Raw genomic sequence first — 71,329 nt, 5'->3', positions numbered from 1 at the left:
TAAAAATTAAAATCGCTTTTTTTTTCCTCTCTAGGTCGCCTCATTTTTTGCACTTTTAATATGGCTCCCTTAACACAGTCTGAAGCCGAGAGATCATGACGACGAAAAAAAATTATCAGTAAGAAAAGATGGCTCTTAAAAACCCAAACCCACTCCTGGGTTCAGAAGACCTCGGACCGCTTCCTCAACTCCCCCGCCGCCAGCGCTCCCTCCCGGGCGGCGGGCGGCCCCAGAGCGCGCTGGGCGGACACTGCCCTTTCCCGACTTCACGGCTTTCTTCTCCCGCTGCTTCCTCTCGCGCCCGTCCTCCTTTCCCGCCCGGTCCCGCCCCCACCGCCCCGCGGCCTCCGCACCCCTACGCACCGCCCTGTCCCGGGCGTTCGCCGCTCCCGCGGCCCCGACTCACCCTCCCATCCACCCACCCGCACGTCAAACGCCCTCTTTTCCCCTGAAAAGTTTCTGGCTGTTAGGGACTATTTTTCCCTAATGTAACCTTCCACCAAACAGGAGGGAAAAGTTACCGGAGGCCGGGGAAGGGACAAGGCTATGGGGGGGGGGGGAGGCGGGGGCGGCTGGGGGGATGTCGGGGGATACGGCTTTTTAGAAAATGGTCTGTTTTCCATAAATATGAATAATTGGGCCCCCCTAGGCAGAGTTTTGATTGTTGGGTTAATTGCCCAAGATGCTAAAAATTTAAGATGGAGATTTTGTAAAAACTGATAAATTCCACTAACAAATGTTTACTGTCTTCAGACCTTGCAGTTCTACCTATTGATTGCCGTGTCATCTAACTACCCATCCCTTCCAGGCCCCTAAGTCCTTATTTCACTTACAGGGAAAGCAAGGTTCCCTGAAAATTATTTCTTAAACCCTAGAGACAAAAGTCAAACCTAGATTTGTAATACACAAGATTATTTATAACCAATACATGTATTGGATAAAAATTATTCTGTTAAAAAACCTAAAAATAATTTAACATGAATAACTTAAAAAAAAAAAAAGGTCAAACGTAGAAACCGCTCTTTTAGCACTTTGCTGAATTCTGTCCGTATTCTGAATAGGTAAGCTAACCCATGGAAACATGTAATGTTTAGAAAAACCAGATGGACCTGAATTTTTCGAACTCTTGTGACAAAATCAGTTTGACGGAAGAAAACCAAAGCAAACCCGTTGCCGACGAGTCAATTCCTACTCATAGTGACCCTATAGGACAGCGTGGAACTGCCCCATAAGATTCCTTTAAAAAAAAGAATAGAAAAATATATAGTAAAGATCGGTATCCTTTCATGAAACACGTTTCATGAAACACTACTGAGTGCCTGTGTGTGTTTGTGTGTGTGTGGGTGCCGAGTGGAGACGCAGAATGTATTTCTTACTGTGGGTTGCTGTCAAAAACGTCTGAAAAACAGTGGCATTATCTTAGGATGCTTAAATCGGCAAGGTTTGAAAAGTCATTTAATTTATATCTCTATGCTTAGACAGTATTTCATTTAAGAATAGTACAGGTTCTTGATTATCTTTCTTTTTTTTTCTGGTATCTCAACATTTGCTATTAATAATTTGTGAATAATCTGTCTCTTTAAAGCTATTATTTCAATAAAGACAGCTATGCTTTATGAAGGCAATTCTGCCAAGGTCCCCTTTTCTCAACAGCTCACCCTCTACTCTGTCACCACAGGCTGTGGGCACATCCCCAGTGTATCCAAAAGGGCTGTCTCCAGTGTGGTCCAGAGAAGCCTGGGTTACTGGAATGTCATGTAACCAAGTACCCTTGTGGATCTATTTTATTTTGATTTTTTTGTTTTAATTTTTATTGTGCTTTTTTTTAAGTGCAAGTTTACAAATAAGTCAGACTCTCATACAAAAACTTATATACACCTTGCTATTTACTCCTGGAAACCCTGGTGGCATAGTGGTTAAGAGCTACAGCTGCTACCCAGAAGGTTGGCAGTTTGAATCCGCCAGGCGCTCCTTGGAAACCCCACGGGGCAGTTCTATTCTGTCCTATAGGGTCACTATTAGTTAGAATTGACTCGACGGCAATGGGTTTGGTTTTTTGGTAGATACTCCTAATTGCTCTCCCCCTAATGAAACAGCACACTCCTTCCCTCCACCCTCTCTTTTTGTGTCCAGTCCACCAGCTGCTGACCCCTTCTGCCCTCTCATCTCCCCTCCAGATAGGAGATGCCAACGTAGTCTCATGTGTCTACTTGATCCAAGAAGCTCATTCTTCACCAGCATCATTTTCTATCCCATTTTCCAGTCCAATCCCTGTCTGAAGAGTTGGTTTTGGGAATGGTTCCCATCTTGAGCTAACACAAGGTCTGGGAACCATGACCACCAGGGTCCTTCTAGTCTCAGTCAGACCATTAAGTCTGGTCTTTTTACGAGAATTTGGGGTCTGCATCCACTGCTCTCCTGCTCCCTCAGGGTTCCTCTGTTGTGTTCCCTGTCTGGGCACCATCTAGTTCTTCTGGTCTCAGGCTGGTATAGTCTCTGGTTTATGTGGCCCTTTCTGCATTTTGATTTATTCTTAAATTTAATTTTTATTTACTTCTTTTCCCTCATTATTTATTTTTTAAAATTTGTCCTGTATAGATGATAGGAAAGGCTGAAGTGCTTAAATTTGACTTTGTCTCTTAGTAAGAGAAGCTGCAGCCCGTGACTGAATTTCCTACCTTACTACTCTTCTTTCTTCCCTGTTACACACTTGCTTCATTCCTGCCTCTTTTATTAGTTCAACATTTAGATCACAAAGCCTGTGTGTATGTGTGCCATTATTATTATTCACACTTATATTAATAGCTAACATTTACTCAACATTTTCTGTGCTAAGCATCTTATATGCATGAGGTCACTGAATCCTCCTAATAACCCTGCCTCATAGTTGAAGAAACTGAGGCTTAGATGAGGTTAAGTAATGTGCTAGCTAGTGGTTTAGGCAAGAGTCAAACCTAGATCTGACTCCAGAGTCCCATACCACTTCCCTGCCTGTCAGTATACAGATTTGACAGGACCTTCTATTTGGACTCTTCTTTGACTTTCTTTTTTTTTTTTTTGACTTTCATTTGCTGACTCACTGAACAAGGACCTCCTGACTAAAAGGCAGTTGTGATATCAGTAAGAAATGATATTTTATGTTCCTTGAAGTCATACCTTGTTAATTGGAACCTGAAGTGCACCAGGCACACTGCACAGATCTCTCCTTCTGGGCAGAAGTGGGTAACTGCAAACATGTACTGAGTGAGGGGGGGACAATTCTCAGGATACCCTGGATAAAATGTTCAGAAAGCTGTACAAATACATGTTGTAGGAGAGAGGAAAAGCAAACATCGTGAACTTATTTAACTGGTTTTCTTTTCTGCACACATTCAGCACTCACATCATAGATCAGGATACTATTCAACTGGTCATCCAATATATTGAGTCCCAACCCTGGCAATAAATCTCGCAGTTTGACATACAGAGGTCAAGGAGAAGTTGTTGGAGATCTATGAAGGAGAGGAACAGAGTATCCCTGAATGAATATATTGCAATTAGAAAAGTAATATTTTGAGAAAATAATGTGCTTTCCTTTTTCCTTTCTAAGTAAGTGACTTTATCCATAGTTGATCCTTGGCATCTATTTGCCTGGATGAGGTAAGGATTTGTTACAGAAGAAATGGGGGAAAAATAATTGAGATATTCAGCTTCTGACATTCAAAATAGGATTCTACAGCAAGACAATAACCTTCAAGTCAGTTCGGTGGTTTAAAAGATTTCCTAAGTTCCTTTTATGATTTTAAAAAAAAAAAATTCTCTCGAGCCCAGCTTGGAGGACTCAACTCGGGGAGTTCTCCCAAAGGGTAGAGAAGTTACTCTTTCTACTCTTGGTTGCCAGGCCAAGATGCCTGCTGCTCAATAGTAGAAGGACATGGAGTGGAGGAAGAAGAAAATGCCTGCGTTTTCTGGTCCTGGGTGGCGATGGGAAGAAGGCGGAGGGAAAAAAAGGCCAAACTGTCAGATGTGTGTCTGATTTCTCCTCTCCAGGCTTCCATCTAGAGATGAGGAGGCGCATCAGATAACTGCAGGACATACCAAGGCCCTGCTCCTGTCTGGACCTCTGTGAGGAGGCGCAGGACGCTCTGTATCCTCCTATGGGATAAAAACTGTTGCCGTTGAGTCAATTCTGATTCATACCCACTCTGTAGGACAAAGTAGAACTGCCCCATAGGGTTACCAAGGAGCAGCTGGTAGATCCGAACTGCCGACCTTCCAGTTAGCTGCCGAGCTCTTAACCACTGCATCCCCTATGGCGTAGCACATCAAATAAAAGTTGTGAGTGAAGTGTGGTCAGGCAGGAGGTCCTCAGGTCTAGCTTTCCTGTGAAAAGTGGCTGAGAGTCTGGCTGTGGAGTTTCCCGGAGGAGGTGACTTTAGTGGAGCAAGGTGATGCTATAGTGAGGGCCGTGGTATACTCCCTACCACCAACCCAAGGTCAAGGCCAAATGGGCCTCACAGACAAACAGTAGAGGGACCTGGAGAGGCAGAAAGCTGAGAGGAAGCTGAGGGAGAGCCACGAGACCAGATCACATGTTACATACACACAGTCTTGAACCACAAATTTCAGCTACACATACCAGCCGGCCAAGCCAGTGTCCAGGTGGAGAAAGGGCATTGCCCCAGAGGCCAGAGGAGTGAAAGAACACTGTACTTGGGGTCTTTGGATTCTTCTACTTTGTAATAAGGTTGCATAAGCCATGCTTCCCTGATACACTTGGATACCATCTTAGAGAAAAACTGGGACAGGGATGAAAATCCGAGAATGCTGAGAAAACAAAGTGCTATTTCCTAAAGAGAATAAGTGTTACCTAAAAGGATTATTTAAACTATTGGATGAGGCTTAACTCTTTTTTTTTTTTTTAGTTAGTTATTTTTAAAAGGTGATTATGAAATATTTAAGAACTGAGAGAAAATTAAAAACTAATATAGGGAACACTATGTGGGGCAAATGGTTTGCAACTGGCTGCTAACAGAAAGGCTGGCAGTGCAAACTTACCCAGTGGCTCTGTGGAAGAAAGACCTGGCAATCTGCTTCCATAAAGATTACAGCCAAGAAAACCCTGTGGAGCAGTTCTACTGTATAACACAGGGGGTCGCCATGAGTTGAATCGACTTGGTAGCAACAGGTTTGGTTTTTTGGTTTTGGTACCTACCACTCAGCATAGAAAATAAAACATTGCCAACACAGTTGAAACTTCCAGCGTATTACTCTACAAATGCCACTTTTACTACATCGAACCATACAAAATTGACATCTGATCATTTCAACCCATAAAATATTATATGATTCAACCTCATATTTTATTTAACCTCTGTGGGTTTGATCAGCATTTTTATCATTCTGTTGACTACTTGGAATGCCTTTCTTCCTCTCCCTCATGTATTCACATATTCTTTAAGACAAGGTCTGAGCCCCACTCCCTCCAAGAAGTTTTCACTGAAGACTTGAGCCTGCATAGAGCTTTCCTTTCTCTTTCCAGAATGAATGTCCTGTCTGTCTCACACATTTAGCATAATTTTATATGTCATATTCTTTCAATCTCTGGACCACACGAACTAACACTTGACAATATTGTTATCTATTATGCTGTTTTGTTAATTAACATGTGGAAGAAATAGTAGGCTTTAACTAGATACTTGCCTGATAATAAATGACTGATTTTTTTTGAAATTGTTACTTTAAGCAATTTTATAAAAGATGCTTAAGCTCAAGACCCAAATTATTTAGAAAAGATAACTTAAGGCAAGAAATCTGGGAAAGACTGATAATAGGGATCCTGTCATCCATGTTATCATGCCCCATAAAATGCTTCTATTATGATATAAGGTATTCCAAGAAATAATAATAAAAGCTATCACTGATGGAGTAATATTACAAGCCAGGTACCGTCCTAGGCTTTTATATATCTACAATACAGCAACCCTGCAATGTAGATAGTATCAAGCTCTATTCAGTTCACCAGACTGTCTCCATTCTATACCAGAAATGTCCTGAGGTAATTTTTTATTCTTTTAATTCAACTTGACTAGCCAATGTATTAGTCAAGAGTTAATTAACAAATTAATGTTGCGTTAGCAAACCAATTCTGGAATCTCAGTGGCTTATCACAATAAAAGTCTGTTGTTTTGTTCTCACAAAGTTCAGTGTGTGTTGGGTGACTTACTAGTGCCACTGTCTTCCACAGGGTGACTTAGAGATAAAGGTTGCTTCTATCTTGTGGTTCTGCACCTCACTGAAGGGGAAGAATGGAGGCACACCAACCTTTAAGTGCTCTGGGTCAGAAGTAACCCATCACTTGCACTCACATTCTTATTTGCCAGGATTCAATCTTGAGGCCCTAATACAACTGCAAGGGAGGCTGGGAGATATAGTGAGCACATGAATATCCAGTGAGCCACAGTATGTCAATGAATCAGATGAAGTGGGGCCAGTCATCCCAGGAGGCCCATGACATTTGCAGGGTTGGAGAATCAGAGATAATCTCCTCAATCCCAATGATATCAATTAAATTGGCTGAGGTAGCTGTACCATCTGGTCATCTTTTAGGTCCTAGAGGTTCCTGGACTTTCCCAGATGTTAAGGAACATCTTGGACAAAGATAAAGGAACAGAAAAAATAACAGAAGTAATAATACCAAGCCACTTGTTCAAGTGAGAAAAACCTGTAGTTCTCTGAGCTCACATGCTCTTGTGATTCTGGAGAGATGAGTCAGTTTCCTGATGGGACTGCTCTTCTACAGAAGACAGGGAATGAAGCATCTTGTCCAAGGAGCCTGGAGTCTGAGGTCCTTTCCCTGAGGTTCTTACACAGGTCCATAAGTGCCCTTCAAGTCTGAAAGTGCTTGTAAAATTTTGTGTTTATGTACAGCGTGCATTTTTCTGGTGGGTAGGGGTTGGGGGGAGAAATAACCTGGAGTTTTAAGGGGCTCATAATGCATAACTCATGATTCACTTTTCTAAGTGAAGAATAAGATCTCTGTGGATAGGAGAAGCAGTGATCAGAGGCTGCTAGGAAGCAGGGTGCGTAGGAAAGAGAAAACTCGTGTTCTCTGTTGCATTTATGGGAAAACCTAGAAATGAGAATTGTTTCCTGGGTGGATGAAGGTTTAATCATTTTCCTCCTACAAAATAATTTTAAATTGACGAATCTTGGAGTTTTCACTTTTTCAGATTTTATTTCCTTTATGTTGCAGGCGGTAGAAAAGGCATTAAAAATGGATCTTTGGCTGTCATAGGAGATGGGCTCCTTGCCACTTCTAACCTCTACTGTATCTACTCAACAATAAGAGGAAATCCAAAAGGATCTGACCACTTACTACACCAGAAACCTTTGAATTCTGAAGGATACCTCCATCTCCTTACTTGTGAAACAATGACATAAATCCTCATGGTCACCAAAAGAATGAATTGGCAAGTTACTTAAGGTCCACTGTTGCATTCTGGAAATTATCCATGAATATAATAAAATGCAAGCACTGCTTAATTAGAAAAGAATGTATTCTAGAGAAAAATGGAAATGTTTATTAAACTTCACTTCACAACCTATTATAATAAACGAGTCACATATAAAGTGTGTCTATAAAGTCATCTAATTCATTTTTCCTTGAAGCTTTTTGGAATCAATTTAATTATCTTATAATCATACCTGCTAACTTCTTAGCAACAATCGAAATGAAACCACAATGGCTTTGCTTCTCAGTGTCTCTGAAATAACGTTCATGTAATTCAAAGTTTAACTAAATCATTATCTCCTGTGAAATCATGCAGCAACTCACAGTGAGGTCTTGATGGCTGATGAAATTGCTGCTCTTGCATTTCTTACAAAATATATTATGAAAATAAACCAAAAAAAAAAAAAAAACCCACTGCCATCGAGTCGATTCCTACTCATAGCGAACCTATAGGACAGAGTAGAACCTCCCCATAGGGTTTCCAAGGCTATAATCTTTACGGAACCAGACTGCCACATCTTTCTTCTGCAGAATGGCTGGTGGGTTCGAACTGTCGACCTTTTGGTTAATAGCTGAGCGCTTTAACTACTGTGCTACCAGGGCTCCTTATATTTTGAAGATAGAGACCTTCAATCCTTTCCAAAAGCTAATGAGGAACTCTTCTTTACCAGTCCACTCTGAAGCTTCCTCAGGCTATTCCTCACCCTCTGAGTGCCTAGGAAATTCTACAAGCTTCGCTAAGCAGGTAAAAAAAAAGCAGGTAGCAAATAATATTCCCAAATAAAATCCAGCAGCAGCTCTCTGAGCTTTCCATTTTTTATCTGGTAGTGGTCAAACATAGATTTTCACTTGTTTATTTCATGACAGTTCCCCTATCAAGTCAGACATTTCAATATCCTCATTTCCACCCATACGTGTTGTCTTCTCTGGTGCCCAGGTTCTGTGTAATCAGCTGTCAATGTTTTTCGAGCTGGGTGCACTCGGATGGTAAAAATTTCTCTACTTTCAAGTTCCCAGCTTTGGCAACTTTGAGTATGTGTTGCAGAGGGTGGGGATATCCATTTTTAAAGAAACCTGGCAGTGTCCCCCACAAAGTGGCTTTCTGCCTAGGTTGACCTCTCAATCCTCCTTACCTTCACCCACCACTCACACCCGTCGATTTTACCCTGAACCTAAGCAATAGGTGATTGGGTCTGTATATAGCAAAATGACACCACAGAGGGCACCCATGACTCACCGCTTTTGAAGACATGTTGAAACCATTTGTTTCTCTGTCTTGATGCTCTCCAAGCTACAGGTGGCTCCAATTTTCAACTCGCGGCAAAAACCATAAGCCAATGAAGCAAATAAGTGTTTCCATAAACTGTAAAGAAAAAAACAAACAAAAAATGAACACTCTCCTGCTACCTAACTGTGAAATGCCCAACTTGGGATTTCAGTTAACCTTTGACCTTTCTTAGAAATCCATATGGGGAGGTTTCAATTTCTCTCAGTTGGCTACCAAAGATTAGGGCAGCTTTTTAGCAGGAGTACCCAAACCCAAAACCCAGTGCCGTTGAGTCGATTCCAACTCATAGCAACCCTATAGGACAGAGTAGAACTGCCCCATAGAGTTCTCCAAGGAGCGCCTGGCAGATTCGAACTGCTGACCCTTTGGTTAGCATCCGTAGCACTTAACCACTACACCACCAGGGTTTCCTATAGCAGCAGTATTAGGGTCCAATTCCTTCAATATACCACACCCCTCCCCAATACATTATAGAGGCACATGTGAATGGATTTCTAAGGATCTGAGCCAGGTTATTTGTTCTACTGCTTGGGTTGCCCATCACTATTGAGACGATTGAAGTATAAGAGAGATCACAGCTATTATCTCACCTTAGAAACTGTGTTAGCTGATGACAGCAAAATGTCCCAGCACTGTCCAAATTGATATAGGCCTTCCCTCTTTAACATAGGGGATACATTTCTGGAAATGGGAACGCTAACTGTATGATTGTTTTTGAGCTGCTGCTCCAGTGTTGTAAGCTTTTGTCAAATCCTCTGAAGTTATAAAAGGCCTCTGTCCACAAGTTCTTGCAGCTAGCAGTCATTCAACTGTTGATCAACCCTCCAGGTTGTGGCACTGTTAGGAAACCTTTTATAATATCAAAGGAGTTACTCCATTTTCTAATTGTCTGATCTTTTTATTATTACTATTGTGGTGAATATATATATAACAAGACATATGCCATCTCAGCAATTTCTACATGTACAGTTCAGTGACACTGATTATATTCTTCAAGTTGTGTGCCCATCCTCACTATATTTTTCCAAATCTTTCCACCACCATTAACATAACTTAATGCCGCCTAAGCATAAGCTCCTCTTTTTCCTCTCCTTTCCACCCCTGGTAGCCACTAATAACCTTTGGTTTCCACATATTTGCTTATTTTACACAAGTGAGATCATATAATATTTGTCCTTTTTCAACTGAGTTATTTCATTCAGTATGATGTTTTCGAGGTTCATCCACGTTGTGGCAAGTATCAGGACTTCACTTCTCTTTATGGCTGAGTAGTATTCCACCATGTGTACGTACAACCTTTTGTTTATCCACTGATCTGTTGATAGAGATTTCTGTTGCTTCCACTTTTTGGCTATTGTGAAAAGTGCTGCAGTGAGCATTGGTTTACAGGTTGCCTGTTTATCTTTATCCTCTGTTTCCTCAACCATTGTCTCCAGCTCCCGCAAATTCCCATTTTTAACATTCAGCACCACGGCCTTCCTTTATTTCTTTGTGGCAGGCATAGCACCATCACTCACACACATTTCGTTAGCCATTATTGGTCAAAACTGTCTCTCAGGACACAAACTAAATGACAGAAAAATAGGTGACAGGGAGTAAACAACACATCACAGAGCACACTCAGCTGAAATAGTAGCTTCACAACTTCCACCCTGCTCCAGGCCACCATTATCTCTTACCTGGATTATTGTTAATAGCCTCCTAAATGGTCTTCCTGCATCTGCCACTTGCCCCTACTAGTTATTCTCCACTAGCAGCCAAAGTGATCACTTAAAAGCCTCAGTCAGGTCACGTCACTCTTTTTGCTTAAAATCACCCAATGGCTTCACTTTCACTCAGTAAAACTAGAACTTTGCTTCATTTTCTTCAGCTTTTTGCTCAAATGTCATTTTAATGACAAGGCCTTCTCCAACTACTCCACATAAAAGAGTAAGTTCCCTACCCCCACTCCTGCACCACTTTCCCAAGACCTCCCCTATCCTGCCCTGTTCCCCCTCCATAGCACCTGTCATGGCATCACACACTATCCACAGATAATGGGCTTCTTCTTAAGAATGCCTAGTTCAAATTACTCCTGTGTTTTGATATGAAATGGAATGGAGAGTGAAAATGGGTGGCTGCGGTGTGTGTGTGTCTGCGCGCGTACACACGTACCTGATTTGAAAATGCCCATTTCCACTGCCTATTTTCATAGTCGGAAACGCTGGCAGCCTAGTGGTTGAGTGCTAGGGCTGCTAACCAAGAGGTCGGCAGTTCGAATCTGCCAGGCGCTCCTTGCAAACTGTATCGGGCAGTTCTACTCTGTCCTATAGGGTCGCTATGAGTCGGAATCGACTCGACCGCAGTGGGTTTATTTTCATAGTCTGGTAGTTTGAATGGTCATGTAATGGTGTGCGTGTAAAGAAAAGGAATAAATATGGTTCTGGATTTCCCCAATCTTGCACCAAGTATGCTGATTTAGCATTTAGTTTGGAGCAAACATTTGTGTATAGCCTACAGTGCACCAACATTCCCAGATACACAAGGAAAAATATTAAAATTTTATCATCCTTTAGGGAGGCAATAAAGGACCAAATTCGTTGGCTACTTGGAAAAGAAGTTAGTTTTTATTTTGGAAAAATTAACAGGTGTATGGTCTTGAATGGACGTAACCAATTTTGGGGGCCACGTTATTTCATCCTTGACTGGAACACAATCATGTATGTGGCATCTATGGCTCTTAGAATTGGGGATCCCTGCTGAGTCTATTCACAATGGTTTCAGAGCAGTTTTCAAAATAATAATCATCTGGATAAGCATTCATGCATGACTCTCCAGAACTCAGAGGGTTTGAGGGTAAAAATGGCTTTTAAAAGTTCTTCAGTATTTGTCATAAAGCTACTTGGCTGAATGTCTCTTGAGGAAGAGCGAGTGCCATTTCTATGTCTGTGTTCCAATAACAGTTGTTGCTGCCACTGGGCCTCACCATCTGGCCTAAAGTTCCTTCTTGATTGGGTACAGGCCTTGAATGGGATGTGGGGGACACACCCCAAATTTCCCTGGTAAGTCTTGGCAAGTTAATTGAGGAATATTTTCTTTGGAAAATCCATTTTTCCCACAAAAATTTAGATATTGGTTTTGAAGCCAATTCTTTTTTCATTAAAAAAAAAATTTTTTTTTCCTCTTTATGTATTTATTTGCCGGCCCAGACAAACTTGACTAGAAAAGAAGCCCGGGCATGGGATAGGATGAGCTCATGACGTGGCAGGAGCTCCAACCAATTGAAAGACCACGAAAGGGGGCGGGCGGAAGTGACGAGACGTATCCCTCCGCGGGGCGAGAGGGTCGGTGGGGGGAGTCTGCGTTTCTCTCCCCCGCGCCAGCTCCCGTACACGGAGCCGCATTCCTTGGCCCCCCCACCCCCTCCCTCGGGGCCCCCCGCCCCCCCTTGGGAAAAAAATCCACCTCAATTCATTTGAATCCGAGGGAGATTTCTTTACACCCGCGGGGAGACGAGTTTTCAACGGTTCCTTCTTCTTCGTCTCCCCCCAAAGCCCCGTCCCCTCCCCTGCTCCCACCCCCTTCTCCCGGCGTCGGGTGCAAGGTCCCTTTAAGGCGACGGCGCCTTCCTCGGGTCAGAGTACCGGCGGCGACGACCACGGGAGGTGAGTGAGCGAGCGAGCCTTCTCTCTCCCCACCCCTTTCTCCCGGGGGTTCCGTTATCTTTTCGCTTGGTTAGGCGTTCCGAGGCGAGACAATGAGCGGGGGATGGGGCGGGTACGCGAGGGGGTGGGGGCGGGGGGGCCGGTGGCGCGCGCCCCCGCACATCGCGAGTGGCGGCGCGGCCCGCGGCAGTGGCGGGCGTGGGGTGCGGCGCGCGCGCGCGTGTATGTCTGTGTGTGCGTGCGCCCCCGGAGCGGTGCAGCGGCCGGGTGGTGGAGGCTTCTGCCTGCCTGCCGGCCGCCCCCGCCCCCCGGCGCGCGCGCGCACTCGCGTCCCACGGCTCCACACACATCCCGACGTCCACACGCACGGCGGGCGCGAGGCGTCTCGGAGGAGTGGGCGGGCGCGGGCGCGTGCAGCGGCCCGCTGGGGAAGGGGCGGGGGTGCGGGCGGCGGCGAGACGGCTGGGTGTTGGCGAGGGGGCGAGGCCGCGCCGGGGAGGAGGGCGGGCGGCGCTGCGGCGGGAGGGGCAGCGGGGTAGCGTTCCCCTTGGGGGTGGGCGTTCGTTCCTGGTCCTTTCCCGCCCCTGCTCTCTCTTGAGGAAGGAGAGGGGTGGACTTGGAGAGAAAGAGGAGGAAAAAGAGCGATTGCTGAGACGAACCCGTGTGTTATGCAATGACTACTCCTGTCTAATAGTACATCCCAACCCTTAGTACGTTCCAGTTAGTTTACAGAGTCCCCTCCCTCGGACTCAAAATGTCTTTAGGGATGGCGCCGTGATTTATAAAATGAGATGGGGCGGAGAATCGTTATATTCTGATAATTATATCCTGCCGCCGTGGGCGCCATGTTTAACTCAGGGACTATTTTCTCTGGATTGTTAGCACCGACTGAAAAGGGCTGGCGTCGTTATCCACCTGCTTTCCATCTTTTTTGCTTGCTGTCCTGATTTTCCTCTCCCGCCAGTCGCGGGATTTCTTCAGACCGCTAATGAAGCTAAAAGTTTCTTTGCTTGCTTGTCTCGGGCGTTCTTAGCTCAAAAAAGGTAGAGCTGAAAAGGGCTTTGTAAATCGTTTAGCCCAATCTCTTTTTTGAGATTGAAATTGAGATACAGTTGTAGTATTTCATAACAGCTTTCTTGTGGCAGACCGAGGCCCGGCCCTCTACACTCTTTGAGACACTCCTCTCCGCATCTGAAAATCCCACAGAAATGGGGTTTTACTTTTAAAGGAGTTTTCCCAAGTAGTTGAAGGAGGAACGGTGGGGGCGAGAAGGGCAGTTTCTTGGTGAATGACAATTTCGTGATTCGATGGGCTTAGGACTGGGAAATTGGATTCTGAATTCGAACTGCTTAAGCAGAGCCGTTCTTCAGGGTGCATAAAAAGTAAATGGGAGGTTGCTAAACATGCAATTTTGGGGGCTTCATTTCCAAAGACTATTTGGGTGGAATGGAGCCGGAGTGTCATTTTTCCTGCCTTTTTAACCTGCAGCCCCTGAGATGACTCTGCTTAAGGTACCTGCCACATAGAGAATTATTGGTCTAGTATAAAGTTGCTCAAAATACAGTTAAAACAGAATGAAATGGCAATCTATGCCCTTGGCTTCCCTCCCCTTTCCTGACCTATGTTGGTGGTGTATCCCAAACTGAGAAACTAACAATGTGATTCTTGAGATCAACAGGACTTGCAAGAGTTTCAACCTTTTCCTTGAACCAGTGTATAACCTAGGAAAAGCAGTTTTCAAAAGGTGGTCTGCTCACCCCTGGGGATCCCAGACCATTTCAGGGAAGCCAGGAAGTCAAAACTTTTCAAAATAGTTTATTTATTTATGTTTTTCGTTCACATTTGCGCTGATGGTCCAAAAACAGTGTTGGGTAAAAGTACTGGTGATGCTGTAGCACAAAGCAAGGCAGTGGCACCAGACTCTACTGGACTTGAGAATGTTCTTTATGAAACAGTAAGCATTATTGATTTTATTAATTCTCAACCCCTGAGTGCAGTCTTTTTAAGGATCTGTCATGAAACGGAAGGTACGTATAAAGCACTTACGCTGCTTACCAACGAACAATTGCAGAGGAAAAGCACTTGTGAGATTGAGTTGTGAGCTGAACCAGCTGCTTGTTTCATGGAACAGCATTTTTATTTGAAAGGACAATTGACAAACTAGTTTTTCAGACTTGATTATTTGCTGGAAAATGAATGAAGTGAGCAGCATGTCACTTTAGAAAAACAGTTGACAGTATTTGCTAACCAATGATAAAATTCCAGTGAAAAGTGGAATTTTAAAAAACTTGACAGCTTGAATTTTGACAGCTTCCCAGTGCTTAAAAGAATTTAATGGTAGTATCAGTGATTAGGGACTGTGATTTTTTTTTTCAACTATTGTGTAATGAAATATGCCAACATTTGAAAGATCAAGATTAACATAACTCAGTCTGTTTCCCAGATGACCAGTGCATAATGCTATAAAATCGCACGTGGGTTAAAAAAAAAAAAAGATCATTTAAAACGGCAAGATGGACTGGTAGATTTTAATGTAACGGTATGAAAGGTTGATTGATAAGGTTTCAGATGGTGCAGTGTATACCTTAAGCTACCATTTGTTGAGTTTTCCTATTAAAGAATGTCCACAGCTATATGAACAGATTATTAAAATAATGCTTTTTCCTACTACAAATTTGTATGAGGCAAGATTTTTTTGTACTTAACCAAGACTACATATGGCGGCAGACTGAATGCGGAAGGAGATGCGAGAATCCAACTGCCTTCTGTTGAGCTATAAACAGAGGTGATCTGCGAAAGTGTAAAACAATGTTATTTTTCTTACTAATTTTTTTTGAAAATAGTAATTTTTAATGAAAATGTTTTTTATGGTAACGTGTAATAGGTTTATTCGTTTTGAATGAATTGGTATTAAAATTTTTTTTTTAGTATGGTAAATATTGGAAAATATAATCCCAAAAAATAAAAGCTCACTGGGGTCCTCAGTAATTTTAAGAGTGTAGAGTGGTCCTGACACCAAAACATTTTAGAATCGCCGATATAAGGGGTAACTTTTGGGCCTGTTTTATGTTTCTGTTTTTTAGATCACCCAAATCTGCCTCCATTTAGGAATTTCTGAAGATTTTACAGATGTTACTTGGAGTTAATACTGGAAGAGGCAGTGACTTGGGGAAAAGTGTAGGCTCTAGGGTGAGAAAACTTGGTTTGAATCCTGGTTGGGATTCTAACCCAGGGTGGTGGGGAGGGCGGGGGCAGTAGTGGTTCGGTGGTAGGAGTCTCTCCTTAGGGCAGGAGACCCGGATTTGATTCTGGCCTGTACACCCATGCTCAGCCACCACCCGTCTGTCAGTGGAGGATTGTGTATTGCTGTGATGCTGAACAGGTTTCAGTGGAGCTTTCAGACTAAGACAAACTAGGAAGAAAGGCCTGGCAGTCTACATCTGAAAATCAGCTAGTGAAAACCCTGTGGATTACAACAAGTCCAGTCCACAACTGATCATGGGAATGGCACAGGATCGGGCAGCATTTTGTTCTGTTGTGCATGCGGTTGCCATAAGTTGAGTTTACTCGACAGTAGCTAACTACAGTCTTGGGCAAGTTACTGAATCTGCTAAACCTCAGTTTTGATCTCATCTGTAAAATAGAGCACTTAAGGCATACTGTTGTTAGGAGAATTTACTGAGATGAGGAATGTGTGAAGTGCTCTACAGTGCCTAGCATATCAAACAGTAAAATAAATTTCAACAGTGTGTTTCCATTTTTATTCTCCGTATTTGCCCTTTTTAATTAATTTTCGTTGAAGGTAGAAATTCCTGATATAAAATTAAAAACCCTAGTTTGGTGCCTCTGTCATATTATCAAGCTGTCTGTCGTAAGATTTGATAGATTCGTTGATATTCTGGTTTGTGATGGTAAGCCATATCCACAAGAATATATATCTTACATGTAACTAAGGGGAGGAGAGAAGGGAGAGAGATTAACCTATTGCTAGGACTTAACAGTTAAATTGAGCGAGTAGACATGGAACTTAGCGTACAACTGTCAGTAGAGAAAAACTTTGTATGATAGGCAATGTTTTTGGGAGAGAGACTATAAAATGGGGAATTTACTGATGCTTTAGTTGCTCTTTTAATAAAGAGCACGTAACTAATATTTGGTTGCTTTTATTTAAAAAAATTTTTAAAGTTTCTGTTGTGAAATACATGTAACAAAACATTGGCCAATTCAACCATTTGTTCTTCAGTTCAGCCATTTTTGCATGTACAATTCAGTGACATGGATTACATTGACCACGTTGTGCAACCATTAATACTTTCTCCACATTTTTCATCACCGTTAACAGAAAACTCAATATTCTTTAAGCAGTACCTCCCATTTTCTCCTCCCACCTGCCCCTGGTAACGACTGATAAACTTTGGTCTTTATGCATTTGCCTGTTCTAGATATTTCATGTAAGTGAAATCATACAATATTTGGCCTTTTGTGTCTGACTTGTTTTGCTCAGCATAATGTTTTCAAGGTTCATCCATGTCTTAGCATGTGTCAGAACTGCATTTTTCTTTATGGCCCAATAATATTCCATTGTATGTGTATACCACATTTTATTTATTCATTCCCTCTGTTGATGAACACTTGGGTTGTTGCCACCTTTCGGCTATTGTGAGTAATGCTTCAGTGAACATTGGTGTACAAGTATCTGTTTTTGATTCCCTGCTTTACAAATCTTTTGGCTGTATATCCCAGAAATCACCCAGTGCCATCGAGTCGATTCCAACTCATTGCGACCCTATAGGACAGAGTAGAACTGCCCCACAGAGTTTCCAGGGAGCGCCTGGCAGATTCGAACTGCCAACCCTTTGGTTAGCAGCCAAAGCACTTAACCGCTATGCCACCAGGGTTTCCGTGGCTGTATATATAGGTGTGGAATTGCTGCATCGTATGGAGATTCTATGTGTAACTTTTTAAGACCGTTCATGCTGTTTTCCACAGTGGCTGGACCGTTCTACAGCCCCACCAATAGTGAATGAGGATTCCAGTTTCTCCACATCCTCACCACACTGGATATTTCTGTTTTTCTGATAATAGCCATCCTAGTGGGTATGAAGTGGTATCTCATTGTAGTTTTGATTTGCATTTCCCTAATGACTAATGGAAGGAGCCCTGGTGGTGCAGCGGTTGGAGCGTTCGGCTGCTAACCAAAAGGTCTACCCTCCAGCCACTCCACAGGAAGAAGATGTGGCAGTCTACTTCCGTGAAGATTATAGCTTCAGAATCCCTATGTGGCAGTTCTGCTCTGTCCTATAGAATTGCTGTGAGTCAAAATCGACTTGACAGCATTGGGTTAATGACTAATGGGAGTCCCTGGGTGGTGCAAACGGAAAGGTTGGCGATGTCCCCATAGAGGTGCCCCACAAGAAAGGTCTAGTGATCTGCTTCTGAAAAATCATGCATGGGAAACCGTATGGAGCACAGTTCTACTTTGACACACATGGTGTCACCATGAGTCAGGATTGACTTGAAGGCAGCTGTTCTTCAATGATTAATAATGTTGAGCATCTTTTTATGGGCTTGTTGGCCATTTGTATGTCTTCTTTGGTGAAATGTCTATTCAAATACCTTGCCATTTCTCAATTCGATTTGCCTTTTCGTTGTTGAGTTCTAGTTATTTGTATATTATCGGATATATGGTTTCCAAATATTTTCTCCCATTCTGTAGGTTGTCTCTTTGTTGATAAATTCCTTTGATGCCCAAAAGTTTTTAATTTTGATGAAGCCCAGTTTATTTTTTCTTTTGTCATTGTGCTTTCTGTGTCGTATTTAAGAATCCACTGTCAAAAACTAGATCCTGAAGCATTACTGTCGTGTTTCCTTCTAAGAGTTTTATAGTTTTAGTTCTTTGATCCATTTTCAGTTAATTTATGTAGGTGGTGCAAAGTATGGGGTCCAGCTTCATTCTTTTGCATGTGGAGATCCCGTTGTCCCAGCACCATTTATTTAAGAGACTGTTCTTTTCCCGGAGCCCTGGTGGCACGGTGGTTAGGAGCTCATCTACTAATCAAAAGGTCGGCAGTTCGAATCACCAGCCACTCCTTGGAAACCCTGTGCAGCAGTTTTACTGTATTCTGTAGGGTTGCTATGAGTCGGAATCGACTTAATGGCAGTAGGTTTTTTTCTTTTCCGGTTGGATGGACTTATTAGCACCCTTACCGAAAATCAGTTGACCATAGATATATGGTGGATATATCTTGATAGATTTTGCTGCCACGCAAGAGGAAAGTATTTTGTGTTTGGAAATATTAGGTTATTAAGACTATTTAAAAGCTCATTATGACTATTATATATTACACTACAGTTAGATGTTCTGAGGGACAAAATGGGACATGGTAAAGACTGGATAAATAAAAGCTTATTACAGGTTTAGTCATAATTTTATAGCCAAATTAAGTATTCATCCTATAGGTTTTCTGGAATTATTCCTTTTTAAAGACAAAAATTTATGTAACTTGAAAACATAAATGCCTGCCAATTGTTTATTTCTCACCCTGAAACGAGAGAGTGGTGGTATTGAGATTTTTTTTTTAACTTTTTTCTGTTCCAAATGTTATTTTTATCTTGATTTATTCCACTGTATTAGCAGGGAATTGCAGCCCTGGATTCTTCAGTCTTGGAATTTACAGCTGTGAAAGAACCAGACAAATTGAGGGAACTCAAAGCTTCAAGACACACATCTGTCTTGGGATTGGGGGGTGGAGTTTGCTAGAAAACAGGTGTTTTCCTAATCTAATTTGACATGAAGATAGATGAACATTTGCACCGCACTTAGCACAACTTCTTCTTACCCTTTAATGTTACGTGAGTTTACCATGACTTTGAAACGATTCAGCTGACCCCTACTCAGTTCTACTCTACTCACAACAAATTCTTCATCACAGTCACTGTCATTTGCTGCACATGCAACTTTTAAATCATTGAAGAGGCTTCAGGCCTCTCCCACTAAACCGAACCAAACCCATTGCTGTCGAGTCCATTCCAACTTACATCGACCCTATAGGACAGGGAGCGCCTGGTGGATTTGAATTGCTGACCTTTTGGTTAGCAGCCATAGCTCTGAATCACTGCACCGCCAGGGCTCCATTCTTCCACTAAAGTAAAGCTAGGTAAGAACTACATGCAGCTGTTCTGATTTACCCGGAAATTTGACTGAAAGGCACACTTAGGAACCCGGGGACTGCCCGTATTAAAAATTTGACTTAAATACAATGGTTCGTAATTAATGAATGCACACACTACTTTGTGACAGCCATGAAAACATTGCACAGCTTCAGCGCTTCGAGGACTCGGAGAAGAACAGTGTACGCCACTTTAAATCAGATCATGTAGTTGCTAACACTGTTGAGTGTGTAACTTTGTATTTGGCTTAAATTTTCCTCTTATTAACTGTGCCTCCAAAGCATAAATCCAATGCAAGTGATAGTGAAGCATCAAAGAAAAGGAAAAACAATCATGACTGGAAATAAAGTGATTGGAAAGAGGTGAAATGCCATCAGTCTTAGGAATAAGTGTTAGGCTGCGTACAGTCTGTCAACAATCAGAACAAGTTTAAAGGGTAAAGTGAGAATAATGGAGCCTGTGAAGGGTTTGCCCCAATGAAAGCTACAGCTATTACTAAGCAACACAGTGGTTTAATTACTGAAATGAAAAGGCTATGGATAATTTGGTTGGATGGTGAAAATCAGCGTAATATGCGTATTAGCCTTACTTTAGTGCAAGAAAAGGCTGGAAGCCTTTTCAGTGATTTAAAAGCTACATGTGCAGCAGGTGAAGGTCATTGTGATGATGAATTTGTTGTGCGTAGGGGTTAGTTCAGTTGTTTCAAAGTGAGGGCAAATTCACATACCTTATGAATGCCCCTTCCAGTTTGCAACAGATCAATGGAATGAGAGTGTTAACCTTAACTCATCATGTTTTTTCTTCGTGAAACTATTTTTTTTTGCAGTATTGTATACCCACATGGAGCTGTGGTGGTACAGTAGTTAAGGGCTATGGCTGGCAGCTAATGAAAGGGTTGGCAGTTGGAATCTACCAGCAGCTCCTTGGAAACCGTATGGGACAGTCCTGTTCTGCCCTCTAGTTGAGTACAGAATCAACTCAATGGCAGTGGGTTTTGGTATATCTACCTATACACACATGTACAGTTCTTTCTTCAGCACAGTACCATATGTAGTTTTATTATTACTGTATTATTATTAACTTTTTTTTATTAAGTACTGTATTGTGTTTAAGATGTTTCTGTGTATTTGGAAGTGTATATTTTATATACGTAAAAAGGTAAGCTATGTATTGTATATTTAGACAAACGTTTGACACTAAATAAGAACTGTATGTACCTGTTCTGACTTACCTACAAATTTGACTGAAAGGTAGATTTAGGAACGGATCTCGTTTGTAACCCGGGGACTCCCTGTGTTGCCTTTTAACAATTGTTTTCTTTTTTATTTTTTTTACTGATTAGCTAGTTATATAGGACCTGACTGCAAAATTGTTAGCTGCCATCAGGTTAGCCCATGGTGACCCCATGTGTTGTGGAATAGAACTTGTCCATACCATTTTCTTGGCTGTGATCTTTATAGCAGCAAATCGCCAGGCCTGTGTTCTATGGAGTCGCTGGGTGAGTTCAAACCACCAACTTTTCACTTACTGGCCTATCACAAACTGCTTGCACCACCCAGGCCCCTTAAGTATAAAGCAGACTACCGTAGGTGCCAGGAGCCCCTGGGTAGTGGAAACAGCTAAGCGCCTGGTTACTTGGTGAAAGGTTGGTGGTTCAAACCAGCCGGAGGTGCCTCCGAAGATAGGCCTGGGGGTCTGCTTCTGAAAGGTCACAGCCTTGAAAGCCTTGTGGAGTAGTTCCACTCTGCACACATGGGTCACCATAAGTCCAACTGACTCAACAGCAACTAGTAACAACTACCGTATTTACTAGCATTTAAAAAAGGTACAGTCTCCTCCCCCCAAAAAAGTATATCTACATCCATATTATGGATGAAGGAATGAGTGCTAAAGACAGGAAACCATGGGTTATGACCAGTAGTCCTATGTTAGCTGTAGCATAGAGTAAAGCCTAGTGTATGCACAAAAAGTATGTTACACATACAATTACTATAAAATACAGAAACCAACTAGGTTACCAAAGTGTCAGCAAATGATTGGATTATTGAAAGAAGGCAGTGTTCAATTCATCTCACAATACCTTCTTGATAGTCTGTATTACCCACCTAAGGTTCACTTACTATATTGTCTAATTATTAAGAAACACGTATGTATACTTCGTGAGAATTACTCCTAGAAACAACGTGTTATCAGAAAGTTCCGTAAGGCTACTGTTCCGATAAATGCCAAAGAGGATGGCAAAACATAGGAATATAAAACATTATAACCAATATATGAGTAGGTAGTTTCCCCTCAACTTCTTGCTGAGAAAATTTCATGCATATAAGAAAGTTGAAAGGCTTATAACAACCACCTACAATGAATCAGCCACCTAGACACAATGATTTTTAACATTTGGGTATAGCCAAATATAAAAAATAGGCTGGCATATTTCATATTCATGTGAAATAAGCCAGAATGTCTATATATTTGCCAGACCACGTGGAAGTGATAATCATGAGATTTCTACCAAATATTTCATGCATTTGTTAGAATAAATACATTCTTATACATAACTAATACTGTTATTCTTCTAAGAAAATAAAAAATAATCCCCAGATGTCATCTAGCATCTAGTGTGTATTTACATGTCCCATTTTCCCCTAAAATACCTTTTATAGCTTTTTTATGAGCCAGGATCCAATAAAGGTATACACGTTAGACTGGTTGTTACGTCTTTTTTTTTTTTTTTTTAATCTAGTATGGCCTGCACACTGTGTGTGTGAGAGACATCGACTTTTTAAAGAGACTGTGCTATAGAGTGTTCCATATTCTGCTTTTGTCTGATCATTTCCTTCTGGAATGTCACACCTTCCGAATTTATCTCACTGTTTTCTTTTGGTAGTGTTTAACTTATTCCACTATCTGCTGTATTTCCTATCAACTAGAAGTTAAGTCTAAAAGCTTAGTTAGATTCGGGTTAAACATTTTTGTCAATAATACTTCCTAAGTAGCCCGTGTGTGTGTGTGTGTGTGTGTTTGTGTGTTTTATACAAAAGAACAAGCCACAGACCAAACAGCTGATGAGAGGTAGAGTTTGGGTTATTGACTAAGCTTTTTCTATTTAAACTTGTTATTATCATGACCTTTGGCTTTGAGGTACAGACCTACTACTGTACCTTGAAGTTCAAGCATAACAATAAGACTTTTTTTGAGGAAGAACACAGAAATGAGTTTGCACCATGTAATTTTGATGCAGTGCCTTCTGAGAAAATGATTCAAGAGTTGAAAAAACAAGAAGAGTTGATATATGTAACAAAAGCAACCAGGGGAGGAATTAATTGTAAAGGCTATAACTAGAAAATTATTAGAAATGGGGATTAGACAAAAGAACTTGGGGAAGTTATTTTCACAAAAAGCTTTCACTAGTCAACACTGATAACAGATACTGTGAAAGATTAACATGATTCTGCAGTTTTATGAGGAGAAATTATGTACGTGGGCAAGAGCAAGAGTGGCACAGAAGTTGTCAGATGAATATGAAGATAAGATCAAGTTTCACAGGAAGTGATTATAGAGTGAAACAAACTAGGTTTGTATGTGTTCTGTTAATTTTTTTTTCTAACTTTATAGGGTGTAGCTATTTGAACAATTCATAGGAACCTTGTTTTCCTCATTTCTATTGCAGAAAGGATAAATATTTTAAAAGGAAATATAGTTCTTATGCACAGAGAATATGGAATGCTTTAAAAAAAATTTTTTTTTTCCTTCTCCAGAACATATTCGGTTTGATCAGAGTTTTTCAATCTTGGCACTGGTGACATTTTGGGCTGGATAATTGTCAGGCTGTCCTGCGCGTTGGAGGATGTTTAGAAGCATCTGTGACCTCTGTCTATTAGATAGATACCAGTAACACACATACCCACACATACCCCAGTTATGACAACAAAAAGTGTCTCCAAGCATTGCCAAAATGTACCTTGGGTGGGAGGAATTCTCCCCGTTTGAGTACTACCACTGAGTTAGAGAAAATCCACTGACTTGTGTGAAGATTCCTTAATGCACTTGTTATGAACTTGTTTTGCAGTAAGCCATAGGTTTCCCTTAAGCTACACATAGCTGTTGAATCCAAGTCCTTTTCTGCAGATGCATAGCTTGGGCTATGCCCGGTAGGTGATGGAGAACACTGGAATATGATGAGATTTTAGCTTTATTGGAAATTTTGTTGAAGGCAGAAATGAACTGTTGATTTTAAAATCAAGGTGTAGGCCTTTTGCTTTATGTAACAGCCCCCCCCCCCCGCCCCCAGCTAGCTTGAAAAAGATTCTTACTTAGCTCTGTGCTGTAGATACATTTTTGTTAGGAATAGTTCAGAAATTTGAGACCTCTGAGGTGATCTGTGTATATCCTGGCATTCAAGAAGACAGTCTTAAAAGAATCAGCTTCTCATTAGACTTGTAAGAGCTTGTACGAGCAACAGTGGCAGTTAATTTTTTATTGTGATTTAGGTGGAAGTTTACAGAGCAAATTAGTTTCTCATTCAAAAATTTATATGCAGATTGTTTCATGGCATTGGCTGCAGTCCGTATTGTGTTAGCACTCTCCCCCTATCCCTTTCTACCCCAGTTCTAGTTTTCCTGTCCCTTCCTGGCTTCTTGTCTTTGTTCCTGGGCAGGTAGTTAATTTTTTATATTGTGTGTCATTCAAGTTGAAATTTCCATCAAAAAAATTAGTTACTTGCAAAAAGCCTTGATTAAACTGTGTCCTCTTTGTGTTAATCTATGATTTTCTCCTTATATTGACCTTGAAATTTTCTAACTTTATGTTTAAGAACTATAAGTACTCTCAAGACTGAAACATCTCAAATAAAAATTTCAGGAAAAAAAAACATTTTTTTAAGTTTCTAAGACATGCTGCTTGTGGTTGTGAAATTTTTCTGTTATGTGACTTAGGAGCAAAATTCATGATAGCTTACTAATAGTTGGGGGTTAGTATGGAGGCAATTTCATATTTAAAATGAGCAGAAGGGTCCTTGCCATCTAGGTTGTGGTCTTGGAATGTCGTTTCCCACCAAAAGAAACAGGATTTCTTAGAGAAATGGCTAATTATAGGCCTGGGGCAGGAAATATATGCGATGAACCTGGAGTATCTTTTATCAGATAGCAAGGATTTTATCAAACGTCACTAGGGTTCTGTCAGAAGGACTCGGCCAACTGAAAAAGTTCCCAGTAGGCAAAATAGGACATTTTGAGTATCAGTGAAGATAACTGCAGTGGATTAAAATGCATTGAATATGTTTATATTTGTGATATCTTAATGATAGTTTAAGAAAAAGTTTATTGGTCACTTCGGGGAATGCTACTGAATCAGCTTATTGTTTTGAAAACTAGTAAATAAAGAGAAAGATCAAGCAGGACAGAATCAAGGGCAGGATAAATTGACTTTTTCTGTGTGAACTGCACCAGCGGGTAACCAGATGGGAGATACAGGGAAGTTGTTTGGTTTTTTGGATTTGTTTTGTTTTTATAGAAGTGTTCCAGCTAATAAATGAAGAAGGAATGCTAGATTTAGAGGATCACCAATTTTTCATTCCTAATGAGTTACTGGATCCGGGCATTTGAGCATGCCTCCTGATGAAAGAATACACCACTCCCTAAGAAGAAGTAGTCTTGAAAGAAAAAAAGTTAAACCCATATCTAATCAGGCTTCTAGATCCAGCTATCAGTTTTCAGGAAATAGAGTACAGGGGAACATGTTAAATACTATGGGCATGTAGTCAGTGACATCTAGACTATAGGAAGCTACAGGAAGGGACCTGGTTCTTCAACAAATAAATTGGGGCGGGAGGGGGCAGGGAAGATGGAGGATCTGTAGATTTTAAGAAATTTATCAAATAATCACAATGTGTGGACCTTATTCAGACCCTAATTCAAACATACTTTTAAAAAGTATGATATTTGAGAGAATTTGAAATTTGAACATTGATTAGATATTTCTTATTAAGGGATTATTGTTTTTTAGGCATGTGATGGTACTGTGATCTTTTTGAGTCCTTTTAGAGCTGTTAGCTGCCGTTGAGTTGGCCCCCAACTCACAGTGACCCCATAGTTACAGAATAGCTAGGGCCTTCTTGGCTGTAATCTTTATGGAAGCAGTTTGCCAGGCTTTTCTTCCACGGAGTTTCTGGGTGGGTTCAAACCACCAACTATAAGTTAACAGCCATTTGCAAGCCACCTGCCTCACCCAGGCACTTCTTTTAGAGCTATATACCAAAATAATTATGAATATGATGTTAGGGATTTGCTTCAAAATAATGAGGGTGGAGGCTTAGAAATGAAGCAAGTTTTGAGTTGGTAATTAAGTTTTTTGTTGTTGTTGAGAATATACATAACACCAATTCAACAGTTCCTACATGTACAATTCAGTGACATTGATTCCATCCTTTGCTCTCCTTTTCTGAGTTGTTCCTCCCCTGTTAACAAAGACTTGCTGCACCCTAAGGTTCCTAACTAATCTTTCAAGCTGCTTTGTCAATTTGATCCCATATGGATAGTTCTTAAAAGAGCATAATGCTCAAGGCAGGTATTTTTTACAAGTTAAGCTAAACTATTGTTTGGTTTTAAGACTTAAGGGAATGTTTTTGTGTTAAGGTTTAAAGATACTTCAGGGCAGTAGTTTCAGAGGCTCATCTATCCTACATGGCTCCAGAAAGTCCGGAGTCCATGAGGATTTGATACTCTGTTCTGCATTTTCTTCCTTTTGATCAGAATTCTTCTTTTGAATCTTTGATCAACATGTTCAGTAATGGTAGCCAGGCGCCATCCACTTCTGGTCTCATGGCAAAGAAGGCAGTCGTTGGTGGAGGCGGTTACCAGCACACTCCATTTCCTCCTCCTGTTTCTGATGTTCCTTTCTCCTCTGTTGCCCTAGGCAAATAGAGACCAGCTGTTGTGCCTCGGAATGTCGCTTGCAAGCTTTTAAGACCCCAGGCACTATGCAACAAAAGAGGTAGAGCAGAAGCATTAAACATGTTATTAGGCCAATTACCTGGGATGTCCTAGGAAACCAGGACCCTAAACCTCGAGAAAGAACCAGATTCCATGAGATATTGGGTTGTACATAAGCAGCCTCAGCAGCTACTCTTTTTTTTTTTTTTCCTGTCGATATAAACATGTCTGTCTCACAGCTTTTGCCAGTCCAACTTTTTACAGGTGTTCAACTTATTGACAGCACTTAAAGTAAGCATTGTGCAACCTCACCCTTTTGGTAATTTTTGAAGCTGGGTGATAGATACATGTTTGACTACTTTTGTACTAAAATTTTCCATAATAAAGTGAAAAAGAAGTTATATCTCATTTAAAAAGAAAAGGAATCGCTGCAACCTTGATTCAGAGACTCATGGTTGTAGTGTGATGAAAGTTTTCCATTTTATGTGGTTCCAGTATGATTCTCTAATTTACTGCCCTAAGTTTTCCTCTTGGTGAAGCAGCTATATTCCTTGTCTGTGTTCCTTATGTGCTGGCCTTTAATTTTTTAAATACATGTTTTTACCTGGCAAGTTTTGAAAGGAAGTTAAAATGTCCCTGAAATTCGAATCAAGTAAAGATCGAATTTCAACTTTTTTTTTTAAATGTGAGAATTATCCAGGCCTGTGAGTACATCTGTTTTTTTTTATAGCAGAATAATAGGGAAGAGAAAAGAGAAGCACTTTATTTTTTCCATATGAGAAATTATGTTAATTTTAATAGGTAGATAGCTGTTGTCAAGTTGACTCAAATTCATGGCAACCTTATGTACAACAGAATGAAACATCGCCCAGACCTGTGTCATCCTCACGATTGCTGGCATGTTCAAGTCCATCACTGAGGTTATTGTGCCAGTCCATCTCGCCAGGGGCCTCCCTCCCTCTCACTGGCCCTCTGCTTCACCAAACATGATGCCCTCCAGCAGTTGATTCCTCTTGATGACATGTCCAGAGCAAGCAAGTCACACAATGTTCTGTTGTGATCTATAGGTTTTCATTGACTAACTTTCAGGAGTACATCTCCAGGCCTTCCTTTCTAGACTCTTAGTCTGGGAAGCGCCGCTAAAACCTATCCACCGTGTGACCCTGCTGGTTTTGGAAATACTGGTAGCACAGCTTCCAGCATCATAGAAACATGCAAGCAGCCAGTGTGACAAACTGATAGGTGAGGAGGGGGAGGTTTAGTGGGAAGAGGTTAAAACCTGACTAGAATAATAGTTTGGGAAGATCTGTACATTTTAATACTGAATATTTAATAACTCCTTTCCTCTTTGATTGAAAATATTTGAAAGGTGACGATGCCACGGACCACTCAAAAGAATTTTTTTTTTTTTTTAATTGAGCATCTTGGTAGAAATACTAAATACAGCATTTCATTGTGTTAACGGAGATACTTCTTGATAACTGGAAAACTACAAGAAGGATGCTGAATTTGCATTTTTTATTTTTAATGTTTGCCAAATATTTAGGTTGTTATCTGGAGCTGTGGTGGTACAGTGGTTAAGAGCTTGGTTGCTAACCAGAAGGTCAGCAGTTCGAATCTACCAGCCACTCCTTGGAAATAGTGTGAGGCAGTTCTACTTTGTCCTGTAGGGTCGATTTGGGTTGGAATTGACTCCAGAGCATTGGGTTTCTTTTTTTTTTCTTTGTTTTGTTTTATCTCTTGTGGAATGGCTCATCTTTTCAATAGAACTAATTTTTTGACCCTGAGCTGTAGAAGCTGAAGTGAAAGGAACGATCACATCTGAAATAAAGAGTCTAGATCAGAATGGAGGACTAAGTGTTTGAAAACTTGGTTTCAGTGTGTTTCAGAGATGTTTTGGGTATAAGTCTATAAAATATGCTCAGTCAGCAGACTTACTATTTTTCTGAGTTGACAAGCCATATTGTCACTGTAAAAACATGAATATTTTCTGTTAAGTTGGGTTTCTCTTTCCAGTCTGAATCTTTTGATTTACATGGTTGTCTTGGCAGAACTTATACCCCAGAAGAGTTATTTTTCGTACTTGGTAAAAGGTAGTCAGGACATAAACATCTTTCTTTGCCATCTTTCCAGATCTACCCTTTCCAGCTTTTCCATTTTTTAGAGTACCTTTTTTGTGGGAAGAGGGACATAATTTGACTTTTATGGTCAGATTGAAGAAACTTTTAGTATTGTTAAAATTTGTTTCACAAAATAAAACATAGCAAAGAATCCAGTCTCTTAAAATATTGTAAATACTTGATGAAAGACTGAGTTCTAGCAGTGACAGAAGCCATTTAAATTCACAGGGAGGAGAGATAATCACCATCAGCACAAAGCTGATTCCTATGAGGTAGTCAGACACATACCTCTACTCTTAATTTTTTCACCCTTTCTCATACCAGCCGTCTTCCCCACTCTCTACTTACCTGCTGTGTTCAATAATTTGTTACAATAGCCACACAAAATTCACAGCATATTCATGATTATGTGGTTTATTAGGGGAGGGAAGTAACAGGCAACAACTCAGGATCGGGATCAGCTTTAAGTAACAGGATACAACTCAGGAGACAGGATATAGCTCTTCAGTCAGGACAGCTTCCAACCAAGAAGCGGCGCAGCTTCTCAGCCATGCCTTCAGGCAGGTGGCCTTTCTTTGGCAGTACCTTCTCAGCCTCTTCCCTGCTACCACTAGTGTTACAGCTCTTTACCTCTACCACAAAGTGCCTGGAGGCACCCCACTGCACCTTTGAGCCTCCTGCCCAAAGGCTCAAGCACAGCTCTCTCTCTTGCTTCATGGGTCAACAAGCCCACTGAGCTTCCTCGTGCAGATCTCCTGGCTCCCACCACTGGTACTGCTGCTGCCACCTTTTCTCTGTTGCAGGGCTCTGTTGTGGTTGCCACTGTTCTCTAGCCGTTTCACGCCATACCCAGTGTTAACAGCTTTCTCTCTTCTGTGTCTAGGATGTTGTCACTGCAGGGACTCCAGGTCCAAATGAAGCACTCTGTTCCAGGCTCCTGTTGATGTTAGTGAGGCCTCCCTCAACCTCTGTGGGATTGGCCTACCTCTTGTGAATTTCAAGTCATGACCCTCCCACCAGTCCCCTTGGTAGGCCAGTCACTTAATTTGTTCGGTAATTGACCGACACTACCACCACCCCACCCCCCCACTTAATCCTTTTGGGTGGTTTTACATATCTTGTTTGCATAGCAGACTGTCCAGTCCCTTCAGGGTGTGTAAAATAGACCAATCTCAGGGGCCTCTTCAGCCCAACCAGTTATTTTCTGCAGAATTATAAACCCAGGACCAGAAGGGCCATATATAAGAAACTCATTGCACTGCAAACACCAACCTTTTGGATGTACTATTAAAATAATGCGGAAAACCGACTCGACTCGGTGGCGCTGGGTTTATTAAAATAATATCCACAGGCATGACATTGAAAACCACAATTTGCATTCAGATAGGCTGTCCACAGATTGCTTAGCATATGTATGGAGTTTGCTTGCAGCTGAGCAGGGCTGAAAGAAGGTCCTTGAAAACCATCTGCAGATCTTATCCACAATTTATATTCCACATTCTGGTGGGTGTTTGATATTTATCCATTAATTATCTGTTGGCCATAAGCTCTAAGAAGGTTGCACTGCAAGGAACAATGGGATCAAATTAAGTAGTTAGAAAAAAATGTTTAGAATGTCATCTTTTTAACGGAGCTAGTTCTACTATAGGGTCACTTTGAGTCGGAATCAACTCGACCGCACTGGGTTGTTTTTAGACTGGAAAATACAAGGATGTTGTGTTGAGTGGTCTTTGGCTCAAAGAATGCCTGTGGTGTGGATTTTTTCTTAATTCAGTTTATGGCTAGCATTGTTTTGCATATACAGAAATTAAATATGAAACTAAGAGAATTTAAATTGCTCCCTTTGATCTTTTTCTTTCTTTACTACTCCTTCCTCTTTGTGGTTTTGGTTTGGAAAGATAAAAATAATCAAAATAGAGAGCAGTTAGAATCAAGTTAAACACTTCACTCATTAAAACTGGGGTTCTGAAACTGCACCTGGCTATAGTCAACTCACTGGGGCATTGCAGGATAGTTTAAATTTTCAGGGGAAACGGCACCATCTGTTGGACATCATACAAACTACTATCGTCAAGTGGTGTAGACTTAGCTACTTAATAGGAGCCCTGGTGGTGCAGAGGAAATGCTGGCGGCGCAGTGGTTAAGTGCTATGCTGCTAACCCAAGGCTCGGCAGTTCAGATCCGCCAGGCGCTCCTTGGAAACTCTATGGGGCAGTTCTACTCTGTCCTGTAGGGTGACTGTGAGTCGGAATTGACTCGACGGCACTGGTCTGGGTTGGTGGTGCAGTGGTTAAGTGCTTGGCTGCTACAGAAAGGTCAGCAGTTTGAACCCACCAGCCGCTCCGCAGGAGAACGATGTGGCAGTCTGCTTCTGTAAATATTACAGCCTTGGGAGCCCTGTGGGGCAGTTTTACTCTGTCCTGTAGTGTTGCTGTGAGTCGGAATCAGCTCGACAGCTTGGGTTTGGTTTTTTGATTAATAAACAGAACAGCTAGTTTTTTGTTTTTCGTGAGAGCATCGTAAAAAAATTATTGAGAGCCTTTGCATTAAAATCTGTTTGATCATTGAGCAGTAATGCTTTTACCATTCCAAGACAAACTGACCCATAGTCAGCTAATTTGGAAGGCAGAATAGCAATGGTTCTTTGTTTGCATTTGCAAAAACTTTATTTTTAAAAGAAGTATGTAACTTAGGCAGTGTTTTCAAATTAAAAAGAAGACCCCAGAATCATGGAGTATCCTCTAGAATTTCCTAGAAGTACGGAGCAGTAATAGGGCTGGTGTTAGGGCACGTCAAGTGAGGCACTCACCGCAAGAGTGTGAAAAGGCTCAAGTAATCAAGATAAATACAATTTTTGTACAACATTTAAAAAAGATAAATGCTAATACAAAAAAATTCATGATGAACGAAATACCCGTTTTGAATCAACAGGATCTGACCCTGAGATTGCATGATTTCACCCCACACTCACTTCATTCTAGTCGCAGCCCTAGGTGTTATAAATTAAACTTTCATAAAATTTTTAATTCTAATTATTGAATAATTTTTTGTGGAAGGGATTCTAATATTTAACAATAAAAGCTGTGGTTTTGGACCCCTGGAAATTGGGGGAAGAAAGGGGAAATGGTGGAGTGTGGGAAAAGGGAGCAAAAAAGGGATAGGTTACCAGTGGATTCAAGTATCTGAACCTATATTTTGCATGAAACTATTTCCCCCGTTCCTAGGTCACTATCTTATTTTTCTTTTCTTACAGCATGGCAGACACCGACCTGTTTATGGAATGTGAGGAGGAGGAGTTGGAGCCATGGCAGAAGATCAGTGATGTTATTGAGGACTCTGTAGTTGAAGATTATAATTCGGTGGACAAAACTACAGGTAACAAAAGGTTTTTTGATCTTTTTTTTTTTTAACATTTTATTGTGCTTTAGGTGAAAGTTTACAGAGCAAATTAGTTTCTCGTTAAAAAATTTAAACACGGATTGTTTTGTGACATTAATTGTAATGCCGGCAATGTGTCAGCACTCTCCGACTTTCCACCCTGGGATCCCCATTTCCATTCGTCTGGTTTTCCTGCCCCTTCCTGCCTTCTCTTCTTTGCTTTTTGGGCAAGTGTTGCCCATTTGGTCTCGTATACTTGATTGATCTAAGGAGCATGTTCATCATGGGTGTTATCATTTGTTTTATAGGCCTGTCTGATATTTGACTGAAAGGTGGACTATGGGAGTGGCTTCACTTCTGAGTTAGAAGGGTGTCTGGGGGCCATAGTCTAGGGGGTTCCTCCAGTCTGTGTCAGACCAGCGTGGTCTTTTTTGTAAATTTGAATTTTGTTCTACATTTTTCTCCTGCTCTTTCCGGGACCTTCTATTGTGGTCTCATTCGGAATGATTGGTGGTGCTAGTTGGGCATCATCTAGTTCTTCTGGGCTCAGGTTGGTGGAGGCTGTGGTTCACGTGGTCCGTTAGTCCTTTGGACTAATTGTTTCTTGTGTCTTGGTTTTCTTCATTATCTTTTGCTCCAGACGGGAGAGGACTAATAGGTGTATCTTAGATGGCCACTCACAAGCTTTTAAGACCCAGATGCTACTCACCACAAGTAGGATGTAGAACATTTTCTTTATAAACTATGTTATGGCAATTGAGCAAGATGTCCCCTGAGACCATGGTCCCCAGCCCTCAGCCCAGTAATTCAGTCCGTCACGGAGTTTGGATGTGTCCATGAAGCTTCTGTTACTGTCCCCTTTGGGCTCTATATATGAATATACATGCTGTACAAACAAATATGTATGTAAAAATATCCACAGCCTAACCTGTATATGTATGTGGGTTTACTCATACGCCTTCCTTCTGCTATTCAGCGTACATATCTACCCATGTATCTGCTTGTAACCTGTTGTTAGTTTTTACTGTTGTTGTAGGGTTGTACATGTTAATATTATTTCCTGTGGTTGCCTCTTTTTTTTTTCATTGAGTTTTTCTCCTTTGCCTTGGTCAAGTTGTGTTATTTTCCCTATATTGTGTATTGCCTTTCCCTTCACCAAAGTTAAGACTTGTCTAGTGTCTAGTTAGTGACTTCCCCTCCCTACCCCTCCCCTCCCTGGTAACTATCAAAGAACTCTTTTGATCTTGTTGTGAACCTATGCCATGTTTACATTGACCTGAATGGCCTTTTGGTTAAGAAAGTATGAGGTGGGGAGGAACTTTAAGAATCCAGGGATATCTCATCGTGGCGCTGGTGCTACTTTCCTTTCAGTGCTCTAGCCTGTAAATGCCTCAATTTCCTCATCTGCAAAGCTAGAAACATTGGTTTTAACTCATTAAAAAGACTGAAAGATGGGCTTAACCAGTGTTGATCAAACATCCGGCAGTACTCTTCCCAAAGGATGTATGAGCAAGAATGTGAAATGGTGGTGTGTCTCAGCACTCATTTATGTACCCCGTCAAAAAACAGTTTCCCAGAGCTCTTTTTTTCCATCATGAACTTGAGCTGAACAGAATATTGCTTTGTGTTTGCCCGATGGACAGCCAATAAATTTAGGCTTGTTAGCTTCTCTTTTTTAAAGGCGATGTTGCCAGGTCAAATTCTAGATTGCCCTAACTTCAGAAAGTGGGGGTGGAAGCCCCTCCACCTAATTGTACCACCTGCTCTCTTTTTTCTTGTCTTCTCTGCCTTGAGACCTGAAGACGGCATTGGTTTAGGCTGAAACAGTACACAGTTCAGGGTCTCGTGGATGGCTTAGTTTATATGGTTATGAATATCAGTTGTGGCGATGTTAATAAATCTTTGAGTCCTAGAGGTTTGTTAGTGCTATATAAGCAAAACATTAAAATCCTGGTTCATTGGTCTTGTGATTTAACTTAACCAGGAAATGTGAGACGAAGAACGGATTGTGTCTAAATGGTAGAATGAGGGACATGTAGGAGGAGAAGCCAGAAGAACAGTTAGATTTATGAATAAAACAGGAAACTTTGCCTAAAGAGACAACAGGATGGAAAGGGAAGATTAGAGCAGTGTCCTTTGGTATCATCTGTCCCTGTCTCCCAAGTGACTGTGCCTCCCCTTCCCCACAGTTTCTGTGAGCCAGCAGCCAGCCTCGGCTCCAGTGCCCATCGCTGCCCATGCTTCTGTTGCTGGGCACCTCTCTACATCTACCACCGTTAGTAGCAGTGGGGCACAGAACAGCGACAGTGCCAAGAAGACTCTTGTCACACTAATTGCCAACAACAATGGTAAGTGGGATTATTGGGAAATTCTTCCTGGGCTAGAGGGGTGAGAGAATAAAAAAGGTTTTAGGGTCAGGTGTACCCGTTATTGATTAGGTGCTATTATGACTTCTGCTAGTCAGAGAGTGACCTTCTTAATGACTCCCTGACAGGGTAGCTATTCAGTAGGTGCTGCTGTTCCCTCTGAGTCAGGGCTGAATTGTTGCTGGTGGTTCAGGTCAGATGGCGGCAAGATTCTTACTGCTGGTGATTTCTGGGAGAAAAAATGGATACCTAAAGTTCCTGACTATTAAAAAAGATCTGGCTTTTTTGTTTTTGTTTTGATTGGAAGAGCCTTACTAGTTTGGTAAGAACTTTCCCAGGGTAGCTTTGTTCTTTATTTTCTCTGGCAGATTCATTTAGTTATTGGTCCCTTGGTGTGGAAGACAGGATAGGGTTGTCCACCTGAAGAAAATGGCAAAATAGTCCTCATGCCTTTAGTGTATTTATTGACCAGAGAGGCTGTGTCCTATTGGTTTTCATTTCATTTCTGGTTCTACATTCTGAAGATGAATTATTGGCAGTTATGTCTCAAGACTCCTGACTAGAGTAGGCACCTTCATAGAATCATTGCATTGCTGTAAGGGACTTTACTTCCTTTGAGAGTAAAATAGCTTAATTAATACAAGAACAATAAGTGCATTGTAGATAAATTAGAAACTAGGAAAAGTCAAAAGGAAGGAAAAAAGATTAAACTGTTATCCCACCACTTGGATATAATTACAGTAAAATCTGCTAAAGCCGGAACTTTTGTAAGGTGGAAACCTGTCAGAGAAGGAAAACTCAAATATTTTCCACTGAAACAATTACTTTAGCCTGATAAATATTCTCTGAAGGCCGGAACCTGCAAGATGCGGACAGAATCAGAAAATTGTTGGTATCGCAATCCGAATGTGAGGAAGTGCAGATGGGAAAGCCAGCAATAGTTCCAAGAAGTACAAGAATCAGAGATGAAGGCTCAGTCTTCCACTTCCTTTTGCATTGTTACTTTGTGTGAGCGCGTACCGTGCATCGCTGCTGTTCTCTAAGTCTGTCTATTCTTTACATTTTTTCTTTGTGTTAGTTTTTGTTTTTCTTCCTTTTTTTTTTTTTTTTGCCTGTAAATCTTTTCCAGCAGAGAACAATATCCATAAGTTTGGACGAAGGTAAGAGATACTAATAAATTCCTATTTTTGCATTAAAATCTAGCAAAGCACTCTTTTTCTTTGCCTTGGAGCCTTGGTGGTACAGTGGTTAAGAGCTAACTAAGGCTGGTAACCAAAAGGTGGGCAGTTCGAATCCATCACCTGCTGCTTGGAAACCCTATGGGGGCGGTTCTACTCTGTCCTGTAGGGTGGCTGTGAGTCAGAATCGACTTGATGGCAACAGGTTTTGAGGGGTTTTACTCCCCTCCTTATCTTTAACTTTTAATTTTCACTTTAGCTATTTGTGATTTTGACACATCATTACAGTTTTCAAAATCCACTCCTTCATATCCTTGAAATTCTTCCCTTCCAAATTTCTTATTTTGCCCAAAAAATAGAGAAGCATTTCCTCACTTAACACATTCAGTGTGTACAAAAGCAAAAACATTCTTCTCACATGGTTTTTTTTCCCTTAAATATTTTACTGAAGGGTACTAACTTTATCATATGATGTTGATAGTTTTCTTTTTTCCTTTTTTTTAGAGATATTCACGTTTTCTAGAAGATAAGATCATAAATTCCTTAATTTTTATTAGAACTTATTTCCTTTTTTGTTTCCTTTTTTAAAAAAGCTTATTCCTTCACAGCCACGGACAAGAGAGTGAGAAATTTATCTCTGAAAGAAAAGTTTGACGTTGTCAGAATGATTACTGAAGAGAAAAAGACCGTCAAGGAAGCTGTAATTAAGTTCAAGTGTGGCAAGACGCAAATTTACTCAATTATGAAAGAAAAGGATAAAATAATTGAAAAATACATGAGCAGCACCAACGTAAACGTCAAGAAAGAAAGGGATGGAAATTACGCAGAAATCAACAAATCTGTTTTTGAGTGGTTTCTTCAAGCCTCCGCCAAAAATGTTCCTATTTCAGGACCTATCCTGCAAGCAAAGGCGAAGGAAACAGCGAAGCTTTTAAACGTTGATGGATTCTCAGCATCTAATGGGTGGCTTCAGAGCTTCAAAAGAAAACATGGAATCTCTTGCAGTGTAGCTTGTAGGAAGTCAAATGAGGTTGACAAAGATCTTGTTCAAAACTGGTTCACAAAATTAAAAGAGATCATAAGGGGATATGATCCTAAAGACATTGCAAATGCCGATGAGACTGCTCTATTTTATAGGGCAATGCCTAATGGGACCCTGAAAATGAAGGGGGAAAAATGCTCATGGGGTCAGTTTTCAAAAGAGCGGCTTACCATCCTCTTGACCACGTTTGCAGATGGGACGTTTGAGAAACCATGGGTAATTGGAAAGAGCGAGAAACCTCGGTGTTTCAGGAATATCGAAATTAATCAGCTTTCGGTAGAATGGAAATGGAATAAAAATGCTTGGATGACAGGAGATATTTATGAAGAGTTTTTAAATAAACTCAATAGTAGCATGAAAAAACAAAATCGAAGCATTCTTTTGTTTGTTGACAATGCTAGTTGTCATCGGTCACTGCCGCTGTCCAATATTAAATTAATTTTTTTCCCACAATCCACAACTTCAGTCCTACAACCTCTCGATAATGGCATTATCCAAAATATTAAAGTAAACTACAGGAAGCTATTGCTTCAAAAAGTGATTGCCAACATTGAGATGCACAAGGTGGTATCAGAGATTTCAGGGAAAATTGATGTCCTTGATACAATTTCATTTCTTAAGCGATCAATCAAAATGATTAAGGAAGAAACCATAAGACAATGCTTTAAGAACTGCGGTTTCTTGTTTGACAGTGGTGACAGTATACAAAACGAAACAGTTATCGAGCCTGATAATATTGTGCAGATTCAGGATGCAATAGATGACATTTATAGTGGTGTTCCAGAAAATAGGGTCAGTGCTGCAACTTATGTTGATATCGACAAAGAAATTGCCACAGAAATGGACGATATAAACCTGCAAGAAATTATAGACTCAAAATCTAATGACGATGATGAAGATGATGAAGACCTACCGTTAGAAGAACCTGAGCCTTTAAGTCAAACACAAGTTTTCAGCTATATAAAGGCTTTGAAGGAATTTGGAAAAGTTAAAGGAGACCAAGAGTTTTTTGATAAGGCTATGGACTTAGAAATTTCTTTTAATAATTTCATCAAAAAACCAAAACAAACTAAGCAGCTGACGTTAGGTATTTTTATTAAAAAGTGAACTTTATACCCATATCTTTGTTTGAATAGTGTATGAAAATATCTGTACATAATTTGAATAAACATGCAAGTCATAAAAAATGGTTTAGTTTCTTTTCTAGGCTTATAAAATCAAAAAGGAACACTTCTGGGTGTTTATGAGGTAGGATTCTTAATAGAGAGCGATAGAAAAGTGTTAAGACCCCATATACCCTGTCAAAGGCAGAAAACTTGGAAACCTAGAAAGGCGAGGTAGTCCCAGCGAGTTCTGGCTCTCACAGGTTTTACTGTACTATTTTTAACTTTTATTCTGTATATACAGTGAAACCTGTGAGAGCCAGAACTTGATGGGACTGCCTTGTTTTTCCAGGTCTCACAAGTTTTCCCCCTCTGACAGTGTGCAGCCCTACCACTTTCCTACCACTGATTTTGGTGGAAAATATTTTAGTTTTCCTTCTTTGATAGGTTTCCACCTTACACAGGTTCTGGCTTTTGCAAGTTTTACTGTATATGTACTTTTTATATACTTCTTTGTACTCTGGAGTGATTTACTGTTTACAAAATGGGATTGTACTTTTCGCTGGCTTTTTTTTCTTAGTATATAGTGACTGTCTTCCCGTTTTTATAAATATTTACCTTTAACATTTTTGATGACTGATTGTATTTCCCAGTATTTGATTGTAAGAGGGTGTTGAGCTAGAATAAATCTCTCGGTATCTGTCTTTTCTCACATCCTTAATTAGTTCCGGGAAGACATCCTTAAACGTTCTATTGTTGTATCAAAGGACATTACAGTTTTTAAGGATTTTGATTGATATTGTTAAATGGCCACCCAGAAATATTGTACCAGTTTGTATTTCCATTAGAAGTTTATGGTGTTCTGATTTTCGGGTATAACCATTTATGTATGCATTTTTCTATTGTTTGACATTTACTAGAGCCCAACTTTTTTATAATTACAAATAGTGCTGTAGGGAACATCCTCAGGCATTATTATTTGTAGTATAAAGTCTTAGAAGTGGGATTGCTGGGTCAGGCATTTTCCTTGCCCTCTTCACCAAATCATTTCCTTTACTCTTAAGGAACGTTTAAAAACCACTTTTCTATGAAGCTTTTTAACTCTCCACCCATGTCATGTTGATATGTGGCCTTTCTCCTTTGAGTATCTGCTTGTTTTGTATGTGTCATACATAAGTAAAGTAGATTAGGGAGTAGTTGGGTCATGATTTGAAATTTCAGTGGTAATTGTTAAAATACTAGGACCACGCTTTGAAATTTCAGTAGTAATTATTAAAATACTGAACTGTGTGACCTCCAGATCTGTGAAGGAAAGATAAGGGATTTTCTTTTCAATTCACTTGAACATATTTCACATTCATACTGTGTGTTCATATATTAGGTTTTGTGATGATACATTAAAGAAGTGTAAGAGACATGGGTCTTGCCTTCAAAAAGCATAGAATCTTACTAGGAGTATCTGTTTGTGTAGCACATATCTTTGAGTGCCCAATGTGTGCCAAGAGCAAGGCATTGTTGTACAGTGGTGAGTGAGTATACAGTTTCTGCTCTTTCAGGCATTGAGACTCATGAAGCATATGTGTGAAATTGACATCTTACTTTTGTCAAAACAAGAGTCCTAAAACACCAACACACATATGGAACCTTGATACATGACAAAGATGGCATTGCAAATCACTGGTGAAAGAAAGGACTAGGCCATAAACAGTGCTGGGACAATTATATGGGAAAAAATGGTTCCCTGCTTCATACATACACAAAAATAGTTCCAAATGGAATAAAGACTTAAATATTAAAAGCAAAAGTTTAAAACCTTTAGAATGAAATATGAAAAGAATTTTATGGACTCAGAATAGGGAAAGATTTCTTAAACCAAGTACATAAAAGAACAACCCATAAAGGATAAGATTAATACATAGAACTACATTAAAGACATGGTCAAAAAATGGGAAAAGACAAACCAGCAGAAGATATTTGCAACTATAGAAAGAATTAGTATCCAGGAATCTGTAGTAAAAGGATAAGCAATTCAAGAGGAAAATGGACAAAAGGCGTGGACAGGAATTTCTCAAAACAGGAAACATGTATGGGCAGTGACCCATGTGAAAAAATGCACAACCTCATTGGGAATCAGTGAAATGCAAATTAAGACTGCAATGAGATACCATTTTATATGTATGAGATTGGCCAGAAATGAAGCAGTCTGGTAGTTTCAGGTGTGGGAGAGGATGTCAGCACTGCCGATAGATCAGTACTGCTAATGGAAATAAAGTATTAACAACCACTCTGGAAAACGGTTTTGTATTATTTTGCAAAGGCAGACGTGCATATGCTACAACCCAGCTCTTCTTATTGGTAGAACTTAGAGATGTGTGTAAGAATTCTCATAGCATATTTGGAGTAGCAAAAAAAAGACCCAAATGATCATAGACCAGAGAGTAGATTATTAAATAATGATGGGCACACACAATGGGATATTACATAACTGAAAATGAGCAAATTACAGCTACACACAAACATGTGGATCAGTCTTAGACATGTCATGTTCAATAAAAATGACTAAGTATGTTATGGATATACCTATTTAATGAACTCAAAAACAAGTACAACTAAAATATATATTGTTCATTGAAAAAATGTATAAAACTAGTTTTTAAAAAAGTAAGGGAATGAAAATCACAAATTCAAGAGAATGACTCCTTCTGCGAGTGTGACAAGGGGTTAGCAAAGAAAATAGTGTTAATAATGGTCCACTTCTAAGCTGGGTGGTAGTTTTAAGAGTGTTGTTTATTATACTTTAAACTTTGTGTACATTTTATTTTTATTTTTTATATATAATTTTATTTCTTTTGAGAATATATACAGCAAAACATAACACGAATTCAACAGTTTCTCCATGTACCATTTCGTGACATTGATTACATTCTTCGACTTGTGTGACCATTCTCACCCTCCTTTTCTGAGTTGTTCCTCCCCCATTAACGTAAATTCACGGCCCGCAAGGTTCCTATCTAATCTTTTGAATTGTTGTTTTCAGTTTGACCCCGTATCGATAGTTCTTAAAAGAGCATAATACTCAAGGCAGACGTTTTTTACTAGTTAGGCTATAAACTGTTGTTTGGTTTTAAGAAAAGTTCAGGGGATATTTTTGGTTTAAGGTTTAAAGGTTATCTCAGGGCAATAGTTTCAAGGGTTCATCCAACCTTTGTGGCCCCAGGAAGTCTAGAGTCCATGAGAATTTGAAATTATGTTTTGCACTTTCTTCTTTTTGATCAGGGTAATTCTGTGGAATCTTCGATCAAAATGTTCAGTAACGGTAGCCAGGCACTGTCCAGTACTTCTGGTCTCAAGGCAAAGGAAGCAAGTGTTCATGGAGGCAGTTAGCCACACATTCCATATCCGCCTATTTCTGATTCTCTTTCTTCCTCTCTTGTTCTAGGCTAATAGAGATGATGTAACATTTTATATGGATCAAAAGTTAAAATATAATTAAGATAAAGATAATTTTAAAGAAATGAATGGGAACAAGGCGGAAAACACAGTTTTGTCCTGTGTTATTCCATGGAGGGGAGGGTAGCAGTTGGTAAAAATATGGAACCGTTTCTTAGTCGTTAGTCATCAGAGGGATGCAAATCAAAACCACAACAAGATACCACTTCATACTCACTTGGATAGCTATGATCAAAAAAACTCAGAAAATAGCATGTGTTGGCAAGGATGTGGAAAATTTGGAACCCTTATCCATTGCTGATGGGAATGCAAAATCATACGGCCGCTATGGAAAACAGTTTAGTGGTGTTTCAAAAAGATAGCATAGAACTACCATATGAACCAGCAGACCCAGTCCTAGGTATATCTCAAAAGAATTGAAAGCAGGAATGCAAACAGAAACCTGTACACCAGTGTTCATTACAGCACTATTCACAATAGCCAAGAGGTGGAAACAACTGTCCACCAACAGATGAATGGATAAATAAAATGTGTATACATACAATGGAATACTACCCAGCCATAAAGAGAAATTCAGTCCTGATACATGCTACAACATGGATGCACATTGAAAGCATTATGTTGAGTGAAATCAGTCACAGAAGGACAAATATTGTATGATCCCACTTATGTGAAACGGGCAAGTGTATAGTGACCAGGCTTCTTAGTGGTTACCAGGGATGGGAAGGGGAGGGGAAGAGAGAAAGTCATTGCTAAGGGGACACTGAGTTTCTGTTACGGTAGTGGGATAATTTGGAGAAGGGTAGTAATGTTTGCACAACGTGATGAATGGAATCAGTGACACTGAATTGTACATGTGAAAATTGTTTTAAGTGACAAATGTTTTGTTATATATATTTCTTTACCACAATTTAGGGGAAAAACAAGGAATGAAGTACTAAGACATGCTACAACATGGATCAGCCTTTAAGAAATTATGCTTAATGAAAAAAGCCATATATAAAAGGCCACATTCTGTATGAATCCATTTATATGAGATTCTCAGAATAGGCAAATCCAGAAATGAAAGTAGATCAGTGATTGCTAGGGGCTGTGGAAAGAGGAGAATGGAGAATGAGTGTTAGTGGGTATGGGTTTCTTTTTGGGGTGATGAAAATGTGATATGAGATAGTGGTGATGGTTGCAGAGCCTTGTGAATATACCAAAAAGCACTGAATTTTACTCTTTAAATCGGTAAATTGTATGCTACATGGATTATATCTCAGTAAAGCTGCTTTTGTTGTTTGTTTTTTTAAAGAAAGTATCAGGAATGAAATTGGAATGTTTCTCCTATTTTTTATGTTCTTCAGAATCTACTACTCAGCTTTTAGAAATTATTCCTGTAGTCTGGCTGCTCACATATTTTACTGAAAAGAAACATCATGAAATGAAATAAACCGGCTGTTCGACAATGTGAATTTAATGTTGTAAATTTCTTACTATATTACTGATGATGATTTTCAACTCTTACTGGATTTAGCCGTCTTATCCCTGGGTTTTCAGGGTATAAAAGAGGCACCTTGGAAGAAAGGTGTGATGATGTCCTTTCAAAAGATCACAGCTGTTGAAAACCCTATGGAGCAGAGCTCTACCCTGACACGGCGGGGTTACCATGAGTCAGAATTGACTCAAAGTCAGCTGGGCTTTCTTTTTTAAAGTAAACTTAAAAGAACGTCTTTTTTAAAGTAAACTTAAAAGAACGTAGGGAAAATTAAACCTTTACATTTGTAAAACAAACAACATATTGTGAGAGAAACTGCTGAATGTTCTTCCCTATTGAATCAGTTTGTAACTGGAGGTACCTAGTAGTTCATTTGAGAGCAAACTTAGAGACAGAAGATTGGTTGAATAATTCTTCTAGAGTCTTTTTTAAGCCCTGGAATTCTGATTGCCTCTTTCATCCTCTGGAAATAGAACCTTGTAAGACCTTTTGAATTGTCAGAATTTCTTTGAGGAAAGATTTAATAAGAATGCAGAAATCACGAACTCTTTAAAAAAATAATAGCTGTACATTTGAGCTCTGACTGGGTATTTGAGATTAGAGAACGGTTATATTTTTTAGGTGTGATAATGGTGTTGTGATTTTGGGTTTTTATTTTAAAGATACATGCTGAAATATTTACAGGTGAAGATACATGACCTGGAACTTGTCTCAAAATGATATGGGAGGGGTAAGTGGGTAGTAGGTATAGATGAAACAGGATTGGCCGTAAGTTGATAATTATTGAAGCAGGGTGATGTACATTGGGATTCATTATAGAATTCCATTTTTATGTATGTTGGAACTTTTGTATAATAAAACATTTAAAATTAAAAAAATATATGGTCAATAAATTGTCTATATAATTAACATAGATAGAACTTGTTGGAATTTTTGTTTAACTGTGGACCTCTATAATCGCTAGTCTGCTGGCCCAATAACTGTGAGGGCCTAGCCCTCTTCTGAGGCTCAGTTTCTGGGAGTGTGGGATGAACCACTGTTGGCTCATGAATGAACCACCTATATCCTCGCTCTTTAGTAGTCTAGCTTTGTAGCTAACTGCAGTGTGACTCTCTGTCAAATAGAGCATACAGTTCAGAGGGGTCCATCCCACTCTGGTGATTTGGGCTAAAAAGTTGAGGTATATTAGCTCTCTGAAATTTGCTGTCTGGCTTTGAGTATTCTTTGTAAATCAAGGATTTTGGTACTAATGATTTTTTAACCAAATGTAGTGAAATAAAGAACTAAAAAACATATAATTAATTTTTACTCACAAATGAGAAGAATTTAAACTATTTCAATAACACTTAGCCTAGTTGATTAATAGTTATTCATGAATGAATTATTTATCTTCTGAAGTCACATAGTCTTCACTTGGTATCAGTTAGTTTTTTACCAGATCTTCTCTTTATTAGCCCTGGTGTCATAGAAGGTAGCCTGTCAGTTTGTGTATTCCCGTACCTATAAAAAGACAATGATTGTTTAGAAAATTGGTTGCATTTCTCAGATTTGACTCACTGAGAAGAGGTACATACTGTTCTTTAGATTCTGTGTAGTTGCTGAATTAATGTTTGTTGATGAAGATTCCCTTTTTAAAAAGATGAAGATGGATCAGTTAACAAATTACACTCTGACAGAATAGATTTTTACCTAGTTAAAATGGAAAAAGGACTTGTGTGTTCTTTTCATCTGCTTATTTGGGTGTTGGGGAGTCATTGTGGTCACTTAGATCATCAGAGTCGAGGGGATAGCCACACAGAAGTTCTAATGTGCCTTTCATCACTATTTAAGACATATGGGTGAGAGGTTTTTCTATTAGTTGTAGATATGGGTGAAGCTTAAATTTTGATGAGGTTGGTGACATTTAATCTGAGGTGAGTGACAATCTTGGATATCTTGATACCTGGGATACCAATTCTTTTCTAAGACCATAACGTTTTTATGAAATATGAGTTTTTTTTCCTTACATTCCTTTTTATTTTCTTCTTCCTTTCATCCTTTAGCTGGCAATCCTTTGGTCCAGCAAGGTGGACAGCCGCTCATCCTGACCCAGAATCCAGCCCCAGGTCTGGGCACAATGGTTACCCAGCCAGTATTGAGGCCTGTCCAGGTCATGCAGAATGCCAATCATGTGACTAGTTCCTCTGTGGCCTCACAACCAATATTCATCACTACACAGGTGAGTTAGGACTCTGAGGGGATTTCTGGATTTGATAGAGAAAGAGGAAAAGAATGTGAACCTTTTGAGGCAGTGATGTAGACAGGGTCCTTGGCATCATTAGAAATGGTCTTAAGGTCTGTCTTTTGACCTGGCTTTCTTGTTTGCTGTTCTGTATTTTGATGCTGGTGTTTGTAGAAAGCTCAGTATAGCGTCATGACTGAGTAATTTCCTCCTCATGTCTTTTAGGAGGGTGATTAAGTGATTTGATTGCAGTCTGGGCACAAATTAGTGGGAAAGCTTAGAATAGGAAGCCTTAACACTTAGCCCTGAAGGCTTTGCACCCTTTGCTTGAGCTGTTTTTTCTTAACACAGTAGTTAGTTGACTTTTGGAGATACATGGATGAAACGGATGAAGTGTGTGGAGATGTTTAGAAGAGAAGGAAGGTGTTTCTCTGATATTTAATGTGGTAAATTGAAGTTGAAAGCCAAATTCTGAATATGGAATGTAAAGGCTGTGGCTTCATGAGTTATAAACTGTTCTATTGTAAATTTGCCAGAAGTTTATGGTCTTTGAAGTGGATTTCAGAAACAATTTCTTAGGATTGATTATACATTGAATCACTCCAGAGAATACCCAAATACTATGTCTTTTTTTTTGCTGCTTTGCTGAGGTTCACTTATGACAAGAATTAGGTTTTCGTTTTTGCTCATATGTACCAAAGCTTGTTCTACAGTTTTTGTGTTTTGTCACTCAAAATGTAAAATTTTTTCTAAACTTCCCCATCTCAGCCATTTTAAAAATTCTAACTCTAGAGAGAGGACTATTAAAAAGAGTGGGAATGTTTGTTTGGGTGTAGGTCATACCGCAGTCTCTGCTAGTGTTAGTTGGTTTCCATGTTAAAGATCATTTTGCTTTTTAATGCAGGGATTTCCTGTCAGGAATGTGCGGCCTGTACAAAATGCAATGAATCAGGTTGGGATTGTGCTGAACGTACAGCAAGGCCAAACGGTTAGACCAATTACTCTAGTCCCAGGTAAGGAGAAATATCTAGCCATTTGGAATAAAATGGCATCCAAAAGATTTGTTTTTAAATCATTTCAAAATACTCTAGGTCTCTTTAAAAATGTACTTAAAGAAAATATAAAAATCTTACTGATTCAAGACCAAATTAAAAAAAAAAAAAGTGTTTTTAACCTTTGGCCAGGATTGTAGTTTGATTTATTATTATTTTTAGCTTTTCATCCCCCTTCCTGAGATAGTGAATCAGAGTTTATTTAGTCATTTTTTGTGTATCCAGTGTTTCAGCCAGCTATTAAGTTTGTTTTCCTGAAGGAATATTATTGCAACACCCAAGTTCTATATTCCTTGTAAGTTTACTCACACGGTGGGACTATAAACTTTATTTTGCTTGAATTTTATAGCATAGATTTTGGCTATAAACTAAACGAATTACATAGCCTTTGTGGATAAATATTGCCAGTGACCAGATAGTATTTTTTTTTTTTTTTTAATGGAATTGAAAGATAATTTTTAAAAATCTTGTGCCTTCTCCTTAGTTCTTTATTTTGTATCGGTGAATTTACTACGATTCAGGCCCAAAAAAGGTATCTTAAGATAGTTGTTTGTAAAGATACCTCTGTAGCTTGTCTTCTTAAGTTTTTTGTTTTTGTTCTCAGGGCTCATAGGGCTTTTTTGACCTTCAGTCTGATCAACTTACCATATCAAGTTCTGGTATTTCTTAAATATTTCTCAGTGGAATTGTCTACAGCTGAGCCAGGAGACACACTCCTTTGGGACATCCTAGCAGAATGACATAGTCAGTCGTCTATTTGAGTTTACATGAGACGATAGAAGAGCGCTTTAGTGTACTGAGGAAGAAAGATTCCTTTTATCAGGACTAAGTCTGCCCTTTGGCTGATAAACACCCATACTGCCTCCTATTCTCTACCCATCGTTTCTCTTCTAATACCGACATCAAGCTACTCCTGATTGTGTTGTTGGAATAGAAAAGGCAGTGTGGTAAGATGATTTGGGAGGAATTGATGGGAATCTTTTTCAATTTAACATGTGTAGAGCTGGTTACCTAGGTTATTTTGTATTAATTTATTTTATCTGCTTGGACAGCTGTTGCTTTCGTAGACTTTAGAATCTATACTGCTCTTGGTAACATCTGGTGGTCACCAGTTTGGAGAAGGAATTTTTTCCTATTTCAGTATTTTCAGTAAAGTCAGGGAGAACATGTTATAGGGGAGCTCATTGACCAAGACTTGGTACTTCTCTTTGTCTGTCGTTTGAAGCCCCAGGTACCCAGTTTGTTAAGCCGACGGTTGGAGTCCCACAAGTGTTCTCTCAGATGACCCCAGTGAGACCAGGCTCCACAATGCCTGTGCGGCCTACCACCAACACCTTCACCACAGTCATCCCAGCCACTCTGACCATTCGAAGCACCGTCCCGCAGTCCCAGTCGCAGCAGACAAAGTCCACTCCCAGCACCTCCACCACTCCCACCGCCACACAGCCAACCTCACTGGGGCAACTAGCTGTTCAGCCTCCAGGCCAGTCCAACCAGACCCCAAATCCCAAGCTAGGTGAGGTTTGGGAGGAAGAGATGGCAAAGCTGGGATGGGTGGTGGGCGGAGAACAGATGATTACCACTTGGCCAACATAGCTCCCTCCTTCCCCTCTCCACCTGCAGTGAGCATTGCCAGCTTTGTCACTGTCAAGCGGCCTGGGGTTACAGGTGAAAATAGCAATGAAGTAGCCAAACTGGTGAATACCCTTAACACCATCCCTTCCCTGGGCCAGAGTCCTGGGCCAATGGTGGTATCCAACAACAGCCCAGCTCATGGCTCTCAAAGAACCAGCGGACCTGAGTCTTCAATGAAAGGTACCCAGGAGACCCTGAGCAGCCAGTCATTCAAAAACATTAATAAAATATTGTTGTATTAGAACTCTGTACTCTGAAGTAGGAAACCCTGGTGGCGTAGTGGTTAAGTGCTACAGCTGCTAACCAAGAGTTGAGCAGTTTGAATCCGCCAGGCGCTCCTTGGAAACTCTATGGGGCAGTTCTACTCTGTTTTATAGGGTCGCTATGAGTCGGAATCGACTCGACGGCAGTGGGTATAGTATACTCTGAAGTACAGGAGTAAAATAGGATATAGTTGCATCAGTCTTCACAGAAGGCTTTAGTGTAGTAGAGGGGTAACTACTTGGTGAAAAATTGAAGTGAATTCAGCTGTAAGGAATTCTGTGTGGAATTATGCTTTGGGTGTTACTGTAATGGATTGATTGATCAGAGACAGGTAGGATCATCAAGGATGTCCTCATGGAGGAGGTGGTGTTTTGAACAAGGTTTTAAAGTTGGGAGTTGATAAAGAGGTTTTCAGGTAGAGAAAAATAGGAGGATGAGGGTTTTCAGTGGCCTAGAGCAGGGGTTGACAAACTTTTTTGGTAGAATGCCAGATAGTAAATATGTTAGGTTTTGTGCACCATATTGCCTCAGTCACAGCTACTCAGCTCTGCCATTATGGTGCGAAAGCAGCCATAGATGATAAGTAAACAAATGAACATGGTTGTCCTCCACAAAAATTTCATTTGTGGGCTCTGAAATTTTAATTTTTCGTAATTGTCACATGTCACAAAACTTTATTCTTCTTTTGATTTTATTTCAGTTACTTAAAAATGGAAAAACCATTGCTAGTTTGTGGGTCATACAGAAACAGGTGGCTGGCTGGATTTGGCCAGCAGGCAGTAGTTTGCCCACCCCTTGATATACCTCTCAGGAAGCGTTTAATCTTCTTCTAGAAGATCAGTAACCTTTTTTCAGTATCATCTCACTAATCTTATCAATGCTTCTCACTTCTTTCAGTGACCTCTCCCATTCCAGTGTTTGATCTCCAGGATGGTGGACGGAAAACCTGTCCACGGTGTAACGCTCAGTTCCGTATTACTGAAGCTTTGAGAGGTCATATGTGTGTAAGTGATATTGCTGTGCTGAGGATCCAGCTTAAGTTAGCACTCTGTATACCTCCTTCAGTATAGGGAACTTGGCAGCCAGGGGCTCTAAAATGACTTGGAAGCTTTTTAAAGGGTTGTCTCTGTTTTGGCCTGTTAGAAAACAGTTACGCAGTTTGGGATATGATGGAACACGTTTAAAAGACCCTCAAACAGATTAGAACATGTGTGGCCTTCCTTAGCTGTGGTCGATTTTGAAACTGCACAGGAAGACAGGTGTTAGATCTTAAGAACTCAACCAAGCTGGCCTCAGTTCACTTTCTGTTTATCCTGTCACTGAATAAATCAGGAGATCCTACCCAAGTCCCACTTCCAGCTTTTTTATTTTTTGGTATTACTCCAGATGCAAAGATTGTGTATTATTCCTGCCAGGAAGTTCAGAGCCACATTACATTAGTAAGTGTTAAGGGCGTCTAAGATAGGTAGGAAAAAGAAGTACAAGGTCAGGTGTTTACTAGAAAAGGAGTGAAACCTGGATACAGTGTGAAAAACTGAAGGGCGAAAACTGGATAGGAATGCCTAAAACCAAACTGTTGCCAAAAGAAATTAGTGAAGTTGGGAAGTTAGCAGAACCTAGCTCTCAGGATAACCAAAATGATCAGGTGTTCTGTGTCTTTATAGTATTGTTGTCCAGAAATGGTTGAATACTTGAAGAAAGGAAAGTCTTTGGATTCAGAACCCAGCGTCCCATCAACAGCAAAGCCCCCGTCCCCTGAGAAAACAGCTCCTGTTGCTTCCACACCCTCTTCTACGCCTATTCCTGCTCTGTCACCACCTACCAAAGTATCAGAGCCAAATGAAAATGTGGGTGATGCAGTCCAGACCAAGCTCATTATGCTAGTAGATGACTTCTACTATGGACGGGATGGTGGCAAAGTAGCCCAGCTCACAAATTTCCCTAAGGTTGCCACATCTTTTCGATGCCCCCATTGCACCAAAAGGCTAAAAAACAATATTCGGTAAGTGTTAAAGAGCCTTTGAGCCTGTTACCTTAGACAAGAGAAGGCTGCACTTTCTTACAGATTTAAGTCTTTCTTTTTGGAGAATGGTCTTAACTCTTGTCCGGTGTTGGTGAGGATATCCTTAAATCAATAACTAGTACTATAGAATAGGAGGTATTGTGGTAATATACAAAAGATAAGTTTGGGTTAAGGAGCCCTGGTGCCACATGTGGTTAAGCACTACGCTGCTAACCAAAAGGTTGGTGGTTCAAACTCACCGAGTTGCTCCACAGGAGAAAGACCAGGCGATCTGCTTCTGTAAAGATTACAGCCTGTAAAATTCTGTGGAGCAGTTCTCCTCTATCACATGGGGTCACTGTGAGTTGAAGTGGATTGTGTGGCACCCAGCAACAACAACTTTGGGTTGAGTGAAGGAGATCAGTTCATCAGTTCTCCTGTCACAGAACTCTTACTAGTTTCAAGAACCCATTATCTTTCTGACCTCAGGAAAGGACTGTCCCAAACAGAAGAAATGGCTGGAGCTGGGAGAGGGAGTAGCTGTTGTCAGGTGCTGTCAAGTCGGTTCCAACTCGTAGCGACCCTGTGTACAACAGAAAAAAACGCTGCCAGTCCTGCGCCATGCCCACGATCAGTGTTATGCTTGAGTCCAGGGAGAGGGGGAAGGGCAGAGAATCCCTTCTGTGATCCTACTGTTGGATTTCTCAAAGACTGCTGATTTTAATGTGTTTTCTGTACTTTCTCTTTGTGCTGCACTACAGATTCATGAACCATATGAAACACCATGTAGAACTCGATCAGCAAAATGGTGAGGTGGATGGTCATACTATATGCCAACATTGTTATCGCCAGTTTTCCACACCATTCCAGCTCCAGTGCCACTTGGAAAATGTTCATAGTCCCTATGAATCGACTAGTAAGTTTGGAAACTCTTGAACTCTAGGGGTATGTCTTGCTTTTCACTCGTTGAATAGTCCTAGTAGGAGTCCAGAATCCATTACATTTACTTATGTTGGGTAACACTGTAATATTTTTCATATTTGTAGCCAATTCCTTATTTCACTTCCCCTGTTTCCTTACAAGCCTGACTGCTATTTTGTTCAAGCATGGATTGATCCTGAATTATTAGAGACTTTGGTTTAAGACTGCTGTAGGGAGACAAACATAATGGATTTATCACCTAGATCCTTTTGTAGAAGGAGCAGGCACTATATTTGGATCTCCACTTTAGTTAGTATTCTGATAGGCTTTTTGTAGAATAAAAGGTAATACTACTATAAAATACTTTGTTATTAAGGAAGTACTTTGCATATAACTTATTTAATTTTAATGAAATGTAAGGTGAAGTTCGAGTGTTACCTACATCATACATCTTACAGGTGAGGGAACACAAGCTCAGAAACATGGGGTCATTTGCTTAAGAGGGAACAACTCTAGTAAAAGGTGACAAAAATGAGGGTTTGAGCTCAGTTTTCTAGAATATTTCTAATTCCTCTAAGAGATTTCCAGGATTTTTTTTTTATTATTAATAGTTTTATTTTTGGTAAAAATATACACAACAAAACTCACTGCTATTCAGCACTTTCTAGATATATTAATTAGTGACATTGGTTACATTCTTCACATTGTGTCAACCTTCTCCTTATTTCTGTTCTATTTATTTCACTCCCATTGACCTAAACTCCCTGCCTTCCAGCCTTCTTGTTTGTGCTTTACAATAGCTATTGTCCATTTGGTCTTATGTAGATAATTTTTTTTAAAAAAGAATGTAATACTCCAGGGTGATAATCTTTACTTTTGAAGCTAAACTGTTAGTAGTTTGAAGGTGGCTTCATGGGATAGTCTTGATTCAAGGTTTGAAGATTAACTGAAGGTAATAGTCTTGGGGACTCCCCCAGCCTCAACAGAATCATAAAGTCTGGATTCTTTAAGAATTTGAAGATCTGTTCCACATTTTTCTTCCTTTCTGTCTGCATCTGTTTCTTGTGCCCCTGATCAGAAGAATATCCAGCAGTGGTAACCAGGTACCATCCAGTTCTTCCCGGTCTCAAGGTAGCAGAGGCAGTGAGTGGTTCATGAAGATAGTCCTGTAGTTCAGTTCCTTCTCTGATTCTTGGGTTTCCTTCTTTCTCTTCTGTTCTGAATAAATAGAGACCAATAGTTGTCACTTATGTGGTCACTTGTAAGCTTTTAAGACCCCAGACATTACCACACGGATGGTAGAACATAAACTTTAAGAATTATATTATGCCAATTGACTGGATTATTCCACAAGAAGGGGTCTCTAGATTTGTTGAGACAAAAACAGTGTAAATATAGGAAAACGTGAGAGTAAGACAGTATATTATAAACATCTGCATTGTGTGATACCATTGGTAGGTGAAATAGCAGAGGTAATAGTATGATGACCACTGCAGGTCCCCGATATACCCATCATCTGGATTTAACACATTTTTTTCCTTTTATTTCCTGAATTGTTTTTCAGTTAAATTGCAGACATCATGACATTTTACTCCTAAATACCTCAGTATATATCTCTAAAACATAAGGACATTTTCCTTTATATACCCACAATACATTTTTCAGGACTTAACAGAAAGAACCATAAATCTTTAACATCATTTAATACCTAGGCATTTTCAGATTTCCTGAATTTTCCCCAAAATATCAATGAATCATTACATTTTTCTTCACACTTTTTTTCAAGGGCAATGCACGACTCCAAGGAGCCTCTCTGGGTTCTAGGGTTCTTTCAGATACTTGCTTAATACTGCTTCTTAGTCTTTTTATTTATGTCTCGTATAGAGGACATTTTTTTTTTTTGACTTAACCTAGTTGGTCTTCATCTTTCCTGTGAACTTCTTGAAATCATATACAAACTGTGTGTGTGTGTTTTGTGTGTATTTTTCAGGGGAAAGGTTGCATAGCTTTCATTAGAATCTCAGAAGGGACCAGGACTCAAAAATGGCTAAGACTTTTTCCACAGTGGGTATCCTAAGATACATTTTTTTCAAGTTTGTTAATATTGCCCTTCCTGGCACCATTACCACCCCCTCCTTAGCAGCCAAGTAAGGGTGACAAGTATAGATTACCCTTCTCATCTTTCAAAAAATTCTTAAACTCATGGAAAGGTGAAAGAACAGTAGACTGAGGAAGTGGTAGAATTGAGGAAAAGATGCTTTAGGGGACTTAACTGTTTTCATGTGTTGAGGAAGAGCCTTTGTGGAAGAAGAGACTCGAGAGGGAAAACTAATTGACGAAGTCTTGTGATACGTGGATTGATGAGGTTGATGAGCCTTAGAAAGTTATGAGGGATTTATCCTTCCATAATTTGGCAAATAGGAAGCTGACATGCAGAAGTTGCCTATTTCAAAGTGTACGAAACTGTAGGTGTTACAGAGGTAAGGGTGATGGTACGGGGAGGGACATTAGAATTTTTTAAGAAAATAGTAGTTTAGTATAGCCACTATGGAAAATCAGCTAATTCTCCCTCTTGAATCTTTATCTACACTGGCTGCTGCTTCTATAGAACAGATGTCAAAGGTCGCTTTAAAAAAAAACCAGTTTCAGTTTCTGTCGAACAGACTCGTAACTCGTGGCTCCCCCATGTGTGTCAGAATAGAGCTGTGCTCCAAAGGGCTTTCTTTCAGTGGCTAATTTTTCAGACGTTAGATCACCAGGCCTTTTTTTCTGAGGTCTTTAGAGCTCTTAAATCCACTGGGTTGCTAGCTCACTATTTTCTTGATATGAGATAATACACATAAATCTTAGCATGGTGCTTGGGCGTTAGAAATTGCTTAATATGTGTCGCTGCTATTATTATGTTGTGTGATAGCTGTGACAATATAGCTGGCATATAAAAAAAAATTTTTTTTTTTTTTTTTATATAGGTTGTGGGAAAAGCCTTTGAGATTGAATGAGATTACCCAGGGAAAACATACACAACAAAAAGAACTTGGACAGAATGTTAGAAAACACAGATGCTTAAAGATGTCCTAGAAAAGAAAAAAGTAATTAAAGAGATGAGCAAATTAAGAGAGGGCAAAAAAAAAAAAAAAGGGAGAAATATTGTCATGTCACTAGTTACAGTTTCCCAAATATGTCATATGTTTCCACACTGCCGTGTCTTTGCCTCTGCTGTTCTCTTGGCTTCTCTGTCTGGCAAGCCCTTATTCCTCTTTAAAGGTTTAGCTTATATATCTTCTTGTAGCTTTTCCTCATTCTTCTAGACAGAATTTTTTGTTTCCTCGTCTGTATCTTCATAGCACATAACATATCTCTAGGCAGTGGTTCTTAATGGATTGCAGACCCCTTTGAGAATAAACACAAAACCTCTGAACCCTCTTCCCGGAAAAACACACATTTCACTCTTCTGCAAATAATTTGGGATGCCTGGGTTCCCTGAGACCTATTCCATGGGCCTCAGGTTAAGAACCTCTGGTTTTTGTTTATAATACTTCTGAGGAACTATTTCAGCTTCACTTATTTATTTATTGGATTGGATATTGTCCAGTAAATGCCTAAAGCTTTATATTTGAAATTTCTATATTTGCAAACACTTGATGAAAATAATTCCAGTGAACGTAAGAAAAATACAGGTAACCGTTTTGCCTGTGCAACTGAAGATATGGAGCAATCAAACGTTTTAACCAAGAATTTAGAATTACAGCCTCAGAAGCTTGACAAAATGGCTAAATTCAAAGTTTAATTACCTTCAGTTTGCTAATACTTCAAAAAAAAGATAAGGCAAGAACTCCTGTTCATGACTATCAGTCCTTTGAGGGAAAATTCTTATTTGTGCTCATTTAGTGCATTTGTTGAATTATTCATAGGAGATAATTATTGTCTGTCCTTGAGCAAAGGAATGAAGCAATGCACTGTTTTAAAAGAATTTGTTTGACAATGGCTTATAAAAAATAGATACAGTATAAGTTTATTGGAGAGATAGGAGGTATTGAAAAGCAGCTGATTTTCAGTACGTAGTAATATGGTCTTCTTACCAGGTTTTTGTCTGTGAAAGTGGAGAAGTGACAATTCCTAGAGGCATTTTGGAAAAAATGGTAACAGAATACAGGATTTGGAGTCAGATAATGCCTAAGTTTTGAGCTCAGGAGCAGATGGAGAAGATGAGAAGGGAAACAATGGGCAAGTAGGAAGATGCCAAATTAAGTTAGAATTGGTGGAATATTCAATTAAAAATGTCTTGTAGGACACCAGAAGAGAAACTAGATAACTGGGAGCTCCTAAAGATCAAACACTCTTATGCCAATTCAAAGACTTCACCAAAAGAATAAAAAGATTACCTACAGACTGGGAAAAAGTTTTTGGCTATGACAAATCCAATCATTGTCTGATTTCTGAAATCTGCATGGTACTGCAAAACTTAACAGACAAATAACCCAGTTAAAAAATGGGCAAAGGATATGAACAGGCACTTCACCAAAGAAGACATTGAGGTAGCTAACAGACACATGAGGAAATGCTTACGATCATTAGCCATTAGAGAAATCCAAATCAAAACTACAATGACATTCCATCTCACTCCAGCAAGGCTGGCATTAATCCAAAAAACACAACATAATAAATGTTACAGAGGTTGTGGAGAGACTGGAACACTTACACAGTGCTGGTGGGAATGTAAAATGGTACAACCACTTTGGAAATCAATTTGGCGCTTCCTTAAAACGCTATAAATAGAACTACCATACCACCCAGCAATCCCACTCCTTGGAATATATCCTAGAGAAGTAAGAGTCTTCACACAAACAGATACATGCACACACATGTTTATTGCAGCACTGTTCACGATACCAAAAAGATGGAAGCAACCAAGGTGCCCATCAATGGATGAATGGATAAATAAATTATGGTATATTCACATAATGGGATACTACATAACGGTTAAGAACAATGATGAATCTGTGAAACATAACATGAAGGAATCTGGAAGGCATTATGCTGAGTGAAATTAGTCATTTGCATTCTTCTGTGTTTAAACTCAAGAAATAGTTTAAACACAGAAGAAAATATTCTTTGATGGTTATAAGGGTGGGGGAGGGAGGAAGAAGGGGTATTCACTAATTAGATGGTAGATTGGAACTATTTTAGATGAAGGAAAAGACAACACACAATATAGGAGAGGTTAGCACAGCTGGACTAAACCAAAACAAAGAAGTTTCCTGAACACACCTGAACACTTCAGATGCCAGAGTAGCAGGGGTGCAGGTCTGGGGACCCTGGTTTCAGGGGACATCTAGGTCAATTGGCATAACAAAATGTATTAAGAAAACAGTGCATCCCACTTCGGTGAGGGGTACCTGGGGTCTTAAAGGCTAGCAGGCAGTCATCTAAGATGCATCAATTGGTCTCAACCCACCTGGAGCAAAAGAGAATGAAGAACACCAAAGACACAAGGTAAATATGAGCCCAAGAGACAGAAAGGGCCACATAAACCAGAGACTCCATCAGCCTGAGACTGGAAGAACTAGATGGTGCCCAGCTACAACCGGTGACTGCCCTGACAACACAACAGAGAATCCCTGATGGAGCAGGAGAGCAGTGGGATGCAGACGTCAAATTCTCATAAAAAGATCAGACTTAATGGTCTGACTGAGACTGGAGGGACCCCCGGAGTTCATGGTCCTTGGACCTTCTGTTAGCCCAAAACTGGAGCCATTCCCAAAGCCAACTCCTCAGACAGGAATTGGATTGGACTATAAAACAGAAAAGGATACTGGTGAGGAGTGAACTTCTTGAATCAGGTAGACACATGAGACTATATGGGCAGGCTTCTGTCTGGAGGTGAGATGAGAAAGCAGAGGGGGACAGGAGATGATTGAATGGACATGGGGAATACAGGTTGGAGAGGAGAAGTGTGCTGTCTCATTGCGAGAGAGCAGCTAGGTACATAGCAAGGTATATATAAGTATTTGTATGAGAGACTGACTTGATTTGTAAACTTTCACTTAAAGCACAATAAATAATTAAAAAAAATGTCTTGTAGGTAGTTCACAATCTAGAAGTGGGGCTTTGATTAGTTGTCACCAACAGAGATGTTAAGACAGAATCATCTTAAAGGAGGAGTAGAAGGAACAAAATGATTTACTGATTAGTGAAAATGAAGATATGGGAGTAAGAGAAAATAGAGTCAGCAGGACTTTGGTCTTATTTTCAAGTATATTTATTGATTATTTTCCTTTTTACAGCCAAGTGCAAGATCTGTGAATGGGCATTTGAGAGTGAGCCACTATTTCTTCAGCATATGAAGGACACTCATAAGCCTGGAGAGATGCCTTATGTTTGCCAGGTATTGCCTTTTTCTCTGGGGGGCTTTAGCCATTTGTCTTCCAGGCTGGATACAAAGAATTCACTAATCAACATTGCTCACTAACTACTGCATACATTCTGTTTTAGGAACTCTGAAGAGGTACAAAAGAATTAGTAAACAGTTTCTGTCTTCAGGACATGTCCAGCCAGGGAACATAGCATTTGCTAAGGGGAAGAGTGGAATTGTCTGTCTCCTGAATTTGTCGTTTGGAGGTGGACAAGAGAAAGCCTTCCTCTTCTTAGTCGTAATATATGGATTATACTCAGACGTTCCTGTCCTTCCACATTTTAAATCACAGCTGGATTTATCACAAACATAGCCCTGTGTTACAAAGTCAGAAAAATAGTTTGATTTCTGTACATTTTAAGAAAACTTTTTTCTTTTCATGTTTTACTATTTTCTTTGCTACTTCTTTTTAAAGGCCTCAGTTGTTTACCTCACTCTTAGCCTTGTTTTCCCTCTTACGTGACTCAGGTGTGTCAGTATCGCTCCTCACTCTACTCTGAGGTTGATGTTCATTTTCGGATGATCCATGAGGATACGCGGCATCTGCTCTGCCCTTACTGCCTGAAGGTCTTCAAAAATGGCAATGCATTCCAACAGCATTACATGAGACACCAGGTACCAGCCACCAAGCAACACCTATATTCTTTTTTTTTTTTGTAATGAATGCTGGTGCCACCACTGAACTAGGCAAATAATTTTGGTAGAGAAGATAATATACATTTGTTTGCAAAAATTTGCTGGGTTTCTGTGATGTGCCATGCACCGTGCTAGGTGCTAGAGATTTAGTGGTAAACAAGACCAGTAAACAATACAGTAAAGCACGAAAAGTATAAGGGAAGGACAGGACCTAGGAAAGTATACACCTGTTCTGGGAGCTTAAGAAGGCTTCCAGGAGAAGTGTTCAAGACCAGAAGGTGAGTAAGAATGAGCCAGGTTAACTGGGCAGTGTACTCAGAGGCAGTCCACACGGTCTGGAGGAGTGTCAGGAAATTGAAAGAAATTCATTGTGGTTGTAGTGTAGGGTACTGGGAGGAGGTTGAAAGAGGAACAGATCATGGAGAATCCTGTAAGCCATGAAAAGGAGTTTCAACTTTATAATAAGTTAAAGCCATATAAAGAGGTTAAGCCCGGGAGTAATGTGTTCAGATTTGCACTTAGTTAAGATTGTACTGGCTGCACTGAGGAGAATGAATTGAAATAGATTAAGACCAGAGTTTGGGAGACTAGCCAAAAGACTTTTTCATAGTTTAGGTGAGAGGTGATAGTGAACTAGACTGTTGGCTTTTGAAATGAAGAAAAAAGAATACAGTTGAGAGATACTGAAAAGATAAGCGATATTTATGATTTGGGACAGATTAGGTGAAGATAGCAAGGGAGTACTTAAGAATAGTGCCAAAGATTCTGTCTTGGGGAATTGGATGGCTGATGGGACTATTGACTGAGGTAGAAACACTGGAGAATGTAAATTTTGGAGGGAAGATTATGAGTTTGAATAGTTCGTGTTTGTGGTATCTGTGGATGTCAAATGTAGCTGTCTAATAAGTAGTTGGATATACAGGTTTCAAGCCTGGGAGAGAAGTCTGTTGGAGAAAACATACTTAGAAATCATTATTATATAAATCCCGTGATTTTAAACTTTAAATGTCGTGGACCGTCCCACTCCCTTGAGAATAAGATGAAGGCTTAGGATCCTTGAAGTCTCTATCTCCAAAGCCAGCATGATGGTCCTAGGAGGGAAACCAGAAGAGTCTTGGCATTAAAGAAGCTAAAGGGAAGAAAGTGTTTTTGAAAAAGAGTGTGATCAAAATGTCATGTGTTGTAGGAAGGTCAAGCAAGGTAAAAACTTTAGAGGCAGGCCTTTAATTTAGCAACATTGATGAGAGCCATTTTGTTGGTAGGCATGGTAGTCAGTTTCTGCAGGATCAGTGAATGAGAGGCAAGGAAATGGAGACTGCTTATTTGAAGACATTTGTTTATGAAGAGGAGGATAGGCTGGTAGGTAGAAGGGAGGCAGAGAGCAAGGATTTTTTGTTGTTGCTTTTGTTTTTAAGATTGACTAGATATGTCCTTGTTTTAAAATGCTGTAAGAGAGGAGCTCATAGAAAAGGAAAGTGAAGATACATAGGGTACAAAATGGAGAACAAGACAGGTGTGCCTGTGCTTGATGTTCACACATGTGTGCACACAGACATGCATGCACTTTTATGTGCAAGCACCTTCTTACACTGATAATCCACCACAAATCTATTTCCAAATAGTGCGGAAACATCGCTTGTAACTTAGTTCAAGGGTCTACAGAACCTTGCTCTCTTAGGGAAGAAAGTTACAGACATGGGCCCTATTTTAAAAGACTTCAGTACTAGGTAGACTAAATCCTCAAAATGGTCTCACAGGGCAACACATCTGTATATATTGGTGCGTTAAGAGGAAAAACAGCAAGATGCAGAAAAGTATTATTTGTTTAAAAGAGAAAACAGGGAGGTGGTGGTTGGATATATAAAATATGTATTTGTTATATGCATAGACTGTGGAAGGATACCCAGGAAATCAGTAATAGTTTCTGTGGAAGGGACTGAGGGGTTTGTTTTTTTTTTACCGTGTATATTTTATTACTTAGAGAAATAATAATAAAAAAGAATGTCCAGGAGTAGGTAGCACTGTCTGTAATATAAAAATAAGGTAGGGGCTAGTAAAACTTGGAGCCCTGGTGGTTCAGTAGTTAAGAACTCAACTGCTACCCAAAAGGTCGGCAGTTCAAACCACCAGCTGCTCCTTGGAGGCAGTTCTCCTTTGTCCTCTAAGGTTGCTATGAGTTGGCGTTGACTCAGTGGCAACTAGTTTAGTTTTTTTGGTTGGTTGGTTAGTATAGCTCATCCAGAGTGTCACACATGGTTTGACCTAGTCATCATGGCCTTGAGTCCACCTTCCCTTGGGGGCATGGGAGACAGTGATTCTCTTAAATTATCAACAGAAAGGTGGCATTGAAGAAAATTCATTGAGCACCTTTAAGGGATTCTACCTCACTTTTTTTCCCTTCAGAAGAGGAATGTTTATCACTGCAACAAATGCCGGCTGCAATTTCTGTTTGCCAAGGACAAAATTGAGCACAAGCTTCAGCATCATAAAACCTTCCGTAAACCCAAGCAGCTAGAAGGCTTGAAACCAGGCACCAAGGTAAAGGGTTTGCCAAAGTTTCCTTTTACAGAGGAGAGGAATATTGAATTTTTAGTATTCTGAGATTTAACGTGGGTAGTGCCTAATTATTACCCTTCCTCTTGACTCACAGGTGACAATCCGGGCTTCTCGAGGGCAGCCACGAGCTGTTCCTGTATCTTCCAACGATACACCTCCCAGCGCCTTGCAGGAGGCAGCGCCACTGACCTCCTCAACGGATCCTCTGCCTGTCTTCCTTTATCCTCCTGTTCAACGCAACATCCAAAAGAGAGCTGTCAGGAAAATGTCAGCGCCTTCTTCTAAATGCTGGGCGGGTGGGGGCTGGATGGGCAGGATTGTTCCTGATAGCCAGTGCAATCTGGTAGCAATCTAAAGCTTGTACCATTTGGGGACCCTGGAGGCAGTAATGAGATTTCCCTTTTGTCTTGACAGGAGTGTCATGGGCCGTCAGACATGTCTGGAGTGCAGCTTTGAGATCCCAGATTTCCCTAATCATTTCCCCACTTACGTACACTGCTCTCTGTGTCGCTATAGCACCTGCTGTTCTCGAGCTTATGCCAACCACATGATCAAGTAAGTCATGTAATTAAACCAGTTGTTTTCTACCTGGGAGTTAGGTTCTCCAGAATTCATTTCATTCCCTACCCTGCTCCGATTTTGTTTCTTCCTTCAACTTTCAGAGTTGTTTGTCTCTCCTATCAGAGTAAGAGGCCAGACCCTCACGTTCATTTGGCTTTGATGGTCTGTGCTCTAATTTGAGTAGGACCTTGCCACTCAAATGTGTTCAAGTTCCCAGCATCAGATAGGAGCTTGTTAGAAATGCAAACTCCCAGGCCCAGCCCAGGCCTACAGAATTAGTGTGCATTTTAATAGATCCGCAGGTGATTCATGTGCATATTAAAGTTTAAGAAGTACTGTGGTAGGAAAAGGGGCCCTGGTGGAACAGTGGTAAAGAGCTTGGCTGCCAACGAAAAGGTCAGCAGTAGAAATCCACCAGCAACTCCTTGGAAACACTATGGGTCAGTTCAGCTCTGTCCTGTAGGGTTGCTGTGAGTCGGAATCGACTGGATGGCAACGAGTTTTTGGTGGTAGGAAAACTAGCTTGGGCTGGGGTTAGGTGGGTTGCAGAGGCATCTCTTTTGTTGGTGGCATTGGCTGGTGACATCTCTGGTGTAGCTGGCAAAGCCCCATAACTGATACCACTTCTCCTTTGTTATTCTCAGCAATCATGTTCCAAGGAAGAGCCCCAAGTATTTGGCTTTGTTTAAAAATTCTGTGAGGTAAGGAAAAGCTTATTGGTTGTCTCTTAATTTTTCAAGTTTTTACATTAAATCCTCTTAATTATTTTGGAGAGTGGGCATGTGAATTAATTTGAGGGAAAGAAGGGGCACACTTCTTTAGGAAGCCTCAAAGCTATCTCTAGTGTCACTGCTGTGTTTGTCTCACATGTTCCTGACTCTCGTTCTTAGTGGAAACAAGCTGGCCTGCACTTCATGTACCTTTGTTACCTCTGTGGGAGATGCCATGGCCAAACATTTAGTATTCAACCCCTCTCACAGATCCAGCAACATCCTGCCACGGGGTAAGTAGGAGAGGTGGGGGTTAGCTAGTAAAACAAGAGGGAAAAAAAGATATAGGATACAAGGCATACTGTATTAGTCAGGAACATCCCTATTTGGCCTGTATAGAATATATTGCACCAAATTGAAAGCATTCTAACCTGAACAGTATATAAGACTGGAAGGTTGGTCACTGTGAGGGGTGTATCTTTGGTGTAGTAGGTGTGCATTTTTACTTGAAATGCCAAGACACTGTCTTCGTTCTTGTTTCTTCATTGAGCTAACTTTTTTTTTTTTTTTTTGTCTCATTTTCCACAGGACTCACTTGGATATCTCACTCAAGGTAACAAAAACTCTCACTTGATGGTTTCGTTTCTGTTTTGTAGTGTGTTTGGTCTTTGTTATTTTATTTTCCTAGTTTGAGCTTTCTCTTCCTGTCTTTGCTCTCTCACCCCTCTTTTAGGCATGCCCTGACCCGTGACCGAGTTCATGATCGGAACTTGAAGAATATGTACCCACCTCGTTCCTTCCCTCCCAGCAAAGCTGCCACTGTGAAATCTGCAGAGGCCACCCCAGCTGAGCCTGAAGAGCTTCCAGCTTCCATGGCCCAGGCACTCCCGTCACCAGCCTCAACTGCAACCCCACCACCCACCCCCACTCACTCCCAGCCTTTAGCCCTTCCACCCTTGCCTGCAGAGGAGGCCGAATGTCTGAATGTTGATGACCAGGATGAGGGGAGCCCAGTAACTCAGGAACCCGAGCCAGCGTCAGGTGGGGGTGGTAGCAGTGGAGTTGGCAAGAAGGAGCAACTGTCTGTGAAGAAGCTTCGAGTGGTACTGTTTGCTCTATGTTGCAATACAGAACAGGCAGCTGAGCACTTCCGAAACCCCCAGCGACGTATTCGGCGTTGGCTTCGGCGTTTCCAGGCCTCTCAGGAGGAGAATCTAGAAGGCAAATATCTGAGCTTAGAGGCAGAAGAGAAACTGGCTGAGTGGGTGCTGACCCAGCGTGAGCAACAACTACCTGTGAATGAGGAGACCTTGTTCCAGAAGGCCACCAAGATAGGACGGTCTTTGGAGGGGGGTTTTAAGATCTCCTATGAGTGGGCTGTGCGTTTCATGCTGCGACACCATCTGACTCCCCATGCCCGGCGAGCTGTGGCCCACACCCTACCCAAGGATGTGGCAGAGAATGCGGGACTCTTCATTGAATTTGTGCAGCGGCAGATTCACAACCAGGACTTACCCTTGTCTATGATTGTGGCTATTGATGAGATCTCCTTGTTCCTGGATACGGAGGTGCTGAGCAGTGATGACCGCAAGGAGAATGCCCTGCAGACAGTGGGCACAGGGGAGCCTTGGTGTGATGTGGTGCTGGCCATTCTGGCAGATGGCACTGTCCTCCCCACCCTGGTTTTCTACCGAGGGCAAATGGATCAGCCTGCTAATGTGCCCGACTCTATATTGCTAGAGGCAAAGGAGAGTGGCTACAGTGATGATGAGATCATGGAGCTGTGGTCAGCCCGAGTGTGGCAGAAGCACACAGCTTGCCAGCGCAGCAAAGGCATGCTGGTGATGGACTGTCATCGCTCTCACTTGTCGGAAGAGGTACTGGGTATGCTTAGTGCCTCTAGCACTTTGCCTGCAGTGGTCCCAGCAGGCTGTAGCACCAAAATCCAGCCATTAGATGTATGTATCAAACGAACTGTCAAGAACTTCCTGCACAAAAAGTGGAAGGAGCAGGCTCGGGAAATGGCAGACGCTGTGTGTGATTCTGATGTCCTGCTTCAGCTGGTGCTAGTCTGGCTGGGTGAAGTGCTGGGCGTCATTGGGGACTGTCCAGAGCTAGTTCAGCGGTCCTTCCTTGTGGCTAGCGTTCTGCCCGGCCCTGACGGCAACGTTAACTCACCTACAAGAAATGCTGACATCCAGGAGGAGCTCATTGCCTCCCTAGAGGAGCAGCTGAAGCTGAGTGGAGAACAGTCTGAGGAGGCCTCAGCATCCACTCCCCGGCCTAGATCATCTCCTGAAGAGACAATTGAGCCTGAAAGCCTTCACCAGCTCTTCGAGGGTGAAAGTGAAACCGAGTCTTTCTATGGCTTTGAAGAAGCTGACCTAGATCTGATGGAGATTTGAGTGTTGGGCTGTGAGAGGTGTGGAGTCGGGGTAGGACAGTGTGAGGGAGAGTAGAGGGATTTAGGGAAAAAGGGGCATACCAGGTGGGGTATTTGATTTCTGTTTTTAAATACGCCACCACAGCCCCAATGTTGACTTAAAATTCCCTGTGGATTTGTGATTAGAAAAACCAATAGTGATCACTTCTGAGCCGAGGAGCTAGCCCACTTCTGCTAAAAACAGGTTTTTGGGACTTTTTTTTTTAAAAAATTAAAATCACTGTGTTTGGTATTTTTCTGACAAAATCAAGAAAAAGAAAAAAAAAATCCTTCGTGGGTGAATGTTAAAATTTTTTGAGTTTCCCCCTCTTACCTCAATTGTATCATAGTATTTCCAGGTTTTTTGTTGGTTTTACTGTGTGGCCAATGTTTCTGGGCATGATGCTATCTTAACCATTGTCAATGTGAGAACATTTCTGAAGATGGGAAAGACAAATGTGTAGCTCACAAACTGGTTTATTATATATATGGATAAACCCTTTTTTCATTGTGGTCTTAACACTTTTATATAAAAACAAAAATGGAAAAAAATCCCACTGAACTCTTCTTTCCTTCTCCTTTTCTTTCCTTCCCTCTCCAGAGATGTTGGTTTCTACAGCAACTCTAAGTAAAAAATTGTGGCTTTAAAAATGCATGGAAACCACCTTTAATTATCTAGAATGATGAATAGATTTGTCATTCCTCACCACCCTTCTCCCTCCAGCGCAACAAAAACAGTTTTCTTGGCACTTGGAGTCCTTGACCCCTTTCCCCATTCTCACACCGTCACTCTGGACAAAGGATCATAACTGTATCATTAGCAAGAAGTACTGAGTTGATCGGAGTGTTAGGGTAGAAGCCATTCCCAACTCGTGGGTCTTCATTCTGCAAGCTTCTAGGGACAATCCCTACTTTGTTGAACTTCCTCCTGTTCAAGAGGTCACATGTCCTGCAGCCAGGAGCTAATTGTGGAAGAAGTATTGAACTTTAAGACAACAAACTGCTTGTTGAAGTCCTGCTTTTACCCTGTGGCTTTCCTGTATTTCTTAGAGCTGAGAGGAGAATCTGAAATGAAGAAACACAACGAGGTGTGCATACAGAAAGACATGAATCTTTATTTTTCACTGCCAGCTTCGAGGAAAGAATTTTTTCTACAATTTGCATGTGAGGGATTTTTTTAAACTGTATGTACTTAGGGGTATAAACTGAAACATACTGTAATGTACCAAGAAAAGGCGCAAAAAACCAAGTCCACCTTTCCCACAGCTCTACCACTTTTCTGTCCATACTGAGGCTTTCGGCGGCATTTCCCTCCTGTGAGCCAAGGAGAGGCAACCTGCACAGGCGTGTAAATGGTTCATCTTTAAAATGTACATAAGTGGAACATTTAATGAAGGGAAACAGATTTATAAACAATGTTTTGTTTCTTTTCCTAGGTGACCCTGTTTAATAGGCTTTCACAGACTGGGAGATGCTCAAGATGTGATGGGCCTAGTGGTACAGGTGTGACGTTTGTTACCACCTGTTTCTCCTCCCTTTTTGTTTGTTTGTTTAACGCCCAGCACACTATAATATAGTGGACTGGAGTGATCCCTCCCACAAATAGCTTGGCCAGCTTTGTGAACCCATGGCATCTGAAAACTGAACTGAGGATCATCTGGGCTTTTCTTCCCAGCTTCTTGCCTGTTGCCATTTTATTGACAGATTATGGACTTTGAAGACAACCCTTTGCCTTTGAGAAAGTTCAAGAACTGTTGATTGGTCACCTCCATCTACAAGGACCTAATCACTCTCTGGTAGTCTACACAGCAGCCACAGCCTTAGCAGAGCTGGATTCCTGGCCTCTGCACACTGTATGACTTTCTTGATGGGTAATTTTTTTTAAAGACCATAATACCAACAGTGGATCAGCTGGGTCTTGGCCAAGAAGTTATCTTTGTGGACTCTGCCTGCATGGCTTAGTAGTAGAAGGAAGTTTTTGTTTGTTTTGTTTTTTTTATAATTCAGTTTAATCAATAAACCAAGTATTTATTGACTACTTTTCTGTGTTGAGACTGAATGTGTAGATTCAAACTGAAAACGTACCAGTTTTCCTTTGCTTAAGGCACTACTACTTTGTTGTAATCACAGGTGGTAAAAGTGGAGGAATGTTCCGCTTTCTCCCTTAGTTCTCACCTCACTGAACTTCTGTGGGAGTTTTGGGGTTTGCCCTCTGTTGCAGTTTCTCAGAGGTTTGGAGATGATACCCATCAAAATCACCTAAGATCTTCATTCTTAAAAGTCAGGTTTAGCACCATTATGGAGATGGAACTGATCTGACTCAGCCGTCTATACCGTACTAATTGCTTCTGGTAACTACACTTAAGACTTTTTAGTGAATATACAGTACTTGTAAGAGGTTTTCTAACAGTGCTAGAAATTTGGATGATAAACATTTAGGTTAAATGTTTAAATCAGTATTCCCTGTATGAAAGGTGAGGAGGAAGATGGATGGCGGATGGAGGCTGCCAGTTCCAGCTGGGAGGTAACCTTATAAAGAGCAGCTCTACCAGATGCTGCATTTCTATCTTGGAAATGATTGATACTTTACCTAAAAATCACACTTGCAGCGAAAAATAACCAGAAAATATTCTTTTAAGTCTAGTGCTGTTGGGGTAAATGTGAAAAAAAATTATTTTAAACACAAAAGCCAGTTACCTACTCAAAGATTAAGCCTGGCCTCTACACAAAGCTGTCTCTGTTGCAGGTCCAAATGAAGACAGTAGTGGGTCTTCCGTATTATGCACAGAATTCTGTTTGCTATGAGAAAGAGCCTAAGGATTCTCTGACTAGGGATGACATAAGACAGTATTCAGCAGTTTCATTCTTGGCGTGACCCAGTCAGACAGAATGAAACCACTCAGCAAGCGTTTTGAAGAATTTATTTATTTTACAAAAATCTACCTCTGAACCAGCCAAGTTCAAAGTTAAAAGAAGGGTACAACTTCAGTTCCAGATAACGCATCTGTATTCATTCAAAGCCACTGAAAAGGAAGAAAGCAATAACACAAGTAAAGCCATACAGAGAGAAAATCAATTCTTAAAGCAGCTCTACCCTCCAACTAAAACCCCTTCCACCCAGAGAATTTTTCTAGTTGATAACCTCCAGAAAAGCCCAAATTACAGCAACCCAAGTTGCCTTCCAACTCTTCCAGCACCTATTTTTTCTACTATAATTTTGAATTACCTGATCATGTGGGCAATATCCCAGTTAGTCTCAGCAGACAGTGGTCCCTCTATTTCAACACCTTTTTCTGTTACAGTGGCGACTTGAAACTGAAATCAAGCAGAGCACTCAATGAAAATGCCCTCCCCACAGGAGAGAAGGGCCCGGTAAAAGTTAAAGTAGCCGGCTTTCCCCTAATCTGAAAATAAGAGAAAAGTGAGGCAATTTGTTCTTCAGAGCTAGAGACCCAGGGGAGTTAATTCCGAGTATTCTGAACCAGCATCTTTTTTCCTCACCCGATTGTAAGAACGGGCATCTCGATAATACAGCACTCGCATGCAGCGTTCCACTAGCTCTCGGGCCTCAGTCTGGCTCAGTACTGGCTGCTTCTCCAGAACTTCTCGCAGCAGAGGCTAAAGAGATGGGGGTGGGGAGGGAATGGGACACATCAGGGCCTGAAAAACAGGTTTGTCTCAAATCCAGTGTAAAAAAGAAGGATAAATGAGTGAAAGGTAATCGTTTGCCTACTGCCTCACCAAAATTAACTGCTCCCTTATGGCCCAGTTGAAGTTCTAGGGTGTCTTCTCTTTATAGAAGTCTAGTGACTCCTTTACATGCCACCTTGCCATTGAAATATAAGTGCCAACATACAGCCTCCGGACTACAAAGAAAAAGCTATTTGCTAAGCAGCAGGGATGCTAGCCTATTCCTCATGTCACAATTCCAGGGAAGAATAAACAACCAGGAACCCACACTGCCTTTTGTCTCCCCTCACCCCTACCTCACAGACTACTTACCTGAGCCAAGTACGCGCCATAACCAGTGGCCAGCGAAGGAGCTTCATAGGCTACACCAAGCATGTCCACATAACCGAGAAAGCTAATAGGACATAATGGATCAAAAAAACGCAGCTAAGATTATCTTAGCTGAAAGATGGTACCATGGGGTCTGAATTTAAAGTGGGATTCGCTTAGGGGTAAAAGAAGAGGCACTACACAAGAACTAGTTGGGCAGTCAAGCAAGTAAGTTATTTGTACTCAGATCAACCTCTCTCCATCAGCATAGCCTCCAATGACCATGGTGTTCCAGAGGGGGTTCATCTTGGAGCGGCGGCTGTACATGGCCCTGGTCAGCCAGGAATGAATAGCTTTAGGACTATAGCTGTGTCCATCTCCCAACAGCTCCTCATCAATCCTTCAAAGAAAGTAGTTTTGAGAAAAAGGATAGAAAGCAAGTCTGGATTTCCACCCGCCTCCAAAAGAAATTTCCACAATTTTCTCCATTTTATATCTTCTAATGCTGAACACTGTTTATTGCAAACACTCTTCGCTTTTTCCACCCCCAACAATTCTCCCTTCTACCTCAGCAGCCTCAAGTCCCCCCATCCCTTCTAAGGGGATTAAGAAAAACGGATTCCCCTCTCCACTGGGGAACTACTGCCTATTCTCCGGACGACTTACACCATCTGGCCGAGAACTTGCTTCAAATACTGGAAATCAGCGTAGTCTCCTGAGGCACCCAGCATGGTGCTGTCGTTAACTCGCATAATGCGAGAGATGTTGCGGAAACGAGCTAAGGAGCCGTAAGAGCCCAGCATGTCTGCTGCAATCACCACTCCGCCCTCGAACTTGACACCCAGGACCGAGGTCCCGGTCACCATGGGGTTCCTGGTGAGTGAGAAAGGTCTGGCGAGGGGCGGCGCGAAGGCAGAGCCTGCGCCCACCAGATCCCGCGCATTGCGTCCCATTTCCAGTTTTTCGTGGCTCTTTTCAATTATTCCGTATTCTCCGGGACTCTGCGCCGGGGGCTCCCCTGCCGTTCGCGTGCCCCCCGGCCCTCACTTCGCCTTCCCCGGCTCTTTCAGAACCGGCCGGGGGCACCAGGCACTACGGTCCCTCCCCTCCACGCGAGTTAAGGCGCCGAGAACTTACTGGGTCCGCGTAATCGGACCCCCGTAGGGTGCGGACGCCGGATCCACGAAGGAGCTCGGAGTGGGCGGGATGCGGTAAAACTGCCCCGGAGCCGGACCCCCGGCCCAAAGCCCGTACCGTGACTCCAAGAACCCTTCCATCTTAGTCACGGTAGCAGAGGAAATGAAAGCGCTTGCGCCGACGGAAGCGGAAATTGTTCTCCAACGCCACACATTTCTTTTTCCTGCAGGCCACCTCAAGCTACCATGTTGGTGAGGTCACGGCCGAACTTAACCGTTTCGTAGGTAGCGGCTGGTTCCCGGAGTTGTAATTGTCCAACATCGCATAGCTCGTTGGTGGTAGAGTTTGGGCTAGATCAGAGAGTTCTGACACGCAGTTTCAAGAGGAGGATGGTGCAGGGAGTGGTTAAGACCCTGACTTTGAGCTAGGAGGCAGAAATTTTCACGATCCTTTTTGGATCATTATAAAAAAGCCCTGCATGAGAATAACCGTGAACCCAGAATCTCCTACATTTGTACTCAGAGCAACCCCAAACGTTAGGCATTAATCGACCCATTTTACAAATAAGAAACCGAGGCTTGTGGTTTAGTGATTTGCCTGTCCACACAGCCAGTAATGGGAGAAATGAGTCTTCAAATCCGGAATTAAAAACGAATCTCAGAGTCGCGTACACCCTGGTTGTACAACATCTCAGATTGAGCACTCGCTTTCTGTGGGACCCTGGATAAATCTCTGAAAGTTTCCTTTTTACCAGATGTCCTTGCTCACCTCTAAAGCAGGAGGAAAACTCCCTTGAGTCTGCGGGACTGAAACGAAATTCCAGGGATCGCCTTCTCAAAGTGGCTCTCTAGGAGGGCCTGGATGCAGTGTTTTGAATCAAACCAGTGAACCTAAAACCAAATAAACTGCCTTACTTTGCCAGTTCTCCCTACACAACTTGATTTAAATTTTTTTTACGCAGTGAGAAACCAAACCAATTTGGTTTTAAAAATTCACTGAGCAGATCTGAGCCCAAAGCAAAGTAAGAAATGTTAAACTACCCGATTAAAAAAAAAAACAAAATATTTTATTAAGTAATGAACTCCTGGAAAGGGAAGGGGCATGAGCTTCTGTCAGAGACTCCCAGCTGACACTCTGTATCCTTTTGGTCTTCAAAAATTGGTGTTCCATTTTCTCCTCTAATTCATAGCCACCCCTCCCCCAAAATCTATATTCCAGTTGATTATTGGACCACTCAGGGGGTTACTTAGACAAAAGCAGGTGCTCAGTTGTCATGACAGTGGGTTTATTGGGATTTCTCCAAAATCCCTAGGACAGCTGGTTCTTCAAAGCAACCAGAGTCCTGATCATATGATTCTATGAATCAATTATATGATCATAGGAAACAACTGTCCTGCAATTAACTGACTATATGCTTGTTTAGAAGTGGCCTGGGGCACCTTGCTGGTCTCTGGTCTCGCTCCTTTTTAGGTCCCTATATTTAGGCTCTGGTGGGGCCAGCACCAATTCCCGAGATCAGAAAAACCAGTGGCTCTTTTAAAGAATTTTAAATACCTACGGCAGTGGTTTTCAGTGAGAGAACTCTCTAGTCTCCCCTGCATCTTGGAGCTTAAACAAGGGACCTAGTCCTTGTGGTAATCATTTGGCCCACTGCAGGGAGATGGCAGAAGTTTTATTATCTCTTTGGATCACAGCAATTAACTAGACAAATGAAAACAGATCTAGTTCTCATGGTATGTGAAGGGTCTTAGGAGAGTAGGGTTTTTACATGAGTATTGAGAAATTCAGGGATATTTTATTTCCCCACTTCACACTCCATCAACAAGAGTAACCACTATTTTGACTTCTAATAGTGGAGATTGCCTATCCCCGTTTTTGAATTTTATATAAACGGAATCACACAGTATGTATTCTATTTTTAACAATTTTTTATGAAAATATACACAGCAAGAACATATGCCTATTCAACTATTTCTGCTTAATAATGGATTTTTTATGAAAATATACACAGCAAGACGTATACCTATTCACCAATTTTTACTCGTAAATTCAGTGACATTGATTGCATTCTTCAAGTTGTGCAGTAGTTCTTGATATTCTTATCCAAAGTGTTCCTCCACCATTAATATAAATTCAGTGTCCCCTAAGCTTCTCATCTAGCCTT

The 71,329-nt window shown here is 40.9% G+C and overlaps 2 protein-coding genes across 7 annotated transcripts; one reads left to right on the top strand and one right to left on the bottom strand.

Moving 5' to 3' along the window:
* The first annotated feature begins 12,186 nt into the window (after positions 1–12,186).
* Positions 12,187–66,048, top strand: POGZ (pogo transposable element derived with ZNF domain). Of its 6 annotated transcripts, none has more exons than XM_049880472.1 (19): positions 12,187–12,424; positions 31,894–32,015; positions 34,208–34,366; positions 44,680–44,855; positions 45,763–45,871; positions 47,136–47,426; positions 47,507–47,725; positions 48,707–48,813; positions 49,474–49,811; positions 50,573–50,727; positions 57,017–57,117; positions 57,613–57,759; positions 60,184–60,318; positions 60,431–60,603; positions 60,751–60,891; positions 61,542–61,598; positions 61,788–61,900; positions 62,196–62,220; positions 62,341–66,048. In XM_049880472.1, exons 2-19 carry the CDS (start codon positions 31,895–31,897, stop codon positions 64,010–64,012), a joined length of 4,239 nt encoding a protein of 1,412 aa, XP_049736429.1. In that variant the 5' UTR covers positions 12,187–12,424; position 31,894; the 3' UTR covers positions 64,013–66,048. The 6 variants fall into 6 exon arrangements, with proteins under 6 accessions (XP_049736429.1, XP_049736428.1, XP_049736427.1 ...); XM_049880471.1 differs by lacking the exon at positions 12,187–12,424 and adding an exon at positions 15,231–23,165 and having other exon boundaries at positions 47,136–47,387; positions 47,528–47,725; XM_049880470.1 differs by lacking the exon at positions 12,187–12,424 and adding an exon at positions 15,231–23,165 and having other exon boundaries at positions 47,534–47,725.
* An 870-nt stretch (positions 66,049–66,918) lies between these two features.
* On the bottom strand, positions 66,919–69,340 carry PSMB4 (proteasome 20S subunit beta 4). Its single transcript, XM_049880467.1, has 7 exons — positions 69,166–69,340; positions 68,695–68,901; positions 68,282–68,428; positions 68,032–68,113; positions 67,531–67,647; positions 67,256–67,344; positions 66,919–67,052 (listed from the first exon to the last, which is right to left on the bottom strand). Exons 1-7 carry the CDS (start codon positions 69,303–69,305, stop codon positions 67,040–67,042), a joined length of 795 nt encoding a protein of 264 aa, XP_049736424.1. The 5' UTR covers positions 69,306–69,340; the 3' UTR covers positions 66,919–67,039.
* Positions 69,341–71,329: the final 1,989 nt, after the last annotated feature.

This window comes from Elephas maximus, chromosome 3, assembly GCF_024166365.1.
Source record: "Elephas maximus indicus isolate mEleMax1 chromosome 3, mEleMax1 primary haplotype, whole genome shotgun sequence".
Taxonomy (NCBI): Eukaryota; Metazoa; Chordata; class Mammalia; order Proboscidea; family Elephantidae; genus Elephas; species Elephas maximus.
This window is presented reverse-complemented; position numbering and strand designations above follow the sequence as displayed.

What these genes read in the sequence shown, in the direction of transcription:
- PSMB4 (XM_049880467.1), bottom strand. Translation starts at nt 69,305, where the DNA reads ATGGAAGGGTTCTTGGAGTCACGGTACGGGCTTTGGGCCGGGGGTCCG. An exon ending in CAAGTTCTCGGCCAGATGGT is followed by an intron (nt 68,429 to 68,694) that starts GTAAGTCGTCCG and finishes CTTTCTTTGAAG; the next exon opens with GATTGATGAGGAGCTGTTGG. An exon ending in ATGCCCGTTCTTACAATCGG is followed by an intron (nt 67,345 to 67,530) that starts GTGAGGAAAAAA and finishes GCTTGATTTCAG; the next exon opens with TTTCAAGTCGCCACTGTAAC.
- POGZ (XM_049880468.1), top strand. Translation starts at nt 23,053, where the DNA reads ATGAGGAGAAATTATGTACGTGGGCAAGAGCAAGAGTGGCACAGAAGT. An exon ending in ACCAATTACTCTAGTCCCAG is followed by an intron (nt 45,872 to 47,135) that starts GTAAGGAGAAAT and finishes TGTCGTTTGAAG; the next exon opens with CCCCAGGTACCCAGTTTGTT. An exon ending in ACCTGAGTCTTCAATGAAAG is followed by an intron (nt 47,726 to 48,706) that starts GTACCCAGGAGA and finishes CACTTCTTTCAG; the next exon opens with TGACCTCTCCCATTCCAGTG.